The sequence below is a fragment of the Pyrgilauda ruficollis genome, unplaced genomic scaffold, assembly GCF_017590135.1.
Source record: "Pyrgilauda ruficollis isolate IOZ18807 unplaced genomic scaffold, ASM1759013v1 scaffold60, whole genome shotgun sequence".
Taxonomy (NCBI): Eukaryota; Metazoa; Chordata; class Aves; order Passeriformes; family Passeridae; genus Pyrgilauda; species Pyrgilauda ruficollis.
Genome location: NW_024527711.1, coordinates 136,281 through 197,954, shown reverse-complemented (window position 1 = coordinate 197,954; position 61,674 = coordinate 136,281). Strand labels below are relative to the sequence as shown.

The window sequence follows — 61,674 nt, the reverse complement described above, 5'->3', positions numbered from 1 at the left end:
CCAAATCCACCATGCAGAGAGGGGCAGCAATAATGAGCTCCTGTTGACCAGGTAAAAGTATTTTTCTATTGCTGAGGAGGATGAACTGAGGTGCCAAACTCCAAAATTGTGGAGATCTTTCCCTATGTGACCTGTATGCTGCTTCAGCAACATTTTCTTTCAGTCCAGAAGACATACTTTTTAAATCTCTGGCAATTTAAGTTTAAGTTTAATTAGGGCCCTTTTTAATAATAGTTAGCACATAATATGCAATGTCCTGGCCCAGGACCACACAAAATACAGAAGTAGTTACAGTCTTAAACTACAGCAACATCCATTAAAAAAAAAAATCTTTTGCCTGTTCCCTCATCACTGCAGGGAACAGGATACAGGAAAAGAAATTTTCTCTCTCCTAATGACAGCAAGCTGGAGGCATAGGCTTGTGTGAACCTCATGAAGTTCAATGGGGCCGAGTGCCAGGTGCTGTGCCTGGGTCAGGGAAATTCCAAGCACAAATTCAGGCTGGGCAGAGAATGGATGGAGACTAGCCCTAAGGAGAAAGACTTGGAGGTGTTCATGAATGAGAAGCTCATCATGACCTGGCAAAGTGCACTTGTGGTCCAGAAAGCCAGCTGCATCCTGGGCTTCACCAAGAGAAGTGTGGCCATCAGGTGGAGGGAGGGGATTCTACCCCTCTGGTCTGCTCTCGTGAGGCCCCACCTGCAGCGCTGTGTCCAGCTCTGGGGCCCCAGTGTAAGGAATCTAGAGAAGAACCATTAAATCACAGGCCTGGAGCACCCCTGCTGTGGAGACAGGCTGGGAGAGCTGGGGCTGTTCAGCATGGAGAAAAGAAAGCTCCATGGAGACCTCACAGCACCTTCCAGTACAAAAGGACCTAAAGAGGACTGGAGGGGGACTTTTTATAAGGACATGTACGACAGGACAAGGAGGAGTGGCCTTAAGGTGAAGTGCACAGTCCCTGTGTTCAATGCACAGTCCTTCATACTCTCGGCCTCACTGGGTACATTCTCTTGTGAAAGAAAGGCTCAAAGTTTGCAAGCTGCACTTGTCAGCTGCCAGCAGTGTAAACATTTAGTTGGAATCTGATAATGGTCTTACGAAGCTCGAGATAAGAGAGACTCAGACTCAAAGAATCAACATCTACTACTGTTGTAATCTGATAGAAAGAGTGCAGAGGCCGTGAGAGAGTTCAGGGGACTGTGCAACTGCCAGAGTCAGAAGGAAACTACTGATTTGAAGTTGCAGTTGAGCATTCCCCTGTTGCCATTTTTCCTGCCAGAGCTGTCTTTCCCATAGATTAGGGTCCCTTGATCTCTCAAGCCACAAGTTCAATCTTTGGCCAGGCAGTAGGTCAAACAGCACAAGAGTAGTGTATCTTTCTGCTGAGGATATTAAGCTTTAGGGCCCAGTTACTACAGCTACAACCTACAGTTTACAAGCCCTGGCATTCATTCTGTTTTTCATGTACCATTACTGGCTTTACTAATCGGCTGAATAGCAGAATTATGCACTCAACACACAAATGTATGCTAGTTTTGCATTTGGCATGTGTATCCTTGCCAAATATTTTTTGAGCTTTTTTAGTTTACCAGGGATTTATGTGTTTTAAGTAGGTAGAGTATATGTAGCTACCTGCAAGTGCTGCTAGCTTCAGCTGAACCTGACTCTTGTTTTCACTGTCAGAATGAGCAATTCTCACTACTCCTGAACTCAGCATGAGGCATATGCAGTAACTAATAATTTTCATGATAATTCCAAAAGTGATACTAATTTAAAGAAGTACTGTGTGTTCAGGAGTTTATGGTTTGGACCCTTTTTCTCACCTGCTATAAGAAAATGAGTCCTTTTACCCTGTAATCTTTTCATAGTGTTTTTTGCATAGTTTCTCTGAGTACTTTGGGTTGGTCTTGCCTCCTTTTAGCCTCAAACCTTTGATTAAATTTAGACTGAAGTATGTGTTTTCAAAATTGAGTAGAATAGTCAGCTATTATCAGCAATGCACTCGTAGAGTTAGCTGACACTGGTAATATCTTAGTTCTGGCTGGTAAAGCTACATGTAAAATAACAGGGTGGCTGATGGATGTGACCTTGACATTGCCAAGAAAGGACTCAGAGGAAGATGAGTCTTTCGGGCTGCTGATCATCTGAAGAGCTCTGAGGTCTCTCCTTGGGTGCGAAATGCGATGATCAGTAACAGCTAAGAGTAAGATGAGGTTTGTGTTGGAGCAGCTTCTTCCACCTTCTCACATATGTGACTTTGCGTTCCTGACAGTGCTTTATTTTGGATCTCACAGGTCGGGATCATTTTTCTCTGACTCCAGTTATTCTGAGGAGCATTTGTAAGACTTCATACTATACTTGGCTTTGTGTATATGTATGCATACAACAAAACCTCATCTCGCTTCTGTTTCACCTGGGTGAATGGTAGTTACTCAGCCTTCACATGCTGATTTTCTTCCAAGGAGTTTGCAGGTGAGATAAGTCAGGGATACTTTTTCAACCTGTTAGCAAGCCAATACAAAATGTTTGTATATAAAACAGGTATGATCCCAGGGGGACAACAAAAATTCTTGTGTAGTAATGTCACTCTTTTCACCGGCCTCCACAGCTGATTCATAGAATAAAATACAACACAACAATTTGGGTTGGAAGGGTCCTGCAAATACCATCTAGTCCTCTCACCCCTGCAGGGACATTTTCAACTGGACCAGCTGGCTCAGAGCCCTGTCCAACATGACCGTGAATGTTTCCAGGGATGGGACATCCACCACCTCCCTGGGAAACTTGTGCTAGTTACTCACCACCCTCACTGTTGTTTCACTGTAAAAAAAGATTCTTTATATCTAGTCTGAATCTACCCTCTTTTAGTTTAAAACCATGACTTGACCTATTGCAACAGACCCTACTAAAAAGTCTGTCCCCATCTGTATTGGGTTTGTGTGGCGATGTTTTCATGGTGAGTGGCTACAGTGGTGGCTTCTGTGAGGAGCCCTGGAAGCTCCCCCTGTGTCTGACAGAGCCAATGCAAACCAGCTGAGATGGCTGCTGGACAAGGCTGAGCCCAATCACTGGTGGTTGCAGTACCTCTGGGAGAACAGATTTTAGAAAGGGAGGAAGTTACTGTGCAGAAGCAATTAGAGCCAGACTACAGAGGACTGAAAAATGTGTGAGAGGAACAGCCCTGCAGACCCCAAGGTTAGTGCAGAAGGAGGGGAAGGAGGTGTTCCAAGTGTCAGAGCAGAGATTCCCCTGGAGCCCATGGGGCAGGCCATGGTGAGCACCATGGCTGCAGAGAGCAGTATTCAGAAGAAGTCTCACCTGGTCTGTAGCTGTTACCCCAGAGCAGGACACAAATGCTGCCCTGTAGAGGTTTGCTCTGTCTAGAAGTTTAGGACACTCTCTGAGCTCCCAGGTGACACTGGCTATTTTTCTGTTAGGGAGTGCAGAATAATTCAAGTGCCTAAAGTTAGGTGCTTATCGCACTTTAGATACCCTAGGATAGCTGGCCTGATCCCAGGATGACCCTTGTGTTGCATGGAGAAACCCCATGGCACAAAGGAGTTGCGAGTAAAGAAGGTTAGGCTGAAAAAAATGGTTGCAATGTGGGAGAAGATGTCTTAATTTTTGGCTTTGTTTCTGACTAGCCAAGTCTCTTTTAATTTGTAATAAATTACTTTTCCCTGAGTGGAATCTGTTTTGCTAATGATGGTAATCATCAAGGTCAAGTGATTTGTGTTCATTTCAACCCATGAGCTTTTTCATTTTACTTCCTGCCCCAGTCTTGTTGAGGAGGGCATGTGATTGAAGACAGATTTATACTGTATGTTATACTTGCATTTAATTGTAACATAATATACTCCACCTGTGGCTAATCCATGGCATGTAAGAACATGTCACAACTAATAACTAATAGTGATAGGGGTGTATTTTAAGTGGTAGAAGCCATTTGGCTGCTGCTTGTTGTTCAGTCTCAGCATTGCTAATGACCTTGTCACTTTAAAAAGACATTCACATAGAAATAAATGCATTTCATACATTCTCACTGTTGCTATTCTTACCTTCTTCCTCCACTGATGTTATTATCATGTGAGGTCTAATTTTGATAGCAATCTCCAAAAGCACTTGTCACTTTACTGTCTATTATGTGCCAGTCCTACACCTGTGGTGCTATATAAATGTTAATAATACATCAATATGCTCATTCTTTGTGAGTTCTGTAGGTGGAATTCCATCTGGTTTGTATATGTCAATTCAGATGCTGGTGTGAAATGTCATTGCTGTTCAGAATTTGTGATGGTTTATGAGCAGTTGGGAAATGACAGGGAAAAAATCACAGGACTGGACCTGCTTATCATTTGAACAAAGCCATCCAGCCCTGTGCTTAAGACAGTGGCTGTGACTGGTGTGGAATACCCAAGTGGTGTAATTTTTCTCTGAAAAGCCCTAGTTTAAGTAATCAGGACATTAACTAGTCTTTCCTGCTTTTTCTGAGTATTTTCAGCTCATCATTATGTATTTAAGAAAGTTTTGATACTCAAAGTACTGACATTTCTTTCACAAACAATATTTTACTTCGGGCTTTGGGAATGAGTCGTAGGAATTTGGAATAATGCCCAGGCTCCCAGAAAAGCTTTCCTGCCCTCAGCCATATAACTGGTCTCAAATGGACAGGTCCTCAGCTCCAGAAAGATCAGTCTTGGATTCCATGTAGCCATGAAGGAAGTGATGTGCAAGGTCAGTGAGTTTATGCAAAATGTGATGGTTCTGTGAGAATATCTTTTGACTATTCCTTGGGCTGCAGTTGTTTCCTTCCCCATGAGATACTGATGGATTTGACTAAATTAGACAAGGAAAACTTCATCTTAAGAAGTTTGTAATCTTAAGTGCAAGTAGTTAGAGAATATTGGAAATAAATTTGCGACTTTTCCTAGATTCAAATTGGATGATGTCTGGCCAATCTAAATTATATTCTCAGCTGCTCTAAGTATACATTGCTTGCTAAGGATTAATGTTACCATAGATTAAAAAGGGAAGAAATTCAGCATTTTGTTGGTAAAGAGGAAATAATTTTTCCCTTAATTTCATCTCTCGGCCACTTCTGCTGGAACAAGTTGTGAACAAGCCTAAATCAGGAACTTTCAAAAGCAAAAAGTCCTGGTAATTAGTAGAAATTAGGATTTTAAATACCACATGTACATTGGTGCACAGCCTGGATACATATTTGTTGAGAGATACACACCCAGCTACACAGGGGCTGTCTGGTGGAAATGGAAGAGTTTAATTGCATCTGGAAAACCATTTCATCACCATCACCCAGGGATTAAGACTGCTTACTTAGGCAGCATGAGAACTGAGAAGCAAAGAAGGCAGGGACAGCCCTGGGGCTGCGGGTGGAAGGAGGAGGAGGAGAAGGAGGAGGAAGGCAGAGCTTGCCAGCCCCCAGAGCCTGCCAAGCTGCCGGGCAGTGCTGACCGAATGGCCGGGAGCAGGAGCAAGGCCGCCCTCCGTGCGTGGCTCCTGTGCCCCGGGCTGCTCGGCTGCTTCTTGCTGGGCTTTCTTACAGGTGAGTGCGGAGACCCAGGGCTCAGCCCCAGCTTCCTTCCCCTGCACACACTTGTGTGCTGCCCCTGTTGTGATTAACTCACCAGCAGGGAGATTATAGTACTCTTTAGGGGCATGGTGGAGTATCCGTCCCGCTGCTTTTCTAAGCTTTTCTGTCTAGCAGTTTCAGTCTTCAGGGAGCGAGGAACAGAATGGCTCTGTGCTTCAGCTCGGGATAAGCCCTGGAGAGCTGACAGCTTCCCAAAAGAGGCAGCCTGGCATTCAAAGAGAAAAGATTAATATGAGAGTTTGAGACTCCAGCGACTGCAAGATCTCCCTGATTTTTTTTTTTAATTTTTATTTCCTGTTTTTTACTGAAGATATTTTTAAATGCTCCTATTCTGTTGCTATTTTAGAAATTAAGGGTAGAATGTAGAGGAGGAGTTTGACTGACAGCCAAGTTACTGAAGTTTTCATTATGCACATTGAACTTCATTAGAGATTCTTTTCTGAAGTCACTTGCAGCATTTGATTTCAAATTAAAATTGCATGTCCTTTTTGAATTTGTGTTGTAACACAAACCTAACACTAAAGCATGAAAGAAAATCCATGAGGGTTATTAAATATATAAAATATTAGTTTAATTTTGGGGATCCCTGAGCTGCTAATTTCTGGTGCTCGTGCTATGCTTATACATTTCCCTGAACATCATCTTTTGGCCCAGCTCCAAAGCAGGATACTGGGCAAGACGGACTTTTAGTCTGATCAAGCATCACTGTTCAGTTCAGAGAGTTGCTACAATTGTATTTAAGTGTAAGAGGTCATATATACTGTGCAAGTGACAGCACATGTGCTTGTCTCATGAAAATCTTCCCACTTTGGGATTGTCTAGCTATAATAATAAAAGGATTTTGTTGTTGTTGTTGTTGTTGTTTTTCTTAAGAAAAACTCATATAGTTGATATACCCTCTCCTTCTACTATTTATGGCCACTGAATAAACATTTTAAAACTGGCTTGGGTGACAGTTAACTTTATTAATTTAGCTATTAAATAGACCAACCCCACCCTTCCCCAAGTCTGTAACTATTACAATGCTGGCAGGGTGGCTGTTGAGTCCTAGACCTTCACTTTAAATATGCTTACACATCTGTTTAAAAATATATGCATAAGGTAAATAAAGTAATTTCATCATGAGTATCAGGAGTTTGAACCTCACACTACAAACAGTTAACTGAGATTTTAAACTATAGTTTAAAATTAATGAGAGAGGAGTCTACCTTAAAAAGGGGATTTACCAGGGATTTAGGGTTTACTCTTTTAATTATGACACTTTTAGGCATTTCAGTCAATGAAATATATTTTACTTTTAGACAAGTTTTTATATTTTTTTATATTTTACTTTGCTATTTTACTTTTAGGGCCCTAAGACACTGGCAGAGGGTGCTCTAAGCCCTGTTCCTCCTTGGTGGTTTTAACTGTTTAGTACCACAGGTTGCACCTGTGCTCAAACGTGTGAGGCCATTCTTGCTAAGTAGGAAACTTCTCAAATGTGTTTCAGGATGGTTTACAAAACTGACTGAGAAAAACCCCAACTCTTCAGATGTGCATCAAAATGTGAGACAGAAACTTGTGGCTGAAATGAAAGCAGAGAACATCAGGAAATTTCTTCGGTAAGCCTTGTGCATGATTTTTTGAACAATTTTATCAGTCAAAAAAGCCAGAAAGTGGTAACATCAGCTCCAAGGAAGGGCCTCTGAAAGCAGAGCTTTTAAGATGCTTTGGAAGTATTTAGTTTGTTTGAAAGACTGAGGGAAGAAGGGAAAAGCTTACAACTCTTCTGTTCCCCCACTCCCCATTTTTGAAGTTGCCTGTTTGAGGTGGTTGTGCTGTCCAGTGTGCTTCCTCCAGTTGCATTAATGCCAGTGCTTACCAGTCTTCATGATTTCCCATCTTTATGATTTAATGAAGTGTGCCTTTTTTTTATCTTCACTGAAAGCATCTGAAGCTCTAAACTCAGATAACTGTTTTCTTTCAGACTGAGACGATTTTACTCTGAGATACGATGATTGACATGAATTATATCTGACTGATCATCTGTTCTGTGTCTCTTTAAACTTTCAGTTTGAGCAGCTAGTCTAAGTAGAAAATTAATCTATTAAAAACTAATGCTACAAATTTGCATGGCACTGAGTTGTATGTATACTTGCAACTTAAAATTCCTTTAGTGTGGCCATACTGGATAATGTGCTGTTAATTGGGAGCTCTGACATCCCATTGTACCCCACCTTCTGAGATAAAGGGCTCTGTCCATGATCTGTGTGAGTGTATGGTTAGTTAAGGCTTCCATTATGTTAGTTAGTATACTTCTTTACATCATAGTGCATCCATGCAGTTCTTTAAAAACATCTAAAATATTAGGGATATAAAACTACCTTTTTTCCCCCATTCCATGAAAATGAAAAAAACCCACATTATTTGGTATATTTATATGTTCTATAGAGGAACAAATATATTCACATGAAAAGTAAATAAATACTCACTCTGGTTAGTCAAATGTTCGTATTCAGCATGTAAGTCAGCAGTTGCATCAAGGACATCAAAGGATTACTGATAGATTTGATTTCTATGCATTTGTTCTAAACCCAAAAGGTTTCATACCTAACATCAATAAGCTTAAGTCTACAGGCCTAATCTTATTTTGTATTCACTACTTTCAGTAGATTGGAGAGTTCCTGAAAATTATGTTTGAGTGAGAGTCTAGGCAGCATAGCTCTGTAATTAGATGTAATTAGGCCAAAGTCTCTTGGCTGTGGGATATTAATGGTTTCTTTGTCTGCTTAATTAATGGTTAATTTGTCTGCTTGCTTTGGTGATGGGCCAAATGCTTCATGCTGGTTGTGGATTTTTTTTGCCTAAATTCAAATAAAAATCAGGAAATGGGGAAAAAAAAAACCTTAAAAGTCTCAGAAAATGCAGACGCTTTGGTCTTAGCAATTTACCACAGCTCTGGAAAGGATTGAACTGCTTGCAAGGGAAAATTTGGGAAAAAAAATTCATATGTGTTTTTCCTGATGGCATATGTAGTATTCAGTATACTTAAAGAATTGAAAGGCACTTAAAATACCAGTGGGAATTAAAGTGTAAGGGGCAAACAAGCAACAGAGTTTGGCAAAGGTTGCTTCCAGACTTTGGTGCATACCCTCACAGTTTAAAGAAAAGGAACTACAACAGCAGAGGGCAAAAGGTTGTGGTCTACTTACAGAATCTGGATGGATTCAAATCCTGGGGCCAGGAAAGACCTTTATGTTATGATTGCAGTGTTGCTGTAGATGAGAAATTCTGATGATTGCAAGAGGCCCCATGTGGCTGAAAAAGGCTGATTCTCTGCCCTGCTTTTAATAATGACAGCCTGGAGAGACTCTGAGCTGGTCAGCTTTAGGTCTGGAAGGGTGACAAAACATCCTTCTGGAATCTGTTTTCAAACAGTCAAAGGACAGAAATATAGTTTGGAAGAGTCAGTTTTTATTTACTATTTGTTTGTATGGTCAGCATATTGCCCTCTGTAAGGAAATGACTGGCTATGTGCATGAGTGGAGACATTATAGTGGCTGTGACAACCTTGACTTTAACAAGGCTTTGGCCATCATTCTCCTTTGGAAGCTGAGGAAGTGCACACCGCAGAACAAGGGTTGAAAACAGTCTGAAACAGCAGGCTGAAGTGATATTAATCATGGTATTTGCTACCACTAATTAATGGTAATTGCTGGTATCTGACATCTGTGGGGCAGCTATTGACAAGTAGCCTGCTGGGAATTGGAAGCTGATGCAGAGTACCTGGATGACTGATGAGCTTTCACCATTCCTTACTTATTCTCTGGGCCAAGTAAATGGCACACAGATTTCTCTGGGGTAGCCCAGAGGGACTGGATTCTGTTTGTGACTATTTATCAACATTGTGTTATATATCAACATGTATTATATCTGATATGGAAGTAAATGTTGTTAAGAAGGTTTTGTTATTCAGGCTTTTGATTAAGAAAAAAGAGCAAACCTATGCAGATAATTTAATGCAGTGATTTTCAAGTTAAACTTATTAAGACAAGCTGTGACAACAGTACAAATCCATGATCAGATACCAGAATTATCTGCAAGGCTCCTTACTGAATGAGTAGCTTTCCTACCTTTATTTCTGCTTTTTGCATACTGCTAATATTCTTTTGCTCAATCTTTGACATTGATTTTCATTGCTTGTGTGTAGATGTGGCTATTCCTGTTATGCAAAGAAAAAGGTTCAGTTGATTTATCTTAAGGCCTCAGGAAAGATCCTCTGCTCTGGGTATATTTTGTCATGTCCTCATACAGAATCTGATAAGCAATCATGTTTTACAGCTCAAGCTTTAAGACCTTACTGTCCATGCAGTGTGTCTTGAAGATTATCTTTATACACACTGATCCTATTTCAGTATTGTATCTCTCTGCATTTGCTGCTTACCAGTGGTTTTCTGTTTTGTTCTAGTTCATTTACCAAGTTGCCTCACCTCGCAGGAACTGAACAGAATCTTCTTCTTGCCAAAAAAATTCAAGCCCAGTGGAAGGAATTTGGATTAGATTCAGCAGAACTTGTTAATTATGATGTGCTTCTTTCATACCCAAATGAAGAGCAGCCAAACTACATTTCACTAATTGATGATCAAGGGAATGAGGTGATCTTTTCAATGACAAAATTATGTTACTGTAAAACCTAAAAAACCTCCAAGTGATTTCCTATTAAAAAAGTGTCATCCTCTGTATTCTCACCTACTCAGCTCAGCATATGCTTTATATTATTAAAAAATAATCCAGTGCAAAGGGAATTCATATTTAGAAATGGTTTTCCAGGCTATGGCTGAGATCTGAGTGCCTCATACGGAAGAGTGAGGATGTGTGGAGAGGCTGCAGTTAACACCAGTAGACCATAAGGTGTTAGAAGGGTTCAGCTTAAGGATACATCTAGGCTAATATCCTGTTTCCATAAACAGCTTTAAGTGGATGCACAGGGACTTTTAATAACAAAGAAATGTATTTCAGGCATGCAGTTCTTCCAGTGTCTAGCTGTTTTCAGCTCAGGGCTTCTCTGAATGTGCTGCAATTAGTCTCTTGAAAAATCTTCATTAGACCTTTTCCAAGGATTTATCCAGTCAGTGACCCTCATTACATCTCTCTTCCAAGTATCTATCCAAACCCTGCTTGAACATCTGTACAATATTTTTTTCCACTACAGGAAAGGTAAGGAATTGCAAAGATACTATCAATTTAATGCTTCCCTTGCCTTGTTTCCCTTGCTCTGAACCTGATCCCACTGGCTTCCTATGGTGTCTCCTAAGTTAGTGTTGGAAGTACTAATGAACTAGTCAGTCTGTAGACATCTTCTCCCTTTTGAATACCTGGGGAAATAAAGAAGTAGATTAAATTCTGACAAGGATCCTGAGCAAGGAGAGGACTTGCTAGAGGTGGGACTGCTAGAGCAGCATCATAGCACATAGGTAAGGATGAAGAGCCAGGGTAGAAAGTAAGGAATGTGTGCTCAGGGATAACACAAGCTTAGAGGTGAAAGAATGAAGGACTTCTTCCAGAAACCCTGTAACAGTGTCTCAGCTACAGTCTCACAAAATGCCAAAAGGTGGACATGCACCTTAAAGCAATGTGTGTTACAATGCATAGTGATGAAAGGCAGCATGTTTAACTGGAGTATTACCAGACAAGAGATAAAGAGCATAATAATGCAGATGGGAGAAACTACAAAAGACACCTGGAATGGCATGGATGAACCAGATGTCTTTTCCTGTCGACACCTCTTGGCAATTTTCAGCTACTTTTTTCCTTAGGTTCAGGCAGTGACTGATGAGCATCTTCTGATGTGATTTGTTTCTTTGTATTCATATCTGCATTCTATTACAAAATTTCAGCTCTGGATCCCTACCTGTGTTTATGTTTGAACTTATGTGTACTAGTTAGAACTGTATATTTTGCTATCAGTTAATGGAAACAATAATTTAAATTTCTGACAAAGCTAACTTGGCAAAAGCCAACGCTTTTAATACTTTTCATCCATAGGACTGCAGTATTTTGAAATAGTAATTATTTGACAAGGAGTCTGGTGCACAGAAACTGAATTGCTGTCTCCTGACTTTAGTTTAAACTATAATTAACATTTTATTACTGTGTGAATTTGTGACTAGAATGTTTGACCAAAAGCTACTATTATTTTTTTGATAGGTTTTCAATACATCATTGTTTGAACCTCCTCCCCAGGGCTATGAAAATGTTACTGATGTACTACCACCATATAATGCTTTTTCAGCACAAGGAGTGCCAGAGGTAAGAAAATAAATTATGTAATGGTACTATTACCTATTTTTTGAAACACTTTCTGGGACAGATTGCTCCAACTTCTCAAAATATTTGTTGCAGTAGTTTTAATTACCATTTTTCTTAATTAAAAAACACGTAGGCACAGATAGGGCTCATATTATGCAAAGGTTAGGAGTCTTTTATGACTAAATAAAGAGCTTTCCCAAATTGCTAGAGCTCTGAATCACTTAATAAGTGAAAAGTTTTTATTTTGTTGGAAAATTTTGGATACATCTCAGATTGCTCCATGTTATTCAGTCATATGTAGAGGACTAGCTTAAGGCACAGGTAGAAGTAGTATTTAGTAGAATAACACTATTATTATAGTTATATAAGTTGGAAGACATTTTAGATTAAATGAATGCCTTCAAAGACCACAAAAGTTCCTCACTTAATCTGGTAATTCATTATGGAACAGGTCAGGGACAACACCACATTGCATAAATGAGTGAAATGTTATAGTAGTGAGTGTTTGTGTATATAAGGCATACCACTGCTTTGTCACAGCTAGAGACGTTTATCAGTTTACCAAAGTACTCTGGTTTATTTTCCAACCTGTTTTTAGGACTGTTAAGTGTAGGATAATAGCCAATCAGAATTTTGAATCAAAGCTTCCTATAGAACATTGTGGATATTTTTTGCTATTGTTTTTATGGGCACTGGATCTCATTTGTAGAAATGAAAAAAAAAAAAAATTGAAATCCTCTGTCGTACATAATGAATGAAACTTTATTTCTGATAATGGGTATTTTGTTTGTTGACCGACCAGTTGCCACACCACTGCTTTTCTTTTCTGCCCAGGGAGATCTGGTGTATGTGAATTATGGCCGTACAGAAGATTTTTTTAAGCTGGAGCGTGAAATGGGAATTAACTGTACAGGAAAGATTGTCATTGCCAGATATGGGAAGATCTTCAGAGGAAACAAAGTAAGGGTTGTGTTTTAATTTTTCTTCTGTGGGTCAGACACTGTTGATGGCAGAGCTTGAGGGAATTAATAAGGGCTGTTCGTTGGAACATATGAGCAGAAGGAAGCCTGTGACTGCAGTCTAAGAATAACTTTCAAAACAATAAAACCAGATGAATGTATTAAACCCCTGAGACAGAGATGACTGCAAACTCCCTAGGCAGTTCTTGAAAGAGAATAGTTCAGGGAACTGAGTATTTTGTAGAGCCAAGTCTTCTGATATGTGCCATCCATAGAACCGTGGTACTTTGAAATAGTAGCACTTTGACAAGGAGTCTGATGCACAGAAACTGAGTAACTATCTCTTCTGATTTTAGACAATAAATCTGGCAAAATTTGTGATAGTGGGGCAGTGGGGATGGTGTTCAGGTTTTGTGCCTCATTTTTATGTTCTGTTCTTCATTTCATAGCCTTGAGCTATGACTAAAAGTTTGACACAAATAATGAACATACTGTGTTTCACTATGCTTGCTTCTTCTGCTGAATCAGGGGTAATTTTAAACTCTTTCACATACTTGTCTTCTAAAAACATGTGTGCATGGAAGCAAATCTCAATGTTCAGATTAATTGCTGCATTAAAAAAAAAAAAAAGCCTCATCTTAAAGCCAAATAATTTCACAGGTTAAAAATGCCATATTAGCAGGAGCCCAAGGGATCATACTTTACTCAGACCCTGCTGACTACTGTGCCCCAGGAGTAGATGCTTATCCAGGAGGCTGGAACCTTCCAGGTGGAGGAGTCCAGCGTGGGAATGTTTTGAATTTGAATGGAGCTGGGGACCCTCTAACACCAGGTTATCCTGCAAAAGGTGAGTGCAAGTTCTGTAGCCTGGGCCATCAAGTTCTTCATAAACTGCTGCTGAAAGTGAGGCACTAGAAGTTAATTTATTTTCAGTACAGAGGCACAGAAAAAAGCTGCTTGAAATTCTTAATGACAATAGTTAATTTTCTATTGCACACTAACTGTGGTCTTTTCAGCTTCCCAGGAGAAGAAATCCTGGCAAAGGGATTTTTCAGAAAATATGACAGTGACACACTAAGTTCTGTCTGTGTCATTCTAACTGCTTTCAGTTAGGCAGTGGAATAAAGTTTCCAGGAAACTCTTTGTATGGTCCCACCCTTGTGACACTTAAAAAAGTAGGACATGTAGGTTTACAGACTGTGAAGCAGCAGAAAATGGCTGAGAATTTACAGCCTTTTTAAAATATCTGTGTTTCTCGAGAGGAGCATTTTAAACAAGGTTATACTTTGCCAACAAAGAGGACTAATAGCTTTACTTGGAGGTATGTTTCCTTGCTGATCATAACTTCCAGGCAGAAAAAACAGTTTAAAATCCTTTTTAAGTGGAATAAAATTCCTATAGCAAAAATAAGAGCAGCTTGGAGTCTTTCAAAAGTTGGCATCATGTGCTTCTCTTGTCCTTGTTGGCATCCTAAACTTGGTCTGGACTAAGATGCCTGCCAGTGCTGGGTGCTGATGGGATGGCTGTACAGGGATGCTTCTGGAAAGCTCATGGGCTTGTGTGGCTACTGCTGGGGACATAAGACAACCTAAACCCAGGAGAGGTTGTGTGTGCCAGGTTCAGCACGCTCACAGAGATGCTGGCTGATGTCTTCAACCCAGGGAAATGCATCTGTGGATGTCCTCTGCAGCTTGTCAAGCAGCTGCACAGGCGCCAGCTTCACCTCACATACCAGCTTGGTTTCCCCAGAGCCAGCTTAGAGGAAATGTTATAACATGGTTGGACAGCAAATCTAGCCTTGCATCAAGTGTGGGGACATCTTTTGCACTGCAGTGCAGATGCATTACTGGTTCTGTCATTACAGTTTGGTTTTCTAGAAGCAGTCATGCATGCTCGTGGCTGCTCTGCTCAAATGCTTCTGGTTTGGTGAAAGTTGCTGAGGGCACCATAAACTTAACATTTTGTTCTGGTTTCTCAGAGTACACTTTCAGGTACAAAGTCAATGAAGGTGTAGGGATTCCCAAAATCCCGGTTCATCCCATTGGATATCATGATGCAGAAGTATTACTGCGGTGAGTATACATCTGTCCTCCTCTCCAGAAGTCAGGGCTGACAAATGTGCAGACAAATTTTTCATATTAAGACAGCAAAATCTATGCTGTTACTTACATTTGCTACTCTTTGTAGTAATGAAAGTAATTCAGAAGTAATAATGTAGTATTTAATGTAGCAGTAATGTAGTTATTCTGGAAAATGTAGAAAATTCAAAGCATTCTGTTTTTGCAATAATGCTTTTAAGAAATTTGTGAAACTACCTAGGTTTTGCTGCAATAATTATTAAGAGAATTTAAGGTTTCAGCCTAATTGTCCACTCCATTTGTCTTGGTTTTCACTTCACAGTGCAATGGGAGGACCTGCAGCTCCAGACAGCAGCTGGAAGGGAAGTCTCAATGTGTCTTATAATATAGGGCCAGGATTCACAGGCAACTCTTCTACAAGGTCTGTTTTAATACTTGCCTGTTTATATAGTATTACAAAAAAAAAAAAAAAAATCCCTCTGAGGAAAAGACTCTGAAGCAATACGTCTACACATCTACACATACTCTGGAGATATTTACTTCCTTCTGCTAGGGATACATTTAGAGATAATTATTAGAATTTGGAAATAAATTGCACTAGAAAAAGATCATAAATTAGCAGATCAAGCCACATGACAATGACATTTGGCAATAAATTGCAGTAAAGCTAAAGATCACTTTTCTGTGACTTTTCCACATAAATATAGTTTCAGTTTACATGAGGTATTATTCAATGAGGACTGTTAGCGGACCCCAATGAACAGTGTGTAAAAATGGTGTATCATTATCTCTACCCCATCTCCTGGATAATAAGTGTATGTCTGAGTATATATATAATTTTATAAATATTTAATTTATCATTATTCTTTATCACTATTCACTAGCTGAAAATGAATAAAGTAGGAATAACTAAATAAGACAGCATATTTGACATAATTACAGTGCTGTTTGGAGTGTTTTGAAGAGCAACAGTGAGAAAACAATATGATTCATCCACAAAACTTGTATTTTTGAGTAGACTTTTTAACATCTTCCTACTTGATAGAGTAACTTTTTTTTTTTTTTGTAAATATGGATTAATTCTACACATCTTTCTCAGAGCAGTTCCATATCAAAATGAACCTTTTGATTCTAGGTAGAAAGTCACTTGCACATGGAAAGTGTGCACATATATGCATGTTCAAGGCACTGGTTTCTGTTGCTTTCTGGGCAAAGATCCAGTGGCTGTCCTGAAGTAGGTTTTGATTTTGACAGCTATGCAGATTTGCTGCTGAAAAGATGGCTTCAAATGTGGATCTCCTGAGGTTTTGCCAGACACAGAACCCCCCATTATTTGGTGCTTTGTTTCTTCCACAGCTTAAGGGGGCTACACACTGTGTTAGTTTTATCTCTCCAAATACCTGGATTCCCTTTGTTTTTTATAAAATTTCACAAGTGGATTTTACTGGTGAGGGACAGGGAGGAAAAAAACTGTGCTTCTAGTAGAGGGTTTTCTGTCTTCAATTAAAGATTCCCTGCCCATGACAGGAGGTTGGAACTAGATGACCTTTAAGGTCTCTGCCAACCCAAACCATTCTGTGATTCAGTGACTGACAAATCTTAATCCCTTAGATCTGTCCTAAACAGAGATTTCAGTTTATTCCTGGATGAATATTCCTAATGACCTTTTCTCCAAGTTCTATATTATTGCATGGACCTGTGCTAAAAAACCAAAGTGTATTCTGTATAAACATTTACATATCCACAATTATAATTTTGGTCAAAAGGTAGATGTATTTTTAATTCCTGTGCATGTTTTTCAGTTTATTCTTCTAGTACACAATTAGCTGATTGGTTCCTATAAAAAAAAAAAAGTTCTATAAATTCTGTAAATCTTTGCAAATTTATAAACTGGCCCAGCTCATATGATTTTTTCTAAGGCATCAGCAGCTGGCTAAACTGAAATAAAAAAATGAGTGTCTGAGACAGCATGGCAGTGCTGAACACACATGGGATCAGTATTGAAAACACAAAGCAGGACAGAAGCACAAACTCTCTGGTTTATGTGTATAACATTGGCTCTTTATTGGCTTATTAATCAGAAATGGTTACTCCACACTCCCTTTCATTTCAGAAAAGTCAGAATGCATGTTCATACAAGCAATAAAATCGCACGAATTTACAATGTCATTGGCATCCTCAGAGGAGATCTGGAACCAGGTGAGCATCAGGTGCTTCATGATTTTAATTCCTTCTTTCTTTTGTATTTGTTGAAATTGTACTTGTGTTGTAAGAAAGTGTTTTAGATAACCATAAAATACAGAGTCATGAGGAATTCTTAGTAGTTTTTCTGTCCTTCCCATCACACTATTAGTCATTGGCATTCCCAAGAATGGCATTCCCTTTAAAATATAGTGATAGACATGGGAGAGGAATTTTTTTTTTTTTTTTTTTTTTTTTTTTTTTAATAATGCCTGCCACTTTACAGTAGGCTTCACCTTACATCTGTCATAGATTTTGCCTTTGCAATAATTAACATCATTCAAATTACAGAAAGCTAGTGATGATTTGGGATGTTAAGATTATACTGTTGATACTATTGATACATCATATTATTGATACATTATACTATTGTAGCAGGTCACACACAACAAAGACTTTTAGATGGAAAATATTTATTAAATATTTATTGTCTTTAGTTGCAGACCTTAGCAGAGTAAGTGAATGATTGCAGATTCCCTTAAAAATAAACTTGTAGCACTGGTATTGAACTTCATATTTGATTTCGTACAAGTAAAGATGCAGCCAAAGAAAATCACAGGTAATCCAAGTGCATTTTAAATTATTAATTGATACTGTATGTTCGTTTCCAGACAGATATATTATCTTAGGTGGTCACAGAGACTCTTGGGTGTTCGGTGGTATTGATCCAACCACCGGTGCCGCTGTTCTGCAAGAAATCGTACGGAGTTTTGGTAAAATGAAGATGGAAGGTAACTTACTACAGATGTAAAATGATGAATATGGAAAACAGCAGCTTTGAGGATCATAAGCTGTTGTATTGATTTAACTTCCATGAGCTTCCATAAGCTGTTGTATTGATTTAACTTTTCACGTCTACAGAAAGTTTTATTTCTCATTATGGAAGTTGTAGGTTCATTGGAGAGATGCATATGTGGCATTGCGTGATAGTTGGCTGAATTTATTCCCTCGTGAGTGTATTGGTACCCTCTTAGCTGTGCAGAATAAAAATATTGCATTAAGAAGAAATGCCTCTGCAACAATATGTTACCCTAAGGATTTTAGAGAGGATTTTTTTTTACTGTTATATCTGTTAAGTGCTGTTTTTAAAGCAATTTCTTTAAGTATGGTCAGTAGACTTTTAAAGTGTAAGTTCAATTTTCAAGTTTAACTATGTAATTGCAGGTTGGAGACCTAGGAGAACTATTATTTTTGCTAGCTGGGATGCAGAAGAATTTGGATTATTGGGTTCCACAGAGTGGGCCGAGGCCAGTAAAAAAAACTGCGCAAAGCAAAGCAAAACCTGAAAGTGTGTTGCACGTGACTGCAGTAGCCAGGATCTATTCTTAAACTGCAATCAAAAACTCTGTGGTAATATTGGAGTACAATAGACTCCTTCAGGTGTTGTGAGGCACTCACGTGTTTATATAAATTACCTACTTAACTAGCTTCTTGCAATATAAGTGCAGTAACTCTTCTAAGATTTAAAAATCTACTTTGATTCAAAGCTAATATCCCACAGTGCTCTCTGTGTGGAAATTTATCTCCTCATTTAACAGAATGATAGCATTTTATTTGACCCAGATTGGTCTAACTTTCTATTTGAGAAATTCCTTCGTTTCTGTAAATTCAAGTCCAGATTCTGAACCTCTGATCCATAAGCATGCCAAGCCTTTGTATGAAAATCAATCCTACTGGGCAAATGAAAGAATAGATAACCTATGAGTGAATAGAACAAAATTCCTGTGAATTCCAGGATTGTAGAGTCTCAGGGGCAGAACAGTCAATTAATTGTGTAGGAGGATCCCTGACTGTATACCTGCCTGAAAGAACAATGTTGGCAAATTCAGAAGTGAAGTTCTGGCTATTTTTATCTTCTTTTTTCTATTGGGCATGTTATTTTTATCTTCCTTTTCCTGCCTGAGGGAGGAATGTTGGGAAATTCAGTAGTGAGGTTCTGAATACTTGTATGTTCCTTTTCCTGTTGGGCATGTTCACTTCTTAGTGGATTTGTTCCACCCCAATAACAAATATAGGTCTTATGAGAGTTTTCATTGCTTTGTCTGTTAAATCTAAATTAGAAATAGAGCAGGAAGAAAATTGCCTGATGAAACACATTTCTGCTGAACTATGTCAATTTATTAGTACTGAATATTTAAACAGAAATGTGTTTTCTTATTCTTCTATTAGAATTTTATTTACAAGTTAATATTTAGCTGTGTGGATAGAGCTCTCAGAATCTATAAAATAGAAACAAATAATCTTTTTAGTTTAGTTTATTGGCATGTTTCAGCAAATCACAAAATTACATCGCAAAATGGCACATGTCAGAGGAGGTAACAAACCCAGAAAAATGCTTCCAAACACCAAGGGGATTCCATCACTCTTCTGTTAACAAAGCTGAGATTTCTATTCCTTCAGATTTGCACTATTTTTTTCACCCATAAACTGTTTGGCTTCCAGCTGTAACAATGTCTTCATCTTACTGCTGGTTTATGAAACATGAATAAAAAGTAATTTAAATTATTTTAAATCATTTACTGAGAAATTTTAAATAGTTGGCATTAAATTTTCATCTCACCTGAACTCCTGAACTCCACTGATGGCAAAAATATGCTGTATGTAAAAATTTATTTGTGATTTCTTTGTCTGTGTGTCTCTGCACACATATAGGTTCTGTCAAGAAAAAAAAAAAACAACACACAGTTGTTTTCATTATGAGGAATATGAAAAAATGATACTTAAGAAATCAATTTCTCTTGAAAAAGTCAATAATAAATTAGGGGGTTTTCTTATGTTCTATTTGTTAAATATTGCTACTGCTGTTCTGTAATGGGTTTTCTGCCATAATTTGGTATCTAGTAATCTATCATTCATTATTTCATGAAATGGCAGCTGTATAAGGTTAGAAAACTGTAAGCACAGTTCATATTTGAACATGTCTTTTAATATTATTTTTTCCTTGCTTTATCTTGGTGGTGTGCATTACTACTCTTTTAGACCTAAATTAGATTCAGTTTCTCTAGAGACATTCCTCACAGCTTACATTCCTCTTCTCTGCAGCTGCCAGATCTGTCATGTATTAAATCTCGAGGAAAATTAACCCATGATATTCACCATTTTCTGTGTAACAGAAAGAATTCATCTGTGGCAACATCCTTTTGCTACACAGGCAATCTCCTTTGAGCATTATGAGCAATCTCCATTGCTCGTAAACAAAGGAATTTATTTATGCTGCAAATATGATTTTGCATATATGCAAGGCCCCATATAGGCAAGTACAGTCTTGCTCCCTCCCATCATATTCTTTTGCAGTTCTGTCAAGACTGTTTGTTTTTTTTTGGGGTTTTTTTTATGATGTTAATTTCATTATGTAGTTATCAATTACCAATTAAATTTTTAGTTCACGTGACTTACAAATTATTAGTTGGGTTATAAATTGAATGAATCAAGTAACAATTGCTAACCTAATTAAAATATCTGTCACAAAGCCAAAATCTCATGAAATACCACTTACTAATTAGGATATCAATTTCAAACATAATTACCAGTTTGAATAAAAAAAAATAAACAAGATGTCTGCATATATTTACCATGATAGGAATGCTTAGTGAACTCAGAATAGTCAGTCAACTGTATTTTAGTAGAAAATTTCAGTGCTTTGACTTATCCCATTTTGAAATGGAAGATGGTAGATATGGCAGGAGTGCTTGGTTTATCAGTGTTAAAATTGAATTCAGTGCTGGAAATACGTATGGAAAACTCGGGATTAAAAGCATGGAGGAATTCTGGCTGACCTCACAGTCACATGCTGCATGTTCAGAAAGTCCTGAAGTGCAGAGCTAAAATGCATGTCATACCCTAATTTTACTGTGTTACAATTCTATTCAGTAATTTTCCTGCTCCGTTTTGCCCTTGTGTGATGCAGCAGGCAGCACATACCTTTTGTGGATGTTTTCCACAACAAATTAAGTCCCAGAAAGGAACAAGGAATTTTATATGCCCAGAACATTTACCCATCCTCAAACAATATAATTAGTAAGGCACACAGTAGTAATTATCCTGACTGAGATCTTAACAGTAATGCTCTAAAAAACAGTGCACTTGACATGCTCTTGACTAAATGCCACTAATTGGAAGTAAGAATTATACATTTACAATCCTAGGAAAATGCCAAAGTCCTTCAGGAACGGGCAGTCGCTTACATCAATGCAGACTCTTCTATAGAAGGTGGGTCTTTTATTTTAAACTTTACCTGGCTTTACAGGTGTAATTTTTATTAGTTCTCCGTGAATTATTTACTACATGAGAGAGGTATTGTGGTGTACAGAATAAGTGGAGCAAATACCTAATTAAGAGGAGAGAGAGAACAATTTAAGTTTTCATGTTGCTTTCTTTTGCAAGTAGTGCTGTCCATGAGCTGCAGTCCATGTGTCTGAGTCCAGAATGCCTCCTCTGGAGGAGTTTATTATTCTGTGCTAATGAACTGAGCATTCTGTATGTTAAATTGTCTCTTAACTGCATTAACTTTAATTTACAATTGTAGTTTTAATATATGACAGTCTGCTCCTTATTCTGGTCACAGCTCCAGCTCCTTTCCCTGTGGAATTATAATATTTTGAGGCAGTAAATTATTATGATGGTAAGACCTCAGGCTTACACTTTGTGGGGGTGGGAGATGCTTTGGTGCTTTCAGCCAGTGTGCTCACCTTTGTTGATTGTCAGGAGCAGGGGTTATATATTTATTGCAGCAGGACTTTTTTAAAAAATAGACACTGAAAAGTGTTTCACAAAAAAACCTTATCCACCATTATCCAATTTACAGTGTCCTTCAGATTATGAGAAGAATTTGTCATTCAGGAATGCTACTTAGAAACGGGCCTTTTTTTTTTGAGAGAGAGCCCAACACCATGATCTATATCACAAAATCCTTCTGAAATTATGCTGCACCTTATTACAGAAGACCTTTTTTGCTGTTTTCTGTGCTGAAATAACAGTCAGAAGTGTCCTGTGAAGCTGCTCTGCTTCATAACCTCAGTTACTCAGGACATAACTCTTCCCATGTCAAATTCAACTTATTTGGGCTTCCTGTGTGTGAATAAAATTGATATCTACAGGCATATTTAGACTTATTACAGAAAGACCTTTTTTGCTGTTTTCTGTGCTGAAATAACAGTCAGAAGTGTCCTGTGAAGCTGCTCTGCTTCATAACCTCAGTTACTCAGGACATAACTCTTCCCAAGTCAAATTATTTGGGCTTCCTGTGTGTGAAAAAAATTGATATCTACAGGCATATTTAGGAACTCTCTTTATTCCTGTCAGCTAAAAATTTTGTCTGTCACAAAAGGATTGGAAAGAAAGAAAAGCCAAACCTAGTTTCTAAATGGTGAGTTGGAGCTGGGGAATAAGGAGGGTTAGAGCTGCTCCTTCATTTATGCTGCCTACATGCTGTGTAAAAAGTAGAGCAGAATTTCACACCTAGAAAATCTCACAAATGAAATAATAGCTTTACAACTGCTTCATATTCTCACCATGAATTGTAACGCATATTTTTTACTTGGTTTGCAGCCAACATGCTGCTGCCTTAACAATTTTCTTCTAAATCTTGATTATTCAAACATGTCTCTTGCTTTATGCATTAAAGAAAATGTGAAAGCAAAACAACTGGAAAAGAAGTGTGTAATAAGGAAAAGAACACCATATTCAGTGCACTGGCTTAAGTATCTTGGACATCTCTCACCTGAGCAGTAAAATCCCCTGTAGACTCATAGCATTCATGTGCTCTGAAAATTATTTTGTTTATCATCATATATTCTCCACAACACTTCTTATACCACTTTTTGGACAGCAAATTACTTCTATTTATTGTCCTATAGCAATGAAAATAAGCAAAGCAAGTCATTGTTTTGAGCACTTTTGTGGCTTGAATTTCCAGTTTTCACATACAGACTCTTCTTGGAAACATCATTAACATTATCTGGTATTTTTTCCATCATCTTACTTTCTGCCTTCTGTTCAACCAAAGCTTTGGGAAGCATATGAGTGACAAGGGCTTGTAGCTAATGAGGGGTAATTAGACATACTTTAGAGCTATGGGAAGGCTTAATTACATTACTGTGGATTTACTATAACCAATACTTTATTGCCTTGTCGTGGCAGTAGCTTACAAAGTGAGACCATGCAGTCTATTGCTGTACATATTCTGAGGCAAGACCTAAATTCTTGCCTTAGTCAAAAAGCTTATCTAAGAAAGGACTGCAGGGTTTAATCCATTAAGAAGATAATGCCACTAGTACATGAAGTTTTTGTTTTATTTTCAGGTAACTACACATTAAGAGTTGATTGTACCCCTCTTCTCAACAAACTGGTGTATAATCTGACAAAAGAGGTACAGAATCCATCTATTTTTCTGCCTTTCTAAGAATAAGTAAGACTCCAAGTTTATTTGATAAAATTGGACTATTGAATAATACCATATTTTTTTAACTGCTGTGCTAGAAGAATCTTGATTCCACCAAAATCAATAGCAAAACATCCCATCAGCAATACACAATCCATGCTCACAGTTCCTCAGTATTCTTAAAAGGATTGAAATGTGTCACTGGCATAAGTGGAATCTTATTTGAAATATAGAGTAAAAATAATAATAAAAAAAGCAAAATGCTTGAGCAAGATCAATGCTCTAAAGTTATAAACACTGAAGAGAAATATTTTTGACATTGGCTGGCTACCATTTTCTCTCTGTTCCCTGAATCTCCTCCATATCTCACTGAGCCCCTGAAATATGTGATAAATATTGAAGGATTAAGAAGGTTTTCTAACAGGTCTGATGTGTGGATTTGCATTATTTCAAGTGGTCTAACCATGACTCCTTTACTTTCAGCCATTATCATAAGGCTGAAAGGTTGTGATCCATTAAAGCATGGAACTTTATTTTCCGTATGAGTTAACCAGATTAGGCTTCTGTCATCAGATGAGGATTCCTCTCAACGAACAGAAGACAGCTCTGTCTGACTTCAGCAGCACAGGCTCCCTGTAAAGGCATCGGGTAGAAATTGGTGCCTTTAGGATGAGATTTGTTTGACCAAATGTAGTTGTCTACCTTGGTATGTACTGAACTCAAACTATTTCCTCCCCTAATCTTAAGGGAACTCAGGTCACTTGGTCCAGTGTGAAAACCTGCCCTGTAGTAGCACTTGGTAGGATGATCCAGGTACCAATCTCCCATCCTGGTAGATACATTCATCCCAAGTTATTTTGAAACACAGTACACTTTTGCCAGCTGAAATGCCATAGTTTAGATCTGGGGAAGTTTATCTGTGCTATTCCCATGGTTTTCTTCTCTTTTCTACATTTTATTTTCCTATAAATTCTATCTTAATCTTTCATCCTTGCAGAGGGAAGAAGCTATGCTGTTCAAATATTAGGTCTGACACTTGGCACACTGAAGAGCATTCTCTTTTGTCTATAAAAGTTTTCGTGTCCTTAGTGCTGCAGGGCCCTTGATAAAATAATTTACTTTCTGTCTGCAGTAAACCACTAACTCAGGAAGACATTTCACTGTAAAAGATAAACAAAGTTACAAAAAAGTGCTCTGGGGTAAAAATAGTACCTAGCTCTGATCTTAAGTCAACTATTCAGCTATTGCTGGTTTGACTAGAAAACTTCCATTAAAGTACCATGCAAAGTACTCGAGACTGACTTATAAAAATAAATGTCATATTCACTGTTATTTTAGCTTTTAACAGTAGAAGCATGATGTAAACAACAGAAAACCTGGCAGCCTGATTATGCCTGTCAAAGGAAACTTATTTCTCTTCGTAGTAAGGTGCCCAACATGTCCAACAGAGATCTCTTTGCTCTTCTTGTTTTTTAGTGGGCCAGTTCTCACCAGAAGTGTGGTGTACACAAGAAGTGTTTTCTTTCAGGGAGTTCTGCATTTAAGTGTGCTCCAGCTACAGCTGAGACATTGAGATGTTGATGGTCTTTTTGGCCCTGCTTTATTGCCAGGGTTTAGACATTTGGTCACCACCAAATGGTGTCTGCAATAGTTCAACTCCAATTCCCCTGAGATTATCACTGCTTCTTTTGCATTTATACTTAAAGAACTCTTCATCTTCTCTTGAGTTAGCAGGAAGCTTATGCTGATGCTAGATTTGGATCTAAGTCAGGGCAAATATGTTTTACTATGCTCTCAGTGTTGTATGAAAAAGCTGACCAATGTTTTTTTACATGACCAGAGCTGTTAGAATAATATCTTTGCCAGAGCATAGAGTGCTTTTGCTCCCATATGTCAGAGTTCAGCTTGCTCTTATTAATGTGCACTTTTTACTTTAGCCCTAGGACTTGACCAGAGTACCCTGAAAATGACAGCAGCCAAGCAGTTATTTCACAAAGTTATTTTCCTGCTAGCTGCTGACAGAATCTCAGAGGTCAGAACTCTTTGTAATTTCAATTTGGAGTTTGTATGTTTTTCAAGACCGAATTTAAGTCTCAACAACATGGTGGAACCATGTAAGTGTCCATGAATATTTATGCTTTGTATTTGGAGGAAAAAAATATCGAATCCTCTTGCACGTCATAACCAATCTTCTGCTTAAAGGACTGTGTCTATTAAAGGTTGTTTAAGTGTAGGTGGAGACCAGGTTGGGAGTCTTACTTATTTCTGCTCTGCCACAGATTTCCTAAGAGCTTTCATCAACTTATTTTATAGTCTTTCATAGTTTTGCTGGCAGCATCATGACAGCACTAGTACTTACCTTTTCCATCCTGGTTACAGAGCTTTTGGGGGTTTTTTTTGAGGTAAGGGTGAGACCTACATTTGTACATACAGTGTCTTGCACAATGATTCTCCAGGCTTGGTTGAGTCCCCTTGGAAGTGCTGTAATATGACTGGTTTGGACCCTTCCTTCCAGTACAATTCTTTTGCACCTTTCCTACTGAACAAGCAGTCAAAATTTAGGTTTAGCCTTGTTGAGAGAATATTGCCACTGTGCAGGGCAGACCTCAGGGCAAAACAGGCTTGTGGTTGTCATCTCCTCATGCCTGCTGAAAGGAAAGCAGGTTCTAGTTTCTGGAGGAGTCCCATAGCGTTATATATGCTCTTGTGTGTGTACATGCACATTCCCCCTATAGTAGATGAGCTCCAGGTGTAGATGAGCTCCTCCTTTTAACCTGTTCTTTCCTACTGTCTGTGGTTGGTTCCAAGTGTCTGTGAGACGCTTTCCTTGTTTGGGAATGAATAAATGTGTGCAACAAATGCCAATATTCACTTCCCTGCATGCAGCAGCACTGCTGGTTAAGAACAAAGCAGGGAGCTGCAAAGATCTCCTTTGATAATGAATTGAATTAGAGGTACTTCCAATGAGATTATCATATTTCCCTCTCCAGATTTTAAGCCCTGATGAGGGTTATGAAAAGAAATCTCTTTATGAGAGCTGGCTTGAAAAAGATCCTGCATCTGAAAATAATAACTATCCCAGGTAAGTTGTTAATATGTTTTGGGGCTTTTTACCCCAATATTTTAATCATATGGCTACTGACTAGAATTTTTTGAGGTGTGCTGTTTATGGCAGCAATACAAAACCTTTTACCACAAGGTGACCCTCTACCAATATTTTTAATAGTAAAATAAAATGAGATTGTATTATTTTTATTTAATGATGGTGATATTATTCCTGTGGTGAAATGAAACCTCACACTTTCTAAAGACCTTTTTATTAGCAGAAAAGCAACTTGAAAAGCATCCAAAAAAAAAAAACAAGGAGGCAGGGGAAAGAGTTCAAAACATAGTTTAGTCACATAGTAGATAAAATAAACTCAAAATTGTTAGGATAAGCAAACAGTTGAGAGAAGCTGCCTAGAGCAGTAATTAAAAAGCAGTAATTAAAAAACTTGAGATAATTATTTCTTGTTTATACAAAGAATGTAAATGTATTACATTCCATGTCTATATATGAGTTTATTAACACTTCATATTTGAAGGTATTACAACTCCAAAACACACTTTCTACCTGTGACTCAGAAAGGCTAAATCTTATTCACAGAGTGGTGTTACTGGCATAAGGTAAACAGAGCTGCCCCCTTTTGTGATTTGACAAAAATCTTCTGCATGTTTCTGGCTCTGCTGAGTTTCTGGATTCATTTGACCCACTGAGATTTCTTCCTTTTGAAAAAGCAGCCAGATTTGATCTTTCTTAGTTGATGCACATCATTCCTTGCAGAAATGTACACTAACTTCGGCTGGAAATAGAAGAATTTTTTTTTTCTTTAGCTGAGAAACACTAATTATTCATCAGGCCAGACATATAAACCTGAAACTTAACTTCAAACGTAAATATTTGAAAATACTTCGGATGCTGTGTCTGTCTTCTGCCGTCTCCTCGCCCCTGCCACGCCGCAGCTCCCCGTCAGATGGCAGCGGCGCCCCGCAGGTGCCGAGCGCCGCCCGCGCCTTTCGCGCTGGGAATTATTTATCGGTCTTGGATTCTGCTGCGGAATGCGCCAACTACACAAGCACATCTGTCTTTACACATACTGCTGCCCAATTCGTATTAGTTTGAAAATAGATGATTGGTGTTTTAAGACGGCAGAGACATGGCTGATACAATTTTATGGCTCCTGCGCATAAAGTGTTTGTATTTTTAATGTCATCATTGCCATAATTAGGATTGCTACAATTAAAAGATCTTCCTAGCAATATTGGATACTGAATCAGAGTGTTGGAATAAAATCAGTTAAGTAATTAAGCTTGCCATTCATCTAGTTTTTGATCTTACTAGTGTCCCTGATGTACCCTTCAGAAGAACTGACCTCAATTTCTCTGAAAAATCTGCATTTTGCATAAATTACTACCATACTGTTCAGTAAGTGCTCTCACTAAGATAATGTCTTTTCTGCATGCAGAATAAATAAGCTGGGGTCAGGCAGTGATTTTGAAGCCTATTTCCAGCGACTGGGAATTGCATCAGGCAGAGCTCGTTACACCAAGAACAGGGTAAGCCTGACAGAGTGCTTGAAGAAGTTTGATAGTGCTGAGCAGTCATCCTGTTAAAAGCATTTATTCATAATTAATAAAAAAGTTTCAAAGCATCTTTGACTGGTTTGTATACAGCAACGTTTCTTAATTTAGCAAGAAACCTAAATGTTTGGAGAATAATACATGTTACAGTGATGTGTATATTCTATAGGATGTCAGGTTCACAGAGAGGTATTTATAGAGTCTGATTGAAGGTGGATAGTTTGTTCCACCATGCTATTAATAGTCCTCTTAATACACAAATCTTCCATAGCTGTGTTTAGAAACAGCTACACAAGGTAAAAAGGGGCTGTGATTGAGGACTTTTGCTATCCAAACTCCAAACTGTTTTCACTCTTGGAGAAGGCCACCTCTGTGCAATGAAACTGAAGGCAGGTCTGTGTTGGTAGAGAGAAAGAAGCCTGCTCACTTAATCCTGTGCAACAGTCCACGGATTCGAACTGGTTCAATTTTTTAATACAAACACACTCAAATGAAGGATATTAAATTGTGTTTTGTAGCAAATAGCTTTTTTGATTTGGAAACCAAAGAAAACATCAGAGTCGTAAAGGGATCAATACATCTTTTAACTGCAGTCAGAATACAGGGCATTGACAAATTTGCTTGCTCTTTTCCAGAAAGCAGACAAATTCAGCAATTATCCTGTTTATCACACTGTGTATGAGACATTTGAGCTAGTGGAAAAATTTTATGACCCCACCTTCAAGAAACAGCTAACAATTGCCCAGTTACGAGGCAAACTGGTTTATGAACTGGCAGATTCCCAGGTCATTCCATTCGACTCTAGAGACTACGGAGAAGCCTTAAAAGGATACAGCAACAGAATTTATAAATTAGCCAAGAAGCATGAAGAACAGCTGAAACTTTACAAAGTATCATTTGGTGAGTAACAGCCACAGGACTGTGCATTATGTGTATTAATTAGAATCGTGCAGGGACATGTTACATCTGTCATAGCTCTGCAAATTAATTCCTTTCTTTCCTCTTTGAATTTTGCCATCATATCAAGAGTCACTATTTTTTTTTTCTAAACACAACACAGGTTTAACTCATCATTGTCTTGATAAGAGGGTGTGGTGGGTTCAGTGCTGGCCAATTACTAAGGGCTATAAGAATTTTCATGCATATTATTAATTACAGGCATTATTACAGTGCTCACAGGCAGTCAAGGACCTCAAATGTAGGACAAAGAGGTATCTCAGCCTGATCCTCACTTCCTTGCTTAAAAAAGAAGTCAAGTGCTTTTGGCAACTGCTTTGAAATTGAGGGACATAGGTGTCCATTCCTCTTCATGCAAAACTTCATCTGACCCTGGGGAGCTCCACCATCTCCCTCAGTGTCTGGTTGCCATTTTTAAGCTACAGGAGCATTTTTCCAGCTCTCCTGCATGAATGCATCTATTTTCTGAGCACCTGAGCACATTGCTCTGGAGCCCATAAAACAAGTCTAAAGCAGAGTGCTCAGGATCCCAGGCTGGGATAGCTTCCAGAGTCATTTTCAGTCTCCTTTTTTTTCCTTCCTTTTTCCTTCTTGCCTTGATCACTCCTTGTGTTTCTGCACAAAGGAGATTTTTCAGTCAGTCCTAATTCACTTGCTATCTGATGAACCCATGATTTAAAGATACAAATCACCTTTTGGAGATGCACTCCTTGTTTGGGATATGTGAAAAATTGTAAGTAACTCAAATTGAACCCACATTTGGGGGAAATTAAATATTATGTTTGAAATGTCATGTAATGGTTTTGGTGAAAAATTGTTGATTATTTTGAAAAGACACTTCTTTTTGTAAAAAGACCTCTTGAGACAGAGGAGGTGTCTTGTGTGATGGATCATCTGGTCTGAGATTTTGTAAAACACCAAGAGTTACTTCAATATGTTCTAGTGTTCACTGCAGCATGTCTTGTAAGATCAAATTTTTTTTTTTTTTTGCAGTAGTGGAACATCTATCAAAATATCTGTGAAATAATTTATTTTCATTGTTTGAGTTTCTATCTATTTTCAGATTAGAAGTTGCACAAACTACCTCCTGACCAGTGCATCTATTCTCATTCCTAGAATCTAGAAGCAATCTTCTATTTTTAGGTTTTTTTTTTGTTTTTCACCCAAATAAGACTTCTCCTTAATAACTTTATAAATGCCTCATTTTGACTATTTTTTTTACAATACATGTTTTTCAGTCTTATCATTATTTTCATGGCTCTTCTCTGATGCCTGATGAATTTTAAATTATTTATGGAATGAAGCTAAAATTTCTAATTTTTTATTTATTGTATTGCACCAGAATACATTAAATAACATAGGTAGGTTTTACAATACTGCGAAAATTAAAGTTCATTTAACTCAGCATTTTCATAGAATTACTTAGTGTCAACACTGAATGTCAGAAAATTGTTGATTAAGCCTGACTAAATAATATAATTGTCCTTTTAAAAATAATAGATTAAGGCTCTTATTTGCATTTGGATTCACATTTTAGCTGCTCATCTGCAACAATGAAGGCTGGAACCTTTTTTTCATAAAATTTGTGCTTGTACTCATATGCTATCAGGAAATAATGTTTTCAAGTGGAGAAAAAAAGAAATGTGATGTTTTCTAAAATAACCAACATTGACAACACTGAAGAGCTAGTGAACACGAACACCAAGTTTCTTACATTATTTTTCAGATGGTCTTATTTTTTTTCTCTCTCTTAAATCCCCTCCTACTGCTTCTGAAATATAATCTGTTGCTGTGATATGGTCATGATGTCAGCAGGGCAGGACTCTGCCCCTGGCAAACTTCGAGCTCTTGCCACAGGGTTGTGGACAAGTGTGAATTCTCACCCTCACAAGGTGATGTGTCCCTCTGAACTGCAGTCTGTAAACAGCTTGCATACATAAAATCTGTGTTTCCAATTGTACCAACTAAGCAACAGCAATAAGACAAAAATGAAGCAAGTGTAGGCTTGTGATGAATAAATAAGTTTGCTAGAAATAGGAGAGCAAATGAGTCTGAGGAACAGCTTTCAATAGGAGTCCTGGGAACAGAAAGCCTGTCACGTGAAATTGGATGACAAATCTATAAACAGTGAAGGGATAATAGTTGACAACAGAGGACTGGATTTAGGGGATGATCTAATCGTATGTCCCATCTTCCTGCACAATTGAAGAGAGGATACTCTGGTTTAGCCAGTTTTCTGAAACTTGTGGACAAAATTTACAAGCTTTAAACTGTCTTTTTTTTCTAATTCAGTGGAGTTTTGGTGGGGCCAGAAGTTGGCGTCGTAACATCCACCTGTGATTTATTCTACAAAAATTACTTGCATAAATCAATACTTTCCCCAGGTCTGTATGAAATAGAGCCTTCCACATCACAGCTGCTACTGCCATTAAAAGGAAAGCCTGCTGCTTCTCTAACTGAGTTATTCCACATGTCTCGGAGGTACTGGGCTGGGAAAAGCAGCAGCATTCCTGCCCACCTGCCTGCACACAGTCAGGCAATCCCCTGGCATCTGAGAGGCAGTGCTGGGGGACAGCATGGGGGAACATGGCATAGGCACCTCCTGAGCTGCAATTTCAGCCAGGACTTGGCTGCTTTAACCTGCTGTGTCTGTCCTATGTGCCACGACAGCTGTGCCTTTTGTGCCTCACCTCACGCTGCTCAATGCACATATCACACTCTCCTGTTGTGCTGTGAATGGGACATCTTTCTCCTCAAGCAACATCCTGCTGTTCTTCCACAGCCTTCTGGAACAGCTGGTATTTCTGATGGAAGTCAGGCTTTTTATACCTGAGCACTGCGGTGCATTTGTTGAACAGGGAACTGCAGAGCTCTCAATGTGCAATGACAGCCAGTTTTTTGCTTGCAAGGCAGAGGGAAGATGAATGGTTGTGAAAGCTTTCCGAAGCACTCTGCTTTACTGTTGGTCTCATTGCAAAAAGTATTTGCTAGCAGTGCAGCTCTTTAAAGTCTGCAATAGGGAAGCCAATCAATTATGTAAAAATAACAAAATGAATGCTATTATATCAGCAAGACAAATGTAGTTCTCCCACTGAGCAACTGAAAGGTATATTAGGTTTACTGAATACTTCAAAGTTTTTCATGTTCTTCCATTCCTAGATCCTCTTTTTTCTGCTGTGGTGAACTTCTCAAAGGCTGCTGCTGAATTTCACAGAAGACTTGAACAAGTAGACAAGAAAGAGTAAGAAATAAAGTGTTTTATATATATATATATGTGTGTGTGTGTGTATATATATATATGTATGTATACATTTATGTCCTGGTTGGCCTTAGGTACCCAGAGTGGCAGTTCTTTATTTCTTCTACTGCACAAGGATTCTCTCTGATGAGTGTAGAACAGAGCTCTGAACCCTGAGACAGGTAGTATCTTTAATGATGAATTAGCAGATACAGGAATGTTCCTTTGATTGATAGTATGAGCTTATTACTAGTATCAGGTTGTCATTAAAATTACTGCAATACATGGAGAGGCAGGTAGCAATGAAAGTTAGACTTGGGCTGAGATCTCTAGACACCTACACCTGAGTGTTGTAGGTGATAACAGAATTTTTCCTTTCAGCACACTTCAAAGACAGAGGATGATGCTTCAGAATATCCAAGATATCCGTATGATGCTTGACAGCTTAAGGCTGCTGCAGGACTCCTGTGCCCTCTGAGTGCAGTAACTGCAGGCCACATACGGTACCAGTTGTGTTTAAGCAGCTGAATCCCATCCTATGTTACTGCATAGATTGGAACAGGACTATGGACATTTGGCTTATAGGTGGACACCAAAATTTAGCTATCTTCATCTGTGTAAATCTCAGTCTTCTTCTCCATTCTCTTAAGTGCCATCTTTCCAGTGCCATTTAATATTAAGCAAGTATCTGACACTCTCAGAAAGTTTCCCATTTTATTTTGCATAGTGTGAAGTGTTATTTTCTAACACAGAAATATCAATTCATTATTATAACATGGATTCAGAATCTCCATTTGCAAAACCTCACCTTTTTTTGTAAACTGTAGACCGCACTTGTCTTTTTTTCTTTTTCTGTCAAAAAAAAAAAAGGTGAAGAAAAGTGTTTTAAATGAAACTGGGAGGTCATGTTTCCCTGCTGTGTGACATTTCTGTGTCTCCCTCTCCTGCAGTTCAGTAGCAGTGCGCATCATGAACGATCAGCTGATGTTGGTAGAAAGAGCTTTCACTGATCCTCTGGGCTTGCCAGGAAGGAAGTTTTACAGGTGAGGCTAAAAGTTTCTTGATCTGCTGTCTAAGGCATCCTATTTTTGTAGCTGACCAGTCAGTTGAATTGCTGTATGGGTCTCACAGGAATTACAGTTCAACACATTGCTTTAAGTACATGAATAGTGGATTTCGTTTATAACCCTTAAGGAGAACTCCTTGGCTACACCAGACTTGTGGAGCCAAATTCTCTTTTGGCTCTTTCTATCAGCTGTGGTTAAACCACAACAGCATTATACTCTGACTTTTGCTTGTAGATGTGCAGTAATAGTGCTGTTACAACTTGCTCTTGTGATTGTCTGTAAAGTGAGGATTGAGTGAAGAATGAATGAACTGTATTTAAAAAAAAAGTGAAAAGAGGGCAGAGTAAATGAGAACAGACGTGTAATGAGGGTCAGTTGAAGAGAGAAGCCAAGAAAGGAGAGTTTGGAGAGGGAGGGACCTTTCAGCACAGGATAAAGGTCTGTGAGCTGTGCTACAGAGCCCCCTCTATCCCAGTTTTGGCTGCTTCTATAGGAGCTCCAAAAAGCTTAAACCACTAACTACTATATTCTTTCTAGAATCCCAGTGCTTTTATTAGGAATGCCTGACAAGATGCCAGCTTTCAGTGTCAGGGGTGTAAGCATCTCACTTTGCTTTCAGTATCCCCCTTTTCCTATCAACTGGATATGTCTGACTCACTGATGGATGGCTTTCATGCCATGCCACAAGTCTTTCAGGCAGGTAGAACTGAGAATCACACCTCCATCCTCCTAGGATAAACTGTCATTCACACTTTGAGAAGAATGAAGTAATTTCTTTCTAGAAATTTTCTTGTTGGGTGTTGGGTATCATTTGGAGCTGTCTGGGTTTTTTTATTTTATTATTAGTTCTTACTTGCTTGAATTTATTAATGTAATTTTAATGTTTCTTTTCATTTGGGAGGACTCTTTCACATGCTGTAAATGTGCTTTTATACTTCATAGTTAAAATAAATTTAATTGCAGATCTGTAGCTATTCATTATTTAGGGAAAAAAAACCAAAACTATACCAAAAAATAAGATTGATATTTTGTGCAGTTCTGATCCAATATGATCACTTCTCTTCTCAATAATTCATGCTTTTCTCTAGAATTCAGCCACAGATTTTTTCCCCTCCTTTTAAATTCCTTTCCCAGGTAAATAATCTGCTGACCATCATGCAGCTACTTAGCTGTTTTTGAGGTTTCTACTCCATTTCTCACAGCACACCTATAAGTAGTTTTATTCCCTGTTCTCGACTGGCAAATTACTTAGATAGGTTTGTTGAGCTCCCATTTTCAAAAAGTGTAACATGGTTTTGCTCTTAATTAGACAAATGTGTCATCTCTTCCCAAGGAGAAGGCCATCTGACCTAAATCTGTGCCCTTTCCAACAGATTTTGATCTTGGGATTGTTCCTGTCGTTTTGGAGCCCAATTTCCTGTGTATATTCACAGCTGCTTCATACAGTACACGTACAATGAACACACACCCCATTAATAGTTTCTTTTATTTAGGATAATTGCCTTTTTTTTTTTTTTTTTTTTTTTTTTCCCACAGACATGTCATCTTTGCTCCAAGCAGCCACAACAAATATGCAGGAGAATCCTTCCCAGGAATCTATGATGCCATGTTTGATATTGAAAGCAAAGCTGACCAACTTGAAGCCTGGGAAGAAGTGAAGAGGCAGATTTCCATTGCAGCCTTCACTGTGCAGGCAGCAGCAGACACACTGAAGGAAGTAGCATAAGATGAAGGCTTTGAAAACTCCCAGAGCAGAGTGTGGCACACAGAGCTGTCAGGCTGCTGCAGTGTCCCAGTGTCCCCGACTGCCTGCCCTGCCTCAGTCTCCAGCCTCCCAAACCACACGGTAGGTGTGCAGAGCTCTGTGTGCCAGAGAACTCCTGAGACAGGGATTGCTGCATCTCTGCTACTGACAGAACTTTATGAACAGCTCTGGATGGAAGCAAATTTGGGGAGAAGTGGGAAGAGGGGGAAGCAGGAACAATCAGTTTCTGATTAGAATTTTCTGAGAGATCTACCAGCTTTGAGGACCCAGTGTTTTGCATGTACAGTTATGAAAACAATTATTTGCCAAACTACCTGCAAATTTGTCCACAGCAGTGATCAACAGCACACATTTTGATGGAAAAAATGCAATACTCAGCCTGTCCATTTTTCTTGTTCTGATAATTACTTTTATAATAGGAGACACCAAAGGCACCTCTGCATTTCAGAATCAATTCTGCAGGACTGGTGAATGCTCTTTACACTGATTTGCTTTCTTTTCCCTGAAAAAATAAATAAGTGACTCTCCTACTGATTGCCAAAGCAGTACTAGCCATTCTTGATAATCAAGGAAAACAGCTGAAATCCAAAAGCATGCTCTCAGTGGAGTGCACATCCATCCCTCTGAAAGTCTCTATGCGTCTCACTCTTTTACTTGCACTTTGGAAAATAAAGATTTTGGGGGGTAACCAAAAGCTGACCTCCCTGCTCTTTTTGGCACTTTCTCTAGTTCTGAGCCCAGGGCAGCTTTTGTTCCTGTTTTTTCCCAGGCAATCTCTTTCATATTTTTTCCATCTGAAGGAGCTGGAGGGTACTGTTACTATTAGCATGGAGCTTGAGATAATTCTGTCTTCAAGTAAGACCTGAAGAATGTTTCCCATCAGGAGCTGATTTTATATTCAAAGAGGAACTGAAATGCATGAGAAGGCCAGTTGTACAAAACTGTTTAGTTCGTATAAAAAGAAAAAAAAAATTAAAAATTTCTTGCTTCATTTGCCCTTTAGGTGTAATTCTCATCTACATGCTTTAAAATGAATAAAATTGCTAGAATTTTACTGAATCACATTCCATCTTGTGGAAACTGACATTAACCAATTTCATCTCTTATGTAAAATATACTACAGTTTTTGTCACTACCATAAATTGTACCATGTTGTGGGAAAAAAATCTTCTTTGTTTTATGGGGAATAGAACAGATGTGGCCCTAAAAAGGACAGAATTAGAAAAGCAGGACAGAATTGTTGTTCTCATCTCAGATGCCTTGAATTCAGACAAGGGAACCAGAAATAACTTGTGAGAAGTTGTTTTGGGGGATATATGCCACCAAGAAGAGAGGCTTTCACTGGCATCGCCTCCAATACACCTCCATGAAAGATGAAGGATTGTGTGCCTGTGGATGCTGTTCTCTTAATTTACTGTTCAATTGCTTTTCACAGATCAAGCCTTAGGCACTTGAGGAGGAAATTACACTTCCACAGTCCATGCTGCACCTCTTCTGTTGGGTAACGGAATGCAAAACTGACCTTGTCAGCACATAAGAGACAAGAGTAGCTGATGCTGGGGCACAGACCAGGTGATTCTTGCCCTTTGCTCTGGCAAGGCTCCACCTGGAATGCTGCTTCCAGCCCTGAGGCCCCAACATGTGGGCCTGTTGGAGCAAGTCCAGAGGAGGCTATGAAGATGATCAAAGGGCTGGAGTATCTCTCTCATGAGCACAAGACTCAGATGGCTAGGGCTGTTCAGCCTAGGAAAGGGCAGGCTCTGGAAAAACCTTATTTACAGCCTTCCAATAGCTAAAGAAGGCTGAAGAGGGACTGTTGACAGGGGTGTGTAGTGACAGGACAAGGGGGAATAGCTTCAAACTGGAAGAAGGTGGGTTTAGAGTAGACAAAATTCTTTACTGTGAGGGTGGTGAGGCACTGGCACAGGTTGCCCAGAGAAGGTGTGGATACCCCATCCCTGGAGGTGTTCAAGACCAGGCTGGATAGAACTCTGAGCAACCTGGTCTAGTGGAAGGCATCCCTGCCCATGGCAGGGGTGTTGGAAGTAGAGGATCTTTAGGGGCCCTTCCAGCCTAAACCTATTCTATGATCCTATGAACAGCAAATACATTTTCGTTGTTCTCTTTACTTTTACTTAACTGGGGACATTCACAGTTTTCATCTCCACATCTGTAGCTGAACTTACTGCTTAAGAATATCTTGCAATGATGTGACTGGTACATAACTGCACTGGTTTTTTTTTTTTTTTTCCCCTTTCTCCGAATTGTGTGCCCTTCCTGCTCCATCACAACTTTACATTAGCTGCAATGGGCAGTACTGAATGTGCTCCCAAGGGAGGGTTAGGATATGTAGATAGTGAAAAAAAGCCATTAGTGCATCTTCCTTCTGAGCCACAGCCAACTTTGGATCTGCCAGCGGTTGCTGCTGTAGGATCATCAGAGTGTAAGGCAAACAAGGAGTTTCCACATTGCAAAGAAATATTTAATGAAACTTTCTTCTTCCTCCATTTACGGAAATGTACAAACCAGTGAACAAATGTCTCACAAGTAAACATAATTTTTTCAGTGGTAGCTAGCCTTTGAGGTTCTGTACTATTACCTTGCTGCTGCAAAAGAACATACAATCTCTCCTTGCTTCCCTGTGCAGTTTGAAGCTGTAAGAATAAATTACAGCTCACAGCAGGCTGCATGCACAGCTGGCATTGATTGCTTTGTTCCTCTTGTCAACTTAATTGATAACTGTGTGAATGTGAGATTCATCATGACCAGCTACAGCCTGAGAAGTACACAAAATATATTAAATCTATTTCCATCCCTGTCTATAAAGTTCTACTGAGGAAGAGTGATATCCAAACCCTTATAAATAAGGAAACCAAACCACTTAAAAATGGCTTATACTAACTAAATTCCACAAAATCCCTTATTCTTGGTATTGAAAGGATCAGTTACTCAGATCTCCAATTGCCTTTCCTTCCTCAATGAGCAGAATCTTAAGTTCTGTAGATAAGCAAACAAGCCTCTGTTGCTGTCCCCCAGTGCAAAGTGTAGCTCTGCCTCCCCATAATTTTAAAGTGGGGGAAGGGAATTTTTCATACTCTCCTTACAAATGGGTAACACTGTCCTTTCTCAATTCCAGTTGCCCAGTTTCTTCACTCAGCCTGGCTGAAACAATCAGTAAATCCTACAAATGGGAGAAACCGACCCTTCAGCCTAGTAGACTGGAGCTGCAAAAAAATCTGGCAAAATTAAACTTGGATGGATCAAGTATCACTTGGATATTTGGGTTGTCAATTGTCTCTTTAGAAAGTCAGTTCCAAAGGGACAGCGCCTGGAACTTTATTTCAGCTTGGAGACAAGCTTTTTAGCAGGACCTGTTGCATTAGTACAAGACGTAATAGTTTTAAACTGAAGAAGGGTCAATTTAGATTAGATACAAGTAGGATTTTTACAATGCAGATGAGGAAACACTAGAACAAGTTGCCCAGATTGATGGCAGACATCCCATCGCTGGAAACATTCAGGGTGAGAGTCCTGAATAACCTGATCTAGCTGAAGATGGCAATGGGATTGGACTGGATAGCCTTTAAAGATCCCTTTCAACCTTTGTTTGAGCCTATGATTAAGATTCTCTTATGGTTGAAATACCTTTGGCTTGCCTTTGGAAAGAAATCTGTAACCTTAATGCTTGAATCTCCAGGTGACACTCTGTCAGACTCATCTGGGGACCCTCTCTGCAGCTGGTAGAAACTGGACATGCACAACCTGGTTTTTTCCTCTCTAAATTCCCTTAGTTTTATTCATAGGATTTCAGTGTACAGTTAACAGTGCTATTGAAAAAGCTGAATGATGGTGAACATCATGAACTTCCCTATGGCAGAGCAGTGAAGACAACACTAATTAAATGAAACACAGAAATCTTTCTTCTGCTGTTCAGAGCAGAACCAAAGTGCTCTGTTCCTCAAAGAACAGCACCTGCTCATATAAAGTGTCCTTAGAGAAACCAGCAGGAGCTGAATTTAGCAAGCAGTCTTTGTTAAGGTAGAAGATTGTTCCCATTGCACCACTGAGACTTGGGCCAGTTAGAATCCATAAGGTCAAGGATGCTCCTGTCAGATCAACAGTGCTTCTCCTGATGGATTCTGCACCCTTAAACATCTTCAGCTTGGGGAGCTCAAGGTTTCTAAGAGGAGGAATAAGAGTGCTTTGTTAGGCACCTCCTGCAGGAGGAGCTGGACCTGGTTCAATTAAACTCCAAACATGTTCCAACCTTTCATTAAGGGAAAGAACAGCAGAGGCAATAATAGAAAAGCATTTCACAGCAGGGTATCGGATAAGAATAGACTTGCTAAGTTTACATGGCACCTTCCCCAGATGTGCTTTGCTAGCCTGCTGACAGTGCAGCTGACGTGTTCCTGATGCTGCCATCCACATCACTTCCAAACTTGGCTGCACTTTTAGAAGGAAACCCAAGTCACAGTTGCTGGATACAGTGACTGTTGTGACAACACACCCTTATGTAACCCGTAAGAAGCAGATCACGCAGAGGAAACATGGCCAGCTGTGAACACTGAAAGATTTAGATCTGAGGTCACTCATCCTTTCAGATATTTCTGGAACCACCACCCCCTACTGAAGCATTGCTTTTGTTTCCTCAGCTCTGTCTCCTAAGCCATATTTTCATACTCTACACCAGAGCCTGCATGCCTGGACACCACCTTCCTGCACTAAAGCTCTCTTCAGTCTGCAGCACACGCTGTATTATCCTGGCACTACCCTTACAGCAGTGTGGGTACTGCCAGCAGTCATAGCGTCGTCCAATGCCATGGCAGAGGAGTCACTCATAAGCATCCTGCCAGTCTTACAGGCAGGAAGAAACACACTTTGTAAGTAAAGACAGGTTCATTGTTGGTATGCTCGAAATCTTAACTGTGTGATTGAAGAATGATTAGTCTCTATGATTAAAGAAAAAAAAAGAAATTACAGTACAAACCATTCAATAGAAAAGCAGTTATATTTATGAGCTGTTTCTCTTCCTGGGATCTCTGCTATCCAGCAGTGCCCCTTCTCCAATCATCCCATATCATTAGTCCTCTACACACATCCCATACCTCAGTTTTCAAGGCCCCTGCATGTATCCCTCTGTGACATGGCACTAGAGTCAGCAGTATGTTGCTCTACACAGTAAACCAGCTTTAGTTTTAGTAGTTATATAAAAAAAATATGTCTACAACAAGCAACTACAGAATGAGAAACAAGGTAAAACCAAGTCAGACAACAGCCACCGGGACATGAGAAAAGTTTTAACAGCCAAACAAGCCAGAACAAAACTGCAGGCAGGTTAAAAGAAGTTCAGACAAAGCAAGCCTGGCAGGTTCTGGGACCCTGCAGAGCTGGAATGAAGCTTCTGCCATGCTACCAGCCACATGAATCCCATGTTCATTGGACTCTCAGCAGAGATTGGCATCTGGGGACTACATGGGGGACGTCCCAAGTTTTTTTAAAGAAAAATCATTAAGGACAGGTGTTTATCCATAGTCATATGCACACTTAAGTGTCCAATCCTGTAAACCTGAGAAATTGATGAAACTAACCAGGCTTTTCTTTCTGTATTTTCAAACCACTCTGCTCACCCAATTCAGCCTGACAAGATTTTGGTTTTGCAAATACCATTCTTGTCACCTGCAGTCTGATAAAAAAACAACCTGCCTGAGAACCAGATATTTGTATAGGATTCAGAGTGCGACTGCAGGACTTGGCACTTGCCTCTCAGGCAGCATTACACTTTGTTTTGTACTAAAACACAATTACCAGAATATGGAGAACCTCTGGCAAAATCTATCAGCTCTCTAACAGCTACTGCTCACTCTGCACAAAACTACACTTCAAACTTCAGTGAATAACACCTGCAATGCATGCAGGAAAAGGGAGGACGTACAACGCCGCAGGTTGCAATACACTCTTTATAGTTATGCTTATTGAAGTACCCTTATGGGGCAGTTTAAGGAAAAACATATGTGCATTATATAATACAACTGTAAAATACAAAAACTCATTAAAAATTACACATGGTTTAGCTTAAGAATTATGCACTCAGCATTTGGGTATTATCACTAAACCACACTGAATTTTTGGCCACTTTTCACTGTAGAAGTCCCAACCATACCCAAGTCTTCAGGCAATGTGTGCCAATACAACTGTTTAATTATTATAAATGCAACAAATTTAAGTGGCTGTTTTGGAAAGTAAAATGTTGCTGAGGAAAAATAACAGCAAAAGAAGCACTGACCAATGCTCACACAGCACGGAGGTGGACCCTTACAAAGGTATGTGAGAAAAGCATAAAACACTGTCAAGCTCAGCTGTTGGGAGTTGTTCATTTGCATCATCCTTAGCACATCTTCTCTGAATTATTTTGCAACAACATGTATGTGACAGTATTTTTCTTAAAAGCTTATTTTCAACTACATTTCAATGTCTTCCATTCATTTTACCAACCTTCTCTTCTTTACAGCTGTTAATTGCTCTTGGAAAGCACTAGCATCCCACTTAAGTTATCCAGTAAAGTAAAACTCTGGTAACAGAAGAGCCTACAAGCTTCCAGTTTACAAAGCTGCAGTTAAAGAACTTAAACTACCTCTTTATTGTAGGTTTTGAACATGAGTTGACACTCCAAATGTTAACTGCTTTCACTATGGGCAGAATATTTAAAATTTGGGTTGTTTATGTACATAATGATATAACCTGATTACAAGGCATTCCCTTAAAAAAAAACCCTAAATTAAGTCCCTTGGGGTATAAAAGCTCACTGCATCAACTCTGCCTTGTTACACACAAGCCTGATTTCCAATTAAGGAGGAACAAATTAGGTTAAGCACATTAGGCTAGAAGTATATTAGGTTAGTTTTCTCCCAAGCATGGAATTCAGCAATAATATTGCAGTATCAATATTTATCATAGGTTTAAATCACATTTCAGAGAACAAGGTTTCTGGACTAAAAGTATTTCATAGATCATTGTATGTCAAAAGATCTGCCTCTAGGTAGCTTTAAATGAATTTTGTTGCAACGCAGCTTTAAAATTTAACAAGGAACTAATTCTTCAAATACTTCTTTCTAGTAGGTAACAACAATATTTTATTCAAAAGCATGCTTCCATTTTTTGCTTAACACTCATTAGCCTGTGGATTAGTTTGTAATGTCTGTAACAATACCTTGGTTACCCTCTGGTCAAAACAGCTACACAAACTTTGGGAAAAGCGCAAGTATTTATTACCATAGAAGATACCAGGCTACAAGAGGTGAACCCTTTTCTACACTGAGTGAATGCCAGAGGTTTTGGAAAGTTATCTTCTTTTTCTAAGAAACCGGAAAAAAATCAAAGCAACAGTACCTTCAGCAACTTTAGAAACAGCCACTGCATCTGGAATTATTGCACTTCCGTTAAGTTTGTGACAGCTCAAAAGTGTAGTTTTAGAAAGCAACAAGCAAAGAAAGGAACTACAGGTGAGAAAAATCCCTTGGCAATGCAGTTTCCTTCCTATATAGACCTATATGTGAAAAATGTCCACTTACATTTTACTTCAACATCCATGCTGCAGGGAAGTTCGCACCCATAACAAAAGGAGTCAAACACAAACCCCAAATGCAACCAGCATGTAATAAGAATTTTATTGGATACATTAAGAAAAAAACTAGAGCATGAAGACATGAGATTAATTTCTGCATGTAAGTTTTGTGAATGTGCAGAGTCAAACAGCCATGCGAAAAGTCATCTCCTCTTCAACTGTAATTCAAGACTCTTATAATGGCAAAATTCTTACCACCCTTAAACAGTGTTCCAGACACATAACTCATTACTTTAAAAAGGATCTCCTTCCTGAACAGAAGTAAAAAAAAATTAGTAGCAAATTGGGAAAGACCAATCATTAACAGATACAGTATTTAATCGATACTCATGCCATGTTTAAAGAATGCAAGCCAAAAATGCATCATTATGTAGAATAGGTATATTTTTTTTTCCCAAGGCAAAATTCCTAGTAAAACTAATTCCTAAACTACTGAAATGGTGACTTGATAATGTACACAATCCAGAATACCATCCAATGGAAGATTTTTTTGTCAAGTTTTATCAGCACCTAAAGTCAAAGTAGCTGATCAGCCCTGTGTTTAGCAGTGTATTAACATTCACATAAATTCCAATTCCTCCAAGAAATGTTGTTACAGATACAAGATCATAGAATTGTTAAGACTGGAAAAACCTCTAAGATCACCAACCACTAAGGTAGCACCACCACCATGTCCATCATTAACCCATGTCCTTAAGTGCCATATCCATATTTTTTAAGCACCTCCAGGCATGCTGAGTGCACTGCTTCCCTGGGCAGATTGTTCTAATTCCTGACAACCCCTTCTATGAAAATTGTTTTCCCCAACATCCAATTTAAACCTCCCCTGGTGCAACTTGAGGTTGCTTCCTCTCATCCTATCACTTTTTACCTGTGATGTTAGGTATGAAATATGCTAGATAGGAAAATGGGCTTATACATGAGGGAAAAGATTAAGATTTCTGTCGTAAACTTGTATACCCATGCAATTTTTCATATTATACAGGGATCGTGAAGGTGAAGTTTTATATGCACCTGTACAGTCAGCTCTGTGTCACGTAACATGCTTGCCTACATGTGTAACACACAAACCCACACTGAAACACACTACAGCTCTTAAACACGTATCTATAAAAATATAGTTAGACTGTATCAACTTAATTTGATAAATACAGCACAAGATCTGAGTGCATGGAAAAAGGATGACTTTGACACCGAGTATTCCTGTTCATACTGGTTTGCAATATAGTGTCATTATTAGACAGGTGAATGCCATATCACTTTGCTTACTTGATAAATCTTGCTTTTGGGAAAGTATCCATCATGATTGGTTTAGTACACTACAGCTGGCCTGACCTTCTCTCCACACTTACTAAAAAAAGTTATAGCCAAGCCAATATTCCACCAAAGTATCTGCTATCACTATGCATGTCAAGATGTCATTGCATGAAACACCAGGAACAACCCTTGGTGTGTTGAAGCCTGTTGTGAGCAACTGCTCAAAACACACAAATTCAGTGAGTGATACAGCTATTGCAGCTTCAGGACAGACGCAAACATATGGTTATAAAACACTGCTAAGAATTGCTGCAGTTAAACAGTTTATGGCAGTCAAGGCCGTCAGAAGGTTTATACTTTTATTCTGAAAAGCATCCCAGGCCACAGAAACTATGCTGTTACTGTACAGTCTATACCTTCTTGCCTGACCAAAGCTGGTGGGGTTTTCATGGGTTAATTTGTTTGCTTGCTTTTTTAAACAGGTAAGCTTTAAAAGTGGTTGTATTGCCACTGACTGGGGAGTCATTATAGAACACCTGAAGTATCTTTAGCTTTGTGCTGAAAGATGAATAACAGGAGAAGAGGAGGAGGAATGAAAAAAAAAAGCAAAACTGGGGACTGTGTTTACAGGAGCTTTCTCCCCCTTATGGCCAAGGTGACTAAGCTATCAGCAGAACATAGTTTGAAAGAGTGATACAAGTTTGAAAGTTTGAAAGTACAAGTTTGAAAGAGTGATACAGGATCCCAAAGCCTGCAGCATTCACATGAGACATCACATTCATCCACATTTCTCTCCATTTAGGGTTTAGTGCACTAAAGCAGAATATGACTTACTTAAAAACAGATATTGTTTTCCCAAGGAATTCCATTTTCCATGTCATTCTTTAAAACAGGTTTTACATTACATAAACCTAATGCACATGAGGATGCAAATTAAGAGAAAATATGTTTTCCATGTTTGACATATTTAGGATATTTATATATCCATATGGATTGACACATTTGAACTTGCTTGTTAAACAAGAACTTTATCCTGGCATTTAAGCATTACTAATTTAGCTGTCCAAGTTCAGAGTTCTGCACCCACAAACACAGATGGTATGCTAGTAGCTACAGCTACCTAGAATTTTTCATCCACTGATGTTCTCAGTGTCACACTAGTAAGTACCCCACTTGTTGGTTCAGAACACATCAAGGAACATCTGTTCAGTTTTCAGAGGGCCACCTGGCAGGCACGTATTTTATAAGCTTGTACCCTTATCACTTCGCAGTACCTGACATTTTCAGATTAAAAAAAAAAAAGAGCAAAGAAAAGGCATTATTAGAGGTTAACACAATCTACACAGGAGAACTTAGAGCTGAACTTTTTTGAAAGGCCCAAGGGAGCATACAACCATGCTCAAACTAAGTAATTGAGGACAAAGGATCATGAAATTACGGTAGAGAAGCACCAAAACAATTTTGTGTATGTGCACACACATATATATATATATTTGTATCACCAGTGTTAACCTTCTTGGTGTTCAGGGATGGTTTCTTTGGTAATGTATTTCCTACTACTGTAAGCATGAAGTAGGACTTCAAGTACTGTTAGAGAAAAATGTGAGTCAAATCATACCTATTGGAAAGCAGCAAGATTCTCAGAAACCTGTATTTCACTTCAGAATGCCTTTACTACACCCTGTGTTTCTCCTGACACTATTCCAGGTCTGCCAAGGCTGGTAGATGAGCATCCATGCATTTTAACAGTCCACAAGACCTCTTGTTTACATATACAGGATTAGGCACAATAAATAATGGTGTATTTGTATTACTTTAATAGGAAAACATTTTTATTTCAGCTGCAAACCAAAATTAAGAAACTACTCCAACCAGAAATAGAAAGTATTGTTACTGTGTTTTGCTCCCTGGATTAAAAAAAAATATTTTTACAGCTATCCTGTTTTCAGCCACACACCTTTACTGATGAACTGAAAATAAAACTAAGGCCTTGATTTCTAATTAGAGTCTGCTCAAAAGATACAGTATTCTTTTAAATTATTTTGATTCAAAGGTACAATTACAGTATGAGACAGATTTCAAAGCATGTTGTTTCTCCTAAGATTTGTTCTGTATGTAACTGCAGTTTTTAAGATGACCATCCTCAGAATCAAGAGATACACGCAACTATGTGGAAATTGTTTTACCAAGACACCTACAGTGTGTCCTGGTTTCTCCTACTACACATATCCATCTACTTTGAGAAGAGTCTTGAGATTTTCAATGTTGTAAAATAGGACAGATTATACATTCTAAAGGCTGCCAAATATATACAGCACTTTGGTAATTTTACAATAGTTTGCTGTTTACATACTCTTCACAGCTGAAATGCTAAGTTATACAGCCATTTCACTGTCCATTTGCTTTCATATTTAACTACTCAAATAGCAAATGTAAGAGTAAAAAAAAATCCCTTCTTGCCACCTTTTTAAAAATTTTAACCTGATCTGCGCTTTGATACATGAAAGACAGCAGGAGTCAGCAAGTACTGAAATCCTTGGAATAATACCGTTCATTTACTTCCTCCATAAGCCAACAGGTATTGAACGAAACCTTTGTTTCAGAACATGAAAGTCTATAAGCACACAGCTTCCTATTTGTTTAAGTAACCTTTTACTCTAGATGTAGAATTACATGCTAATCAGTTCAATCTCAGATTTTTCTATCTGCATTACTGTATGGTTCATAACAGTGCTGAATTTAACATGGGCTACCAAATGCATCCAGCCTAAACAGAACAGCTGAAAAACAAAAACACTCACTATGAACAGAGAGCACATCTACTGGGATAGTCAGTGCATGGTAGGGAAGGTTGCAAGCGAAGGGCAATAGCTATTTTACTCCAAATCCCCATGAAGACACTGCATCTAGGATAAACATACCCATGGGAGCAAGAGCAAAAATAACTGTTACCCTTTCAAGTTGACACCCCCATTTGCTGTGCGTCAAATTTCTTTCTAGAAGGGAACAGATGAACTAGCATTAAAAAAAAAAGAAATCGATATAAAAGTTAAATATTTGATTACAGTAGCAAGTCACCACTTCATCATGGGAAATAACTTGTCTCTTGGAATTGTTATTGATCCGAACTCTCCTGTTTTGGTTGTGTGTTGGATGCTGGTAACTCCAGACTTGCCCATAGCAGGGGCTCAGCTTTTCTCATAGTGAGCTCAATCTTTGTAGCGGTCATGTTCACGTAACTCCTCTTTACATCGATCACCTAGAATAGTAAAGGTATTTCACACTTTAATTCAACAGACTGACAGACACTGCAGGTTTAAGTTAGAGAGCACCTCATCACTAAATTTCAGTAAAAGATCTCCCTAGTATCTTGAAAAATCAAGACTGTTTCCCATTCCCAAGCTATGGAAAGTTTATGGCATAAACATATGCCTACACATATCTAACATACACTGGCTAAAATACATAACCAAGGGTTTTCTGCAGTACTACTACCATGGCGTTGGGATCAGAAAGGACCTTGGAAGGCCACCTTCTGTACAAAGCAGTGCCCAATATGACATCACACTGGATCTCCTGGATCATCTTACTCTTATTTAAATGTAATTACTCAATGACATGCGACAGAAAATCTTTCAGAAAACAGAGTAATGAGGAAAACCAAACCATTTTGAAAGAGAGGAAGCTAATGGCTTATGCTTCAGTTTCCTTCTGGGGTTTTTTGTTTGTTTCTTTTTAATAGAAAAAATATTTTTATACTTACTCCCCATAACTTCACACTACGATGAAACTCCTTTTCTCCTTCAAATACAATATGAATATTTACCTTAACAGGAAAAACAACGAGAGAAAAGTTAATCATGTTAACAAAACATCTCACAACTCAAGCATGTTTAAACAGAATATACCATTTTAGGATTTGGATCCTACAATGACCAAAGTAATAAAATTGTCCCTCAGAAATAGAGATGAGTATCTATTTTAATAGATTCTGATACAGTTGCAATCAACAGCGACCACTGGTACCTTATAATTTTAGATAAAGAAATCAGAGTCATTTTAACACCTGTTTAATATCAGTAGCTGTGAAACAGCATACAATGAATAATGGTATCAAATTACATTAAGTCAAATACAACTAAATGATGACTCTATAATTATTTATACATATGGCAATGGAAACCCATCATGCTTGGGTTTTAATTATGGAAGTCAAATCAAAGATTTTTTTTTATGCACACTTTATTGCAGCTTTAAAAAAACCCACACATTAAAGTGCAGATGTCCAAACAGAAGGGAGAAAAAAAGCTATACATACTTGAACAAACACAAATGCCAAGTAAAAGCAGTTACTCAAAAAAGAGTTTTATGCTATCTCTGCCTTGTAAATAAAGCTGAGCAGATTTTCCTAGGTTCAAGCTGCTGATCTCAAGGTAGAGGCTCACCATTGTGCTATTCGCTTCTACGTAGCTCAGATCAGGGACAGAGTTTTTAGCATATACAGAAACAGTCACTTCTCCTCCAGTCTGGTGCCAATCATGCCTGCATGGAACTACTTTTGTACCCTATATAAGGAAAAAAAAAAGACTTAGAATTACATTTGAATATTTTTCTACAAGATTAACAGCATAAACACCCAGGAGTTTTTTTAATAGCCAATTAGCATGGCTAATAAAGAACTATATTTCATCTTCACAGGAGACTGCAAGACTCCACTTGCAATTCTTTTTACTAAGTATTTCAGTATCTCCCTCTCAAACAAACTACAACAAAAAAATGTTACTTGGTGGATCAACTTCCTTTCCAAGACTACAGTTAGCCAGCAGGTTATAGAAAGGAACTGAACAAAGAGAAAGAATGCCATGACTCCAAGAATGCTTCATAGGCCTGCAAAAAAAAATTTATTAGTCTCTGTTCGCTGATGCAGAAAAAGTAAGTAAACTGTGAAAAAACCCTCAAAATAAAACAAAAACCTAACGTAAAAAAACCCCTTGTTGGATAGAAGCCCATTATCTCAATACACATACAATTAATATACTCCTGGTTTCTTTAAATGTGGATAAATTCTTTACTCTTTTTCTACACTCTCCTACTTTAGACTCATGACTTCAGCTTTTTTTTAATCCCTATTTTCTGCACTTGCAAATTATTCTTGAACAAAAATATAAATATTCAAAACAAGCAGCAATTATAAGATTTCAAGGAAGTAAAGGATTTGGAAGTAATTGTTCTGGAATAAGGTAATGAAACTACACTATTTATAATGTATCTTTATTTTCTTCTGTTAAACCTTCCTGATGTTTGCAGTGCCAAACTCTTTTTGCCTCAGCAACAGATGACACATTCATAACAAGAACTTTTTTGTTCACCTGTATCCATCGTGTGACCAAATAATGTTTTTCAAATGTTTTGGTCCATTATTATATTCTATAATTTTAAAGAATCAAGTATACCTGTAGCACAGACTACTTCACACTCCATTTCTCAGTTTTCCTGCTGTGCACATTATGTATCCTCCACATTATGTCAGAGGTAGTGATCTGTAATAACTCAGCTACAGTAATAACTCAATAAAGCTACAAACTACATTTCACTATTCAAAATTCAGGATGGACAATTACAGAATGCAATCTTAATGCTACTTACTGCATCCTTTTTAGTCCATACGTGTGTTCCTCTTGTGCAGCCTTCTTGAGCTAAAAATGTATTGAAGTCAGAAGTTTTTCTTTTACAACAGCTCCAATACTTCATCCTTGGAAGTTTGCAAAGTAATTAACAAACAATATTTAGGACATTATTTACTGTGGACATGTAAAATCTTTCCTTTATGCAATATTACTGTTACTTCTATATATCCCCTTCAAGCACTGCAATTTTTGACAGAAGAGGGAATAGAGAATAAATCAAGGCAACATTTACAAAGAAAGCAGGAACACACAACAGACTAGTTAAAAAAACCTGAAATTAACTGAATACTAACCCTTCACAGAACACAGGTACAAAAATGGAAGTTAGCTGAATACTAACCCTTCATGGAATATAGGTACACCAGAATGGTATATACATACTTCCTCTGCGCTGTGTGGTCCTTCGTATGTCTGGTGGGACAAAGCATTTGAAGTGTGTTACTGTTACAGGATTTGCAGCAAGGAAAAAAAAAAAACCATGGCACGACACAAACCAGAAATAATGACCAAAGTACGACAAAGCTTTTGGGCAAATACTCTAGATCTAATGGCTTGTCCTAGCTTTTCAAAGTAAACATTCAACCTTCCTTCACAGAAGGTTCTCTGGCACTGCTAAGAAGCTGTACTTCGTATTCAATGGTGACACCACCTATGCTCATAAAGGTCACTGCACATCCTCAGAGATTTCGGTCTTTAAAATACTCTGAGCATTCAGAGAAAACAAGGACGTAACTTGTAAATAAATTAAACTTGTCATTCATAAAACACATGGATTGTCTAGAGAAAGTAAAATAAACAATATGCAACTCAGCCACTGAATATCAGATCAGTTCTTCCCAACACAAAGACTGCCAAGCTCTCCTCCCACCAGAGCTTCAGTAGATAATGCAAAATCTGCCAGGTAAAATAGCTATTTAAATTTTACTGTCCCATTTTGCACAAAACAAGCCTGTCAGTGTAACTTTCACTTTAAATGACTAGATAATATAATGACTAATTCTGATGCTAGAAGTGTTAAAACACTGACTTTTTAATTCTTCTTGCACAAAACATTAACTGTTAGTATCTGTAGATGCTTCTGATCTATACACATTATCAAGAGCAACTCAAGTGTTGCCAGTAAGCCACCTCTGACCAATATTATATTTAGTAGGTTAAGTTGAAACACCACAGTACCATGGATTTGACAAGCTTACTAATTAGAAGTTCATGACAGGTTTAGGAAAAACATCTTTGACTTTCTGCAAACAACTCACATTTGTCCATAATACAGCATGTTATCAATTATGCACTTGTTAAACCAAATGGACTTTGTGCCTTTTCCAAATTAACTTGTAGCACACAAAAACCGAAACTGCTCACTTAATAGCTGAGCAGCTGCATTTACAGTACAACTGAACCACTTACTTTTGAACAGCCTGCATTTTTACATGCCGTCCCAATCTTGATTTCATCACTATCTTCCTCTGTAAACAGATTATTATAGAAAATAGCAAATGAATTGCATAATCAACTGAACACTTTGCTTTTATTAAGGACTAAAATGAACCGAGGAGGAGATTAGAAAAACCTTCCTCTTTAAGCATCTATTTTCTGCCTGACAGTGAAATCTGCCGGAGAGGTACAGAGAAACATTCCAAAAGCTGTATTACCTATGCATGAAATTCTAGGCTCTATATCTTTACACATTTTAAGTGGGGTAAATAAAAAAAGATGAAGAGGATCATTACAATCACAGGAGAAGCAAAACTTGAAGCAATCATTCATCTTGTTCAGTTTTGTAAAACTAAATGTAAAAGGCTTCAACTGCTGTCTACAAATACACACAAGGAAATAATTTGGATACCATGGTGAAAGAAGAGCTAAATTAGCTTGGCACAAGAACAAAAGAGCATAAAATAGCCACAAGCGTAGGTTGAAATCATAAAGTTACTTAAGGAGCAGTGTAGTTCTGGAACCAAATTCCAAATAAAATGTGGGAAGAAGAAAGAGGAAGAATAGACAAGGGAGAACCAACTATTCTTCCAAGGAATTTCACCAATTTATATGATACTATCTCTGCGACAATAGGGAGTAAAGCTCATTTCTTGGTAACTCTGTCAGTCACATATTCAGAAACGGATGTTACCATTACGCCCATTCTAACCTCAAAATCTTAGAAAAGACACTGTTCAAATAATGACAATGAACTGTTCCCAACAACCAAATCTCCATGTTACCCACATTTGAACTTCAATGATCATTCCCTGGACTGGAAGGTATTTCCCAGATTATTAAGAAAAAGAACATAATTACAGGAAACTATCACTTCAGAAATGACAAGATCAGCATTTCATTTATTTGTGTGACACTTAGCATCACACACCTACTTAATCTCCCTGTCTCCTTACCTTTTCTGCCTTCATTTTCTGATGACAGTTTCAGTTTATCGAGAGCTTGTTTCAAGGAAGCTGACACTTTCAGCTGCAAATTTGTCATTGGCTCATCTGGGCTAAAAAAATCCATGTATTAGTGTCAACTTACTTCATGAGAAAGAATTTATAGAAGACAAAGTAGTAACTTTTAATCTTCCTACAACTCTTCCTTTCAAACCTTCCTTCAACAAACAAATTACATTTGTAAATGCCAATTTATACCATTTATGAAAAAACAGACTAGAAACTTAGAAGGCAGTCTCGGCTTTCAACTGGAAATCCTAAATATTCTACAAAATAAAAATAAATCAGAGATACTAAGGAATCTAAATACAAGCACCCCAAAATTATTTTTATTACTGTTTAAAACACTTAACACAGATTCTAGTGGCATTTTAAAGCTATGACGTTATAGACTTCAATTTTTTGCTTCTTGTGCTGAAAGATCAAATACTTCTTTGTCATAACCAGAATTCTTTTCTCACATTTTGAAGCTTAAGATAACATCATCACTTCTACCAAAACCAAGGTCTTCTAAGGTTCATTTCAGAATTTCTACACTTCATGAAATGTTCAATACGGAATAACCAAGCAAGCTTTAATTTGGCCAACTGACTACAAATTTGGAAAATCTTAAGTTTCATATACTGTACCTCGGTCTCTTAATTGTTTCCAATGGTTTTGGTGCCTGAATTATGTGTTCTTGAAATTTGGGTTTCAGTTCAGCTAGCTCCTTTCGTTCAGAGGTAGTTTTGACTTCTGGTTTAACAGGCTCAGGAGGTTTCTCGCTGTTATGGAAACCCTTTGTACAGCCCTATCGTGGAAAGCATAAGTTTTTATTTATGTATAAATGCAGTGTAGTTCATATGTATCACGAACTAAGAAAAACTGCAACAAGCCTTCTTGACTCATTTCTTCAGCTCCATCTTTTCCTTTAGCCCACTCTTAACACTGGCTGCAAAGGAAATCCTACCACTAAAGTGGAAAATATTCTCATTTTGGATATGAGTTAAAAGAAAAATGCATACTTTCTGTAGTCAAGCAAAGCTGCAACAAATGTTGACAATCCTTCTTTATTAGCAAGCAGTTCTATCAAAACCTATTTTGATAATTTTAACCAAACTTGAAAATGAGCCTTGACTTCAGCATTATATTAAGAAAAATAGAGCATATAAGAATTAAGACAGTGTTAATAGAAGTAGCCTAATTTAAAACATGTAAGCACATGCACCATTTAATATTAATCACTGTCACTTGACAAGTATAGAAATTGTACATAATCATGAGTACATACCACAATGCTTAAGAAGTCAGAAAAGTCTGTTGTTCTCCTCTTACAACATGACCAACCCTGCAAACATTTCGGAAGACAAACAACATAGGCATGACTACCGAACTTGAGAACAGCTTAAAAAAACCAAAATACTTATAGATTTTCTTTAAAATATGTGGCATATCAAGACTAGCAATTGTTTTCTTCCCTACTCTGGACAATATAATCATCTACATTTTTAAAAGCCAGAGAAATCTTCTAGTTTGCAGATGCTGCCTTCATCAGCAAGTTCAGTAAACGTGAGGCAATACTTCCTTGACAAGTTAGGTGCCAACTCTGTACAACAGAAAATAGAATTGTTACTTCATCGCATTAAGTAACACGTAAGCAAAACAAAATACTACACCTGAGACCAGGCTCACCTGTGGCTCAATGCACAGGCCCTCTTCCAAAAATGGTAGGGATTTTTTTTTTTTCTTTTCTTGAGCTCCACTCAAATCTTTCAATTGCTTATTCTGCACCAACAGAGTTGGATATGTGCATTACACAGCTACCCAACTACATCAATCAAGAGCACTTTTTATTATATAAACGAGAAATTCAATTTTACAGCAAATTGCCTTGCCACTGTGAATAATATATCTTAGAACTCAAAGAACTTCATTAGAGGCAACAGTTTGACTAATGCACCACCGCTTTGAAAGCTTAAGTGGTACAACACAATGGGTTTTAGGTAGGTGGTTCTAAAATACCCTCAAAATATAAACTATTTCCACAGTTGAGGAGACAAAAGGTTCATCCTGCCCACCTAGATGATCTAGAATTCATAGCATGAAGAAAACTGCTCATTTGCAATTATGATAAATTTTTAATTAGATCAAGAGGCAGGATAAGGAGAAAGAGAAAGTGGTACTTGTTTATAAACAGTGAGTATGTGAGAAAGAGGGTGTAAATATAAGTTTTTGAGCTGACTGTATAACTGCTGTCTTCGTAATTATGTAGAAGATTTTTGTACTGTGCTCTGAGTACAGCTATAATTTTGTACAATTGTCTAAATAACTGTACAGTATTTGATCTAAGAGTATTTGTCCCAGTTTGCCAGCGGTACACGATGGCTGATTCCAGAGTCAGGTACTGCAATATAAGCAACAGCTCACAGCACACACACTGCCCAGCACAAATGCAGAAGCTTTCACAAGGCCAAAAGACACCACATTGCTGGGATGAGATGCACTTCCAGTAGAAATAGTTCCTAAGTACCAAGAAAAAAACCCCACTTCTCTCAAAGCTCAGCTAAATAGCAGTTTAGTGCTCTAAGAAAAGTCACTTAGGCTACATCAATATTAATAAAGTGCCAGGCTCCATTTTTGGACACCAGATTTTTGACTACACACAATTATATTATGAGAATGATTTCCAGTACTGTTTCAGCAGTTGTGTCTGAAATGATCCCCTGTAAGCACTTTGTATGCATCCAGCAGATTCTGAAGAGGGCAAACAGTTTAGCACAAAACCAAGGATGGGCTGTGCAGTCTAAGCACTGGAGACCCATCACAGGTATATTTAATTCTTCACTGAAGATGAAGCCAAAGAATCCTGGACAGCTGCATAAGAGGCATGGGAGACCAGTCCCAATTTAATCAACATCCTCATTTGGCTGACTAAATGAATGTGACTGTTTTTTACAGCAGACAAATGTCACATACACATTAGTGCCCTGGCCACATTAGACCACAAGCAGCTGCTCTGAATTCCAAGCAGGTTAATTAATTTAAAGAGTATGAAACCTCTCAATGGCTCCACAGTCCTATTTAGAGGACCTAATTAAACTGCTGAGAGACCTAAAGTCAGTTAATCAACAGGAAACAAGTCATCTAGACTTGCATGGCATTTAGACCATATGAATGGAGTTTTTAATTTCTTTTTCAGGAATTACTAACTGTGCTTTTCTAATTTCATGGGGTTCCTCATGATAGGCTGAACATCAGTTTCTCAACACGGAAAGACCTGGAATTAAAAAGATGAAAAACCAAATAGATAATACTTAAAAGGACAGTTGAATACTTACTTTGAGAGCATCATGAAAAACGGGCACACCTGGATGGTATGTGCATGAACCTAGAAGACAATGATTATTATTAATATTGAGGCACACCAAGAATCTTTATTCATATGATTACAAACCCAGCAAAAATGCCACATTTACAATTCATGTATGCCATGAGCTGCCCCACTTCCCCGAGTGCACATCATTACTCAGAAAAATCCAGATTCCTCCAAAAAAGCTATCTGAATGCATATATTAAACATAAATAATGAGGTCTTCCTTCTTCTTAAATATCATACAACACAAACTAGAAAGCAGGTATCTAAGACAAACTACTGCTTCCACATGGAGCAAGGAAACTCTCTATGGATCATCCCTGGCCTCCATCAGTAGTCAGGCCTTACTGGTAAATTTGCAGAAGTAAGAAGGTGACCCTATGGCTACCTGACAGACAGAAAACACTGATTTATCTCTTCAAATACATCCACTTGAACCTGATCAGAGCTTTCTGTCGAGAAGCATTCTGTTAAAAAAGTCTCTTGATGCAAATCATGAGTTCATTATTTGAACTGTAATTACCTTTTCTTTAAATGTCTGTAGTATCCTAAACCACCTAAGGATTTGAACCCAAAGGTTAGTCTTCTACACACACACAATTTTGATGTATCAATACTATTTATTACTAATAGATTCTGCACAAACACTACACTGGAACACAACCTCCATTAATGAAAGTGTTTGTATTCACAGATGTTTATCAACATTACACAGCTGTTCTCTTTTACTTGTATTCCTTTAACATGTAATAAAACTGCTCTGATTATATAACTTCTCACTGACATTTACTGCATGGACAGTATTTTACTGACTTAACTCTGAGCACTATCTTTTAGCCTTTAAAGCAAAATCAGAAACACTTAAAATTAAAAGTGACACAAACAGTAACAATGCACATAATAAGAAGCAAACGAAAAAAGTGATAAATAACTTCATTAGCAATCTGCCTACAGATAATTAATAGGCAAAAACCCAACCCAAACTCGGTTGTTTTTATCTTTCTTATAAATATGTAGATTTTTAAAGAAACCTCATTTTGTATAATTTGATTTTATATTCAGTGCCTGTGTCTAAAGGACTAATACAGTCTGAGGGCCATCAGTTCCCACCTTAAGTCAAAATACACATATTTTAGAACATTAGTCCTTCAGCAAGACTTACAAATATATCCATAAACCTCTATCAATTCCTTCAGTTTCAGGATGAAAAGCTAATTCTGGTAAACCTCACAGGAAAATTAAAAAGGAAAAAGGTGGTTACTTTGCATAGAGACCAGGACTTACTATTAAATCAAATAAAAATAAAAGTAGAGGTTATTCTTTTCCAAAAGTATGTATGTCATTAGAAGTACCATGAGAGTAAAAATAAACACTGTTCCGTAGCAAAGATTATTTCTGAGTAAGAAGACTTAAATGAAGATTTTTAATTCTTCACTAGAGAGATGCTGTTAATAACAGCTACCGTTTTAGAGACCAGGACCATCACAAAATCAACTGCCTCAGGGGTGGCTAGGCTCCAGCTCAAGGCAGACACAGACGAGTGCCTGGTCGTCCATCTGGCCAAGTACAATCCTTTTTCCTCCCTCCCTGGAGCCTGGTCTGCAGTAGGTACCAGGTAGAGCAAATGACAGCCCTCCTGAGGGCCCTGCGTGCTCCAGGAGAGAAGATGCCAGGACAAGGAGCTCTGCAGTGCCTCAGCAGAGCCAGCGGGGTCTGACCACTGAGCAGTCTGACCAGTGTGCCGGCTAGAGGACAGTAAAACATCAGCCTGTCTGTGCTCACACTGAGTCCAACAGAAAATTAGGATACAAGCAGATAAAAGCATATTCTAGTTCTGATTCGTATGAGATCAGATCGCTGTGGCTTTTGGTTACTATTCTACATTTTCACTGAAAAAAGAAACAAACCCCAAACAAAACAAGTTACCTCTCCACTGCTGTTAAAACCTTTCCTTTACCCAGGAAGACCAAAGTATTTCAAAGCCATTTTCTCTAACCCTCAGATAAATTTTGGAGACACAAGTACCATAATTTTTCAGGGTTTTGTTTGTTTGGAGCTTTTTTGATGTCAATTTCATAGTCAAACTGATCCTACCATGCACACACTACTACCACCTTACTGCTGCATCCTTAAAGCACTTTATTGGTCTTTTGATTAAATGTCGAAGTAGAAATTTGCAGGGGTCACCCATATGCAAAACCTGGTTCTCTGTAGCGATCTGTGAATAATTACATTTACCTTGAGAAATGCTTAGTCTAGGACACAGTGATTCCACTACACGTTCCAGCCACTTACCGAAACAAACTGCATGCCGTGAAATTTTTTTCCCCAACCCAAGCACCACAGTTAGCATATGGCCATACCAACCTGACCTAGTTTACTACAGCTTGATCACAAACCATAAAGAAGTGTTACTTTTATAAGTGTTACTTTTGTAAGGAGTACAGGTCACAAAATCCTAACAGGATTTCCTTTTTTTTTTTTAAACAATAAATACCCTTATTGTACTCAATATGTTGCCCCTCTCTATGCAAAAACACATAGCTCAGAAAAATAAACACATGTGAAAATACACATTATTGCCACGGTTCTAAACCACTAAAAATGTGCAAGCTAGAACACGCTAGCCTACTTCTAGCCCTGGGGGTCACTAAAAATTAAATAAACACGAAGAGAGCATTCTAGAAATTCAACCAACACAGTTAATTTATAAACCAGGTGAGGGCGAGCCTTCTGAAAACTCAACTCACCCTCCTGCACCTCTGTGGAACTATGAAAACCCAAATGACAGAGCTTTAAATACGCTTCACCAGCATTCCCAGCACACCCAGAAGCACTCAAGGCACTTGGAAAAGCAGGCACACGTGTGCAGTTCAGACCCATTTAATTACCTGCTGCAAGTCTACGCACTTTAACTACAAGAAAAACCCAAACCAAAACAAAACCAAAAACCGAACCAACCTAAAAAACAAAAACCCGCTGGTAACTGGGATGAATGCAACACTCACAGAGGCCTCAGCAGAGAAGCCTACGTTGGCCTTTGGCACACATGACAGCGCCGCGCAGCGCGGGCCTGCCCCGGCCCCACACGCGTGTCCCCGGGGCAGCCGCACCCCGCGGGCCGGGAGACAGCCCCGCAGGGCATGGCCCCGGCGGGACGGGCTCACACCGCCCCGCAGAGCCCCGGAGGCCGCCCCCGCTCCCCGCGCTGGCAGCCAGGGAGGCACCGCGCCCCGGCCCCTCCGCAGCCGCTCTCACCCTCCGTGTTGTTCTCGGGGTCGAAGCGCTGCCCGCAGCCCCGGTTGTAGCAGAGCAGCGACATGGCCGCAGCACCTCCTGCCCCGCCGCCCGGGAGAGCCGAGCCCGGTGGAACACGGCGGAAGGAAGGGGGAAGGAAGGAAGGAAGCCGGGCAGCAGCACCGGGGGCGGGGCAGCTCCCGCGGCGGAAAGAGCCGGCCGGAGCCTTCCGGAATCTTCACGAAGCTTCGGGGGCCGGCGAGAGCGGGCGGGCGGCCGCGCAGGCGCTGCTGTGGGGCCGCGGGAGCGCCGGGCGGCTGGGCCCGGTAGCGGTGAATGCTGGGCCGCGGCTGTGGGTGAATGCTCGGCCTCCGGAGAATTTCTAGCGCCTTTTTTTTTTTTTTTAATTTCCTTTTTTTTTTTTTTTAATTTCCCCCTAACCAGGCCCCCCCCCCCCTTCCTTGCATGCGAGTTTGATTTGAAATAAATGTTTGTGCGTACGTATTAAATGGCTGTCTCATTTGCACTGTAGCACAGGTGCCAGCGTCAGAAGCCTACTATGAAAAACACTAATTTGTGTTGTCTTAGTCCCCTGAAAGTTTGCCTGGCTGCTCCTGATAGCTGGCCAACTTACATATGCTCTATAGTGTGCATTATAGAGATTGTATTTAAAATCATAGAATAGTTTGCAGTGGAAGGGACCTTCAAGATCATCCAGTTCCGACGCCACCACAATAGGGAAGGAACTTCACTTGACCACGGTGCTCCAAGCCCCATCCAATCTGGCCTGGAATACCAGGGATCAGGCATCCACCATCCACTGTCCCAGTGCCTCACCACCCTCAAGATAAATGTTTTCCTAATACTGAGTCTAGAATTTTCAGTTTGAAGTCATTCCTTCTCTTGTCATTACGTGCTGTTCTAATTACATAAGTACAGACATCTACATTTCTGCACACAATTACAAACTGATTCCTCCTAGTCAAACACCTACAGCACAGCTTTTAAAATAGTATTGCCCAGGTGTTCGTACAGACTGTGAGAAATCCTGAAGCACACATACACAGAATGAACAAAAAATGGCTTCTTAAAGGGAGTTTCAGGATGCAAAAGGATCAGGAGACTGCTTCTGATGTAGCCCTGATCTTTTGCAAACCTGTGAGCTGATGCTTGATATCTGCTGGCATCTTTTTATCTGTGTGTCACATGAAGATACGCATTTGTTTGAGCCATTGCATACCAAGTGCTTCCCTCTGATCTGCAGTTCCTATTGAGGCCTCTTGTAGTTTAAAGAAGAAAAAATCCCCATTCTCTTGCTGTTTACCAGAAGCATTTTAAAGTATAAATGCGAGTGGTAATAAGAGTTTGGAAAGACAGGGGATACATAAGAATGCTTCTCTTTCTATATAAAAGCATTTAATTATTTCTTTTTTGTTAGATGCCTTATAAAATAAGTAGAAGATAGACAGAAATGTTGCATATAGGTGTATGTGCATCATTACGTCATGACATCATCAATTCTTCATAAGGTGAAGAATTGTTCTTAAAACATAAATTTCATTTTATGAAAATTTCCCCATCAGTGAAAGTGCCACATGAAAATAAGATTTATATCCATAAAATAAGTTTTGTGCTATTTCTGTGACCGTGGTTGCATTTCAGCCATAGTGTGCAAGCATATATCCATTTTAGAAGGAGCCAACATTTTGTTGGCTTTTTGCAGTGCAAAAAAAGCTATGCTTCTGCAGAGGCAGCATCAATTTCTGTTCAAAGAATATTTTTTTTAAAATTCAAGAGAGGTTATTTTAGCAGTGTGGTATTTACTGAATTAAACAGTAGCATTCCTATGACGTTAGTAATGGAGTTTGGTTCTAAGACTCAGAGGAGACTTGTGAAAAGAAAAATACAATCCATGTGCTCCCAAAAAGTATTGTGTATATTCCCCACCTAATTGCTATCTCACTGATATGGAGACATGCCTTTGTATCTTCCAGACAGAAATCAAAAAGGAATACATTTGCTTCATAATTCAAAATTCTGCAGCATATGGCATTAAAGAAAATCCACCTGAAAACTCAGTTTGTTGTTAATTTTAACACACACAGATCTCTGAAAGTTACTGAGCTGTATCTGTCGTCATTGTCCGTGATGTTAAATAGGCTGAAGTGTTTTGTTTCACAGAACATTAGAGAAGCAAATAATGGTTTGTAATCAGCTCTTGAAATTTTGTATATTCAGCACAAAACACTATAAATTGATAGTACGTAATCCTCATCTCACAGAAGTCTGCTCAGCTTCAGAAAGGCATTTTCTGTGCTTAATAGGAAGGCATGAGCGGCTTTCAACCCAGTTTTGGAAAGGTGGAAAGGTAGAAAGTAACTTGTTCTAGTAAGATTTAGATAATCGTCTTGAGGGTATGACAGACTTTAATTAATTCCTATATATTTTGTGTAGAAACTTTTCATTTGTGATTCAGATTGATAAGGAATAATGGTCTAATGGATGATCACTGAATTTTGGTTCCCTAGAACTTAAAATATGAAAAGTACATAGATAATTCTTATGGTTTTTGTCCTTTATTTTCAGTTTCAAAGTCTTCCAAAGTGTTGGGTTACAGAGTGTTAGACAAGCTTTTATGGTGCCTTTAGTGACTGGATGTTGTATTAGGTGTTACAAGACATCTTGTCTGAGAAATAGTGAAAGATTTGTGAGTGCATGCTTTTTATTTTAAATACATCATCTCTCATTTTTCTCATATCAGAAATAACAGTTTAATAAATAAAACAGAAATAACAGAAAAAACAGTTAAAAAGTTTTGGAAGCAGTGTTCTACCTTGCACAGACATAACACAGAAGAATATGCACATATGCACTCT

General features: G+C 38.5%; 2 protein-coding genes across 2 annotated transcripts; one reads left to right on the top strand and one right to left on the bottom strand.

Annotated features, from left to right (window-relative positions):
• The first annotated feature begins 5,423 nt into the window (after window positions 1–5,423).
• Window positions 5,424–36,659, top strand: LOC121362277 (N-acetylated-alpha-linked acidic dipeptidase 2-like). The gene is made up of 19 exons (XM_041483646.1): window positions 5,424–5,563; window positions 7,101–7,212; window positions 10,059–10,245; window positions 11,798–11,899; window positions 12,734–12,859; window positions 13,519–13,705; window positions 14,837–14,930; window positions 15,259–15,357; window positions 17,050–17,135; window positions 17,789–17,908; window positions 18,342–18,424; window positions 21,323–21,386; window positions 23,477–23,544; window positions 26,547–26,638; window positions 28,062–28,152; window positions 28,812–29,076; window positions 32,293–32,374; window positions 33,322–33,414; window positions 34,975–36,659. Exons 1-19 carry the CDS (start codon window positions 5,476–5,478, stop codon window positions 35,162–35,164), a joined length of 2,229 nt encoding a protein of 742 aa, XP_041339580.1. The 5' UTR covers window positions 5,424–5,475; the 3' UTR covers window positions 35,165–36,659.
• A 6,186-nt stretch (window positions 36,660–42,845) lies between these two features.
• On the bottom strand, window positions 42,846–59,146 carry CHORDC1 (cysteine and histidine rich domain containing 1). The gene is made up of 11 exons (XM_041483645.1): window positions 58,820–59,146; window positions 55,527–55,576; window positions 53,480–53,536; window positions 52,839–52,999; window positions 52,162–52,262; window positions 51,179–51,237; window positions 50,112–50,182; window positions 49,731–49,836; window positions 48,530–48,649; window positions 47,848–47,910; window positions 42,846–47,343 (listed from the first exon to the last, which is right to left on the bottom strand). The coding sequence occupies exons 1-11, from the start codon at window positions 58,881–58,883 to the stop codon at window positions 47,200–47,202; spliced, it is 996 nt and encodes a 331-aa protein (XP_041339579.1). The 5' UTR covers window positions 58,884–59,146; the 3' UTR covers window positions 42,846–47,199.
• Window positions 59,147–61,674: the final 2,528 nt, after the last annotated feature.

Bases quoted from the DNA above. Each gene is read 5' to 3' on its own strand.
- LOC121362277 (XM_041483646.1), top strand. From the start codon at position 5,476: ATGGCCGGGAGCAGGAGCAAGGCCGCCCTCCGTGCGTGGCTCCTGTGC. The intron at 5,564-7,100 runs GTGAGTGCGGAG...AATGTGTTTCAG, and splicing joins CTTGCTGGGCTTTCTTACAG to GATGGTTTACAAAACTGACT. The intron at 23,545-26,546 runs GTACAGAATCCA...TTCCCTCTCCAG, and splicing joins TGTATAATCTGACAAAAGAG to ATTTTAAGCCCTGATGAGGG.
- CHORDC1 (XM_041483645.1), bottom strand. From the start codon at position 58,883: ATGTCGCTGCTCTGCTACAACCGGGGCTGCGGGCAGCGCTTCGACCCC. The intron at 52,263-52,838 runs GTACAGTATATG...GGATTTTTTTAG, and splicing joins GAAACAATTAAGAGACCGAG to CCCAGATGAGCCAATGACAA. The intron at 49,837-50,111 runs GTTAGTATTCAG...CAAACTTCCAAG, and splicing joins GTACCTATATTCCATGAAGG to GATGAAGTATTGGAGCTGTT.